Source organism: Triturus cristatus, chromosome 9 (genome assembly GCF_964204655.1).
Source record: "Triturus cristatus chromosome 9, aTriCri1.1, whole genome shotgun sequence".
Taxonomy (NCBI): Eukaryota; Metazoa; Chordata; class Amphibia; order Caudata; family Salamandridae; genus Triturus; species Triturus cristatus.
The window spans coordinates 545,847,089-545,917,053 of record NC_140592.1 but is presented as its reverse complement, the minus strand read 5'-3'; positions in this window follow the sequence as shown (position 1 = coordinate 545,917,053).

Sequence of the window (69,965 nt, the reverse complement as noted above, 5' to 3'; positions counted from 1 at the left end):
AACCATTAGGCCAGAGTAAGAGTTAAGACCTTAGCTATTAGGCCAATGTACGAGTTAAGACCTTAACCATTAGGCCAGAGTACGAGTCTAAGACCTTAGCTATTAGGTCACAGTAAGAGTTAAGACCTTAACCAGTAGGCCAGAGTAAGAGTTAAGACCTTAACCAGTAGGCCAGAGTACGAGTCTAATATCTTAGCTATTAGGCCAGAGTAAGAGTTAAGACCTTAACCAGTATGCCAGAGTAAGAGTTAAGACCTTAACCAGTAGGCCAGAGTACAAGTCTAAGACCTTAGCTATTAGGCCAGAGTAAGAGTTAAGACCTTAGCTATTAGGCCAGAGTAAGAGTTACGACCTTAACCAGTAGGCCAGAGTAAGAGTTAAGACCTTAGCCATTAGGCCAGAGTAAGAGTTAAGACCTTAGCTATTAGGCCAGAGTAAGAGTTAAGACGTTAGCTATTAGGCCAGTGTAAGAGTTAAGACCTTAAACAGTAGGCCAGAGTAAGAGTCTAAGACCTTAGCTATTAGGCCAGAGTAAGAGCTAAGACCTTAACCATTAGGCCAGAGTAAGAGTTAAGACCTTAGCTATTAGGCCAGAGTAAGAGTTAAGACCTTAACCAGTAGGCCAGAGGAAGAGTCTAAGACCTTAGCTATTAGGCCAGAGTAAGAGTTAAGACCTCAACCAGTAGGCCAGAGTACGAGTCTAAGACCTTAGCTATTAGGCCAGAGTAAGAGTTAAGACCTTAACCAGTAGGCCAGAGTAAGAGTTAAGACCTTAACCTGTAGGCCATAGTACGAGTCTAAGACCTTAGCTATTAGGCCAGAGTAAGAGTTAAGACCTTAACCAGTAGGCCAGAGTAAGAGTCTAAGACCTTAGCTATTAGGCCAGAGTAAGAGTTAAGACCTTAGCTATTAGGACAGAGTAAGAGTTAAGACCTTAGCTATTAGGCCAGAGTAAGAGTTAAGACCTTAACCAGTAGGCCAGAGTACGAGTCTAAGACCTTAGCTATTAGGCCAGAGTAAGGGTTAAGACCTTAACCTGTAGGCCATAGAACGAGACTAAGACCTTAGCTATTAGGCCAGAGTAAGAGTTAAGACCTTAACCAGAAGGCCGGAGTAAGAGTTAAGACCTTAACCTGTAGGCCATTGTACGGGTCTAAGACTTTAGCTATTAGGCCAGAGTAAGAGTTAAGACCTTAGCTATTAGGCCAGAGTAAGAGTTAAGACCTTAACCTGTAGGCCATAGTACGAGTCTAAGACCTTAGCTATTAGGCCAAAGTAAGAGTTAAGACCTTAGCTATTAGGCCAGAGTAAGAGTTAAGACCTTAACCTGTAGGCCATAGTATGAGTTAAGAACTTAACCAGTAGGCCATAGTACGGGTCTAAGACCTTAGCTATTAGGCCAGAGTAAGAGTTAAGACCTTAGCTATTAGGCCAGAGAAATAGTTAAGACCTTAACCAGAGGCCAGAGTACGAGTCTAAGACCTTAGCTATTAGGCCAGAGTAAGAGTTAAGACCTTAACCAGTAGGCCAGAGTAAGAGTTAAGACCTTAGCTATTAGGCCAGAGTAAGAGTTAAGACCTTAGCTATTAGGCCAGAGTAAGAGTTAAGACCTTAACCAGGAGGCCAGAGTAAGAGTTAAGACTTTAACCAGTAGGCCAGAGTACGAGTCTAAGACCTTAGCTATTAGGCCAGAGTAAGAGTTAAGACCTTAGCTATTAGGCCAGAGTAAGAGTTAAGACCTTAGCTATTAGGCCAGAGTAAGAGTTAAGACCTTAACCATTAAGCCAGAGTACGAGTTAAGACGTTAACCATTAGGCCAGAGTACGAGTCTAAGACCTTAGCTATTAGGCCTGAGTAAGAGTTAAGACCTTAACCAGTTGGCCAAAGTACGAGTCTAAGTTCTTAGCTATTAGGCCAGAGTAAGAGTTAAGACCTTAGCTATTAGGCCAGAGTAAGAGTTAAGACCTTAACCATTAAGCCAGAGTACGAGTTAAGACCTTAACCAGTAGGCCAGAGTACGAGTCTAAGACCTTAGCTATTAGGCCAGAGTAAGAGTTAAGACCTTAGCTATTAGGCCAGAGTACGAGTTAAGACCTTAACCATTAAGCCAGAGTACGAGTCTAAGACCTTAGCTATTAGGTCAGAGTAAGAGTTAAGACCTTAACCAGTAGGCCAGAGTAAGAGTTAAGACCTTAACCAGTAGGCCAGAGTATGAGTCTAAGACCTTAGCTATTAGGCCAGAGTAAGAGTTAAGACCTTAACCAGTAGGCCAGAGTAAGAGGTAAGACCTTAACCAGTAGGCCAGAGTACGAGTCTAAGACCGTAGCTATTAGGCAAGAGTAAGAGTTAAGACCTTAGCTATTAGGCCAGAGTAAGAGTTAAGACCTTAACCAGTAGGCCAGAGTAAGGGTTAAGACCTTAGCCATTAGGCCAGAGTAAGAGTTAAGACCTTAGCTATTAGGCCAGATTAAGAGTTAAGACTTTAGCTATTAGGCCAGAGTAAGAGTTCAGACCTTAACCAGTAGGCCAGAGTAAGAGTCTAAGACCTTAGCTATTAGGCCAGAGTAAGAGCTAAGACCTTAACCATTAGGCCAGAGAAAGAGTTAAGACCTTAGCTATTAGGCCAGAGTAAGAGTTAAGACCTTAACTAGTAGGCCAGAGTACGAGTTAAGACCTTAACCATTAGGCCAGAGTAAGAGTTAAGACCTTAGCTATTAGGCCAATGTACGAGTTAAGACCTTAACCATTAGGCCAGAGTACGAGTCTAAGACCTTAGCTATTAGGTCAGAGTAAGAGTTAAGACCTTAACCAGTAGGCCAGAGTAAGAGTTAAGACCTTAACCAGTAGGCCAGAGTACGAGTCTAATATCTTAGCTATTAGGCCAGAGTAAGAGTTAAGACCTTAACCAGTATGCCAGAGTAAGAGTTAAGACCTTAACCAGTAGGCCAGAGTACAAGTCTAAGACCTTAGCTATTAGGCCAGAGTAAGAGTTAAGACCTTAGCTATTAGGCCAGAGTAAGAGTTACGACCTTAACCAGTAGGCCAGAGTAAGAGTTAAGACCTTAGCCATTAGGCCAGAGTAAGAGTTAAGACCTTAGCTATTAGGCCAGAGTAAGAGTTAAGACGTTAGCTATCAGGCCAGTGTAAGAGTTAAGACCTTAAACAGTAGGCCAGAGTAAGAGTCTAAGACCTTAGCTATTAGGCCAGAGTAAGAGCTAAGACCTTAACCATTAGGCCAGAGTAAGAGTTAAGACCTTAGCTATTAGGCCAGAGTAAGAGTTAAGACCTTAACCAGTAGGCCAGAGGAAGAGTCTAAGACCTTAGCTATTAGGCCAGAGTAAGAGTTAAGACCTCAACCAGTAGGCCAGAGTACTAGTCTAAGACCTTAGCTATTAGGCCAGAGTAAGAGTTAAGACCTTAACCAGTAGGCCAGAGTAAGAGTTAAGACCTTAACCTGTAGGCCATAGTACGAGTCTAAGACCTTAGCCATTAGGCCAGAGTAAGAGTTAAGACCTTAGCTATTAGGCCAGAGTAAGAGTTAAGACCTTAGCTATTAGGACAGAGTAAGAGTTAATACCTTAGCTATTAGGCCAGAGTAAGAGTTAAGACCTTAACCAGTAGGCCAGAGTACGAGTCTAAGACCTTAGCTATTAGGCCAGAGTAAGGGTTAAAACCTTAACCTGTAGGCCATAGAACGAGACTAAGACCTTAGCTATTAGGCCAGAGTAAGAGTTAAGACCTTAACCAGAAGGCCGGAGTAAGAGTTAAGACCTTAACCTGTAGGCCATTGTACGGGTCTAATACCTTAGCTATTAGGCCAGAGTAAGAGTTAGGACCTTAGCTATTAGGCCAGAGTAAGAGTTAAGACCTTAACCTGTAGGCCATAGTACGAGTCTAAGACCTTAGCTATTAGGCCAAAGTAAGAGTTAAGACCTTAGCTATTAGGCCAGAGTAAGAGTTAAGACCTTAACCTGTAGGCCATAGTATGAGTTAAGAACTTAACCAGTAGGCCATAGTATGGGTCTAAGACCTTAGCTATTAGGCCAGAGTAAGAGTTAAGACCTTAGCTATTAGGCCAGAGAAATAGTTAAGACCTTAACCAGTAGGCCAGAGTACGAGTCTAAGACCTTAGCTATTAGGCCAGAGTAAGAGTTAAGACCTTAACCAGTAGGCCAGAGTAAGAGTTAAGACCTTAGCTATTAGGCCAGAGTAAGAGTTAAGACCTTAGCTATTAGGCCAGAGTAAGAGTTAAGACCTTAACCAGGAGGCCAGAGTAAGAGTTAAGACTTTAACCAGTAGGCCAGAGTACGAGTCTAAGACCTTAGCTATTAGGCCAGAGTAAGAGTTAAGACCTTAGCTATTAGGCCAGAGTAAGAGTTAAGACCTTAACCATTAAGCCAGAGTACGAGTTAAGACCTTAACCATTAGGCCAGAGTACGAGTCTAAGACCTTAGCTATTAGGCCAGAGTAAGAGTTAAGACCTTAACCAGTTGGCCAAAGTACGAGTCTAAGACCTTAGCTATTAGGCCAGAGTAAGAGTTAAGACCTTAGCTATTAGGCCAGAGTGAGAGTTAAGACCTTAACCAGTAGGCCAGTGTAAGAGTTAAGACCTTAACCAGTAGGCCAGAGTACGAGTCTAAGACCTTAGCTATTAGGCCAGAGTAAGAGTTAAGACCTTAGCTATTAGGCCAGAGTAGGAGTTAAGACCTTAACCATTAAGCCAGAGTACGAGTCTAAGACCTTAGCCATTAGGTCAGAGTAAGAGTTAAGACCTTAACCAGTAGGCCAGAGTAAGAGTTAAGACCTTAACCAGTAGGCCAGAGTACGAGTCTAAGACCTTAGCTATTAGGCCAGAGTAAGAGTTAAGACCTTAACCAGTAGGCCAGAGTAACAGTTAAGACCTTAACCAGTAGGCCAGAGTACGAGTCTAAGACCTTAGCTATTAGGCAAGAGTAAGAGCTAAGACCTTAACCATTAGGCCAGAGAAAGAGTTAAGACCTTAGCTATTAGGCCAGAGTAAGAGTTAAGACCTTAACCAGTAGCCCAGAGGAAGAGTTAAGACCTTAACCATTAGGCCAGAGTAAGAGTTAAGACCTTAGCTATTAGGCCAGAGTAAGAGTTAAGACCTTAACCAGTAGGCCAGAGTAAGAGTCTAAGACCTTAGCTTTTAGGCCAGAGTAAGAGCTAATACCTTAACCATTAGGCCAGAGTAAGAGTTAAGACCTTAGCTATTAGGCCAGAGTAAGAGTTAAGACCTTAACCAGTAGGCCAGAGGAAGAGTCTAAGACCTTAGCTATTAGGCCAGAGTACGAGTCTAAGACCTTAGCTATTAGGCCAGAGTAAGAGTTAAGACCTCAACCAGTAGGCCAGAGTATGAGTCTAAGACCTTAGCTATTAGGCCAGAGTAAGAGTTAAGACCTTAACCAGTAGGCCAGAGTAAGAGCTAAGACCTTAACCTGTAGGCCATTGTACGGGTCTAAGACCTTAGCTATTAGGCCAGAGTAAGAGTTAAGACCTTAGCTATTAGGCCAGAGTAAGAGTTAAGACCTTAACCAGTAGGCCAGAGTAAGAGTTAAGACCTTAACCTGTAGGCCATAGTACGAGTCTAAGACCTTAGCTATTAGGCCAAAGTAAGAGTTAAGACCTTAGCTATTAGGCCAGAGTAAGAGTTAAGACCTTAACCTGTAGGCCATAGTATGAGTTAAGAACTTAACCAGTAGGCCATAGTACGGGTCTAAGACCTTAGCTATTAGGCCAGAGTAAAAGTTAAGACCTTAGCTATTAGGCCAGAGTAAGAGTTAAGACCTTAACCATTAAGCCAGAGTACGAGTTAAGACCTTAACCATTAGGCCAGAGTACGAGTCTAAGACCTTAGCTATTAGACCGGAGTTAGAGTTAAGACCTTAACCAGTAGGCCAGAGTAAGAGTTAAGACCTTAACCAGTAGGCCAGAGTACGAGTCTAAGACCTTAGCTATTAGGCCAGAGTAAGAGTTAAGACCTTAGCTATTAGGCCAGAGTAAGAGTTAAGACCTTAACCATTAAGCCAGAGTACGAGTTAAGACCTTAACCATTAGGCCAGAGTACGAGTCTAAGACCTTAGCTATTAGACCGGAGTTAGAGTTAAGACCTTAACCAGTAGGCCAGAGTAAGAGTTAGGACCTTAACCAGTAGGCCAGAGTACGAGTCTAAGACCTTAGCTATTAGGCCAGAGTAAGAGTTAAGACCTTAACCAGTTGGCCAGAGTACGAGTCTAAGTTTTTAGCTATTAGGCCAGAGTAAGAGTTAAGACCTTAACCTGTAGGCCATAGTATGAGTCTAAGACCTTAGCTATTAGGCCAGAGTAAGAGTTAAGACCTTAGCTATTAGGCCAGAGTGAGAGTTAAGACCTTAACCAGTAGGCCAGTGTAAGAGTTAAGACCTTAACCAGTAGGCCAAAGTACGAGTCTAAGACCTTAGCTATTAGGCCAGAGTAAGAGTTAAGACCTTAGCTATTAGGCCAGAGTACGAGTTAAGACCTTAACCATTCAGCCAGAGTACGAGTCTAAGACCTTAGCTATTAGGTCAGAGTAAGAGTTAAGACCTTAACCAGTAGGCCAGAGTAAGAGTTAAGACCTTAACCAGTAGGCCAGAGTATGAGTCTAAGACCTTAGCTATTAGGCCAGAGTAAGAGTTAAGACCTTAACCAGTAGGCCAGAGTAAGAGGTAAGACCTTAACCAGTAGGCCAGAGTACGAGTCTAAGACCGTAGCTATTAGGCAAGAGTAAGAGTTAAGACCTTAGCTATTAGGCCAGAGTAAGAGTTAAGACCTTAACCAGTAGGCCAGAGTAAGGGTTAAGACCTTAGCCATTAGGCCAGAGTAAGAGTTAAGACCTTAGCTATTAGGCCAGATTAAGAGTTAAGACGTTAGCTATTAGGCCAGAGTAAGAGTTCAGACCTTAACCAGTAGGCCAGAGTAAGAGTCTAAGACCTTAGCTATTAGGCCAGAGTAAGAGCTAAGACCTTAACCATTAGGCCAGAGTAAGAGTTAAGACCTCAACCAGTAGGCCAGAGTACTAGTCTAAGACCTTAGCTATCAGGCCAGTGTAAGAGTTAAGACCTTAAACAGTAGGCCAGAGTAAGAGTCTAAGACCTTAGCTATTAGGCCAGAGTAAGAGCTAAGACCTTAACCATTAGGCCAGAGTAAGAGTTAAGACCTTAGCTATTAGGCCAGAGTAAGAGTTAAGACCTTAACCAGTAGGCCAGAGGAAGAGTCTAAGACCTTAGCTATTAGGCCAGAGTAAGAGTTAAGACCTCAACCAGTAGGCCAGAGTACTAGTCTAAGACCTTAGCTATTAGGCCAGAGTAAGAGTTAAGACCTTAACCAGTAGGCCAGAGTAAGAGTTAAGACCTTAACCTGTAGGCCATAGTACGAGTCTAAGACCTTAGCTATTAGGCCAGAGTAAGAGTTAAGACCTTAGCTATTAGGCCAGAGTAAGAGTTAAGACCTTAGCTATTAGGACAGAGTAAGAGTTAATACCTTAGCTATTAGGCCAGAGTAAGAGTTAAGACCTTAACCAGTAGGCCAGAGTACGAGTCTAAGACCTTAGCTATTAGGCCAGAGTAAGGGTTAAAACCTTAACCTGTAGGCCATAGAACGAGACTAAGACCTTAGCTATTAGGCCAGAGTAAGAGTTAAGACCTTAACCAGAAGGCCGGAGTAAGAGTTAAGACCTTAACCTGTAGGCCATTGTACGGGTCTAATACCTTAGCTATTAGGCCAGAGTAAGAGTTAGGACCTTAGCTATTAGGCCAGAGTAAGAGTTAAGACCTTAACCTGTAGGCCATAGTACGAGTCTAAGACCTTAGCTATTAGGCCAAAGTAAGAGTTAAGACCTTAGCTATTAGGCCAGAGTAAGAGTTAAGACCTTAACCTGTAGGCCATAGTATGAGTTAAGAACTTAACCAGTAGGCCATAGTATGGGTCTAAGACCTTAGCTATTAGGCCAGAGTAAGAGTTAAGACCTTAGCTATTAGGCCAGAGAAATAGTTAAGACCTTAACCAGTAGGCCAGAGTACGAGTCTAAGACCTTAGCTATTAGGCCAGAGTAAGAGTTAAGACCTTAACCAGTAGGCCAGAGTAAGAGTTAAGACCTTAGCTATTAGGCCAGAGTAAGAGTTAAGACCTTAGCTATTAGGCCAGAGTAAGAGTTAAGACCTTAACCAGGAGGCCAGAGTAAGAGTTAAGACTTTAACCAGTAGGCCAGAGTACGAGTCTAAGACCTTAGCTATTAGGCCAGAGTAAGAGTTAAGACCTTAGCTATTAGGCCAGAGTAAGAGTTAAGACCTTAACCATTAAGCCAGAGTACGAGTTAAGACCTTAACCATTAGGCCAGAGTACGAGTCTAAGACCTTAGCTATTAGGCCAGAGTAAGAGTTAAGACCTTAACCAGTTGGCCAAAGTACGAGTCTAAGACCTTAGCTATTAGGCCAGAGTAAGAGTTAAGACCTTAGCTATTAGGCCAGAGTGAGAGTTAAGACCTTAACCAGTAGGCCAGTGTAAGAGTTAAGACCTTAACCAGTAGGCCAGAGTACGAGTCTAAGACCTTAGCTATTAGGCCAGAGTAAGAGTTAAGACCTTAGCTATTAGGCCAGAGTAGGAGTTAAGACCTTAACCATTAAGCCAGAGTACGAGTCTAAGACCTTAGCTATTAGGTCAGAGTAAGAGTTAAGACCTTAACCAGTAGGCCAGAGTAAGAGTTAAGACCTTAACCAGTAGGCCAGAGTACGAGTCTAAGACCTTAGCTATTAGGCCAGAGTAAGAGTTAAGACCTTAACCAGTAGGCCAGAGTAACAGTTAAGACCTTAACCAGTAGGCCAGAGTACGAGTCTAAGACCTTAGCTATTAAGCAAGAGTAAGAGCTAAGACCTTAACCATTAGGCCAGAGAAAGAGTTAAGACCTTAGCTATTAGGCCAGAGTAAGAGTTAAGACCTTAACCAGTAGCCCAGAGGAAGAGTTAAGACCTTAACCATTAGGCCAGAGTAAGAGTTAAGACCTTAGATATTAGGCCAGAGTAAGAGTTAAGACCTTAACCAGTAGGCCAGAGTAAGAGTCTAAGACCTTAGCTTTTAGGCCAGAGTAAGAGCTAATACCTTAACCATTAGGCCAGAGTAAGAGTTAAGACCTTAGCTATTAGGCCAGAGTAAGAGTTAAGACCTTAACCAGTAGGCCAGAGGAAGAGTCTAAGACCTTAGCTATTAGGCCAGAGTACGAGTCTAAGACCTTAGCTATTAGGCCAGAGTAAGAGTTAAGACCTCAACCAGTAGGCCAGAGTATGAGTCTAAGACCTTAGCTATTAGGCCAGAGTAAGAGTTAAGACCTTAACCAGTAGGCCAGAGTAAGAGCTAAGACCTTAACCTGTAGGCCATTGTACGGGTCTAAGACCTTAGCTATTAGGCCAGAGTAAGAGTTAAGACCTTAGCTATTAGGCCAGAGTAAGAGTTAAGACCTTAACCAGTAGGCCAGAGTAAGAGTTAAGACCTTAACCTGTAGGCCATAGTACGAGTCTAAGACCTTAGCTATTAGGCCAAAGTAAGAGTTAAGACCTTAGCTATTAGGCCAGAGTAAGAGTTAAGACCTTAACCTGTAGGCCATAGTATGAGTTAAGAACTTAACCAGTAGGCCATAGTACGGGTCTAAGACCTTAGCTATTAGGCCAGAGTAAAAGTTAAGACCTTAGCTATTAGGCCAGAGTAAGAGTTAAGACCTTAACCATTAAGCCAGAGTACGAGTTAAGACCTTAACCATTAGGCCAGAGTACGAGTCTAAGACCTTAGCTATTAGACCGGAGTTAGAGTTAAGACCTTAACCAGTAGGCCAGAGTAAGAGTTAAGACCTTAACCAGTAGGCCAGAGTACGAGTCTAAGACCTTAGCTATTAGGCCAGAGTAAGAGTTAAGACCTTAGCTATTAGGCCAGAGTAAGAGTTAAGACCTTAACCATTAAGCCAGAGTACGAGTTAAGACCTTAACCATTAGGCCAGAGTACGAGTCTAAGACCTTAGCTATTAGACCGGAGTTAGAGTTAAGACCTTAACCAGTAGGCCAGAGTAAGAGTTAGGACCTTAACCAGTAGGCCAGAGTACGAGTCTAAGACCTTAGCTATTAGGCCAGAGTAAGAGTTAAGACCTTAACCAGTTGGCCAGAGTACGAGTCTAAGTTTTTAGCTATTAGGCCAGAGTAAGAGTTAAGACCTTAACCTGTAGGCCATAGTATGAGTCTAAGACCTTAGCTATTAGGCCAGAGTAAGAGTTAAGACCTTAGCTATTAGGCCAGAGTGAGAGTTAAGACCTTAACCAGTAGGCCAGTGTAAGAGTTAAGACCTTAACCAGTAGGCCAAAGTACGAGTCTAAGACCTTAGCTATTAGGCCAGAGTAAGAGTTAAGACCTTAGCTATTAGGCCAGAGTACGAGTTAAGACCTTAACCATTCAGCCAGAGTACGAGTCTAAGACCTTAGCTATTAGGCCAGAGTAAGAGTTAAGACCTTAACCAGTAGGCCAGAGTAAGAGGTAAGACCTTAACCAGTAGGCCAGAGTACGAGTCTAAGACCGTAGCTATTAGGCAAGAGTAAGAGTTAAGACCTTAGCTATTAGGCCAGAGTAAGAGTTAAGACCTTAACCAGTAGGCCAGAGTAAGGGTTAAGACCTTAGCCATTAGGCCAGAGTAAGAGTTAAGACCTTAGCTATTAGGCCAGATTAAGAGTTAAGACGTTAGCTATTAGGCCAGAGTAAGAGTTCAGACCTTAACCAGTAGGCCAGAGTAAGAGTCTAAGACCTTAGCTATTAGGCCAGAGTAAGAGCTAAGACCTTAACCATTAGGCCAGAGAAAGAGTTAAGACCTTAGCTATTAGGCCAGAGTAAGAGTTAAGACCTTAACCAGTAGGCCAGAGTACGAGTTAAGACCTTAACCATTAGGCCAGAGTAAGAGTTACGACCTTAGCTATTAGGCCAATGTACGAGTTAAGACCTTAACCATTAGGCCAGAGTACGAGTCTAAGACCTTAGCTATTATGTCAGAGTAAGAGTTAAGACCTTAACCAGTAGGCCAGAGTAAGAGTTAAGACCTTAACCAGTAGGCCAGAGTACGAGTCTAAGATCTTAGCTATTAGGCCAGAGTAAGAGTTAAGACCTTAACCAGTATGCCAGAGTAAGAGTTAAGACCTTAACCAGTAGGCCAGAGTACGAGTCTAAGACCTTAGCTATTAGGCCAGAGTAAGAGTTAAGACCTTAGCTATTAGGCCAGAGTAAGAGTTACGACCTTAACCAGTAGGCCAGAGTAAGAGTTAAGACCTTAGCCATTAGGCCAGAGTAAGAGTTAAGACCTTAGCTATTAGGCCAGAGTAAGAGTTAAGACGTTAGCTATTAGGCCAGTGTAAGAGTTAAGACCTTAAACAGTAGGCCAGAGTAAGAGTCTAAGACCTTAGCTATTAGGCCAGAGTAAGAGCTAAGACCTTAACCATTAGGCCAGAGTAAGAGTTAAGACCTTAGCTATTAGGCCAGAGTAAGAGTTAAGACCTTAACCAGTAGGCCAGAGGAAGAGTCTAAGACCTTAGCTATTAGGCCAGAGTACGAGTCTAAGACCTTAGCTATTAGGCCAGAGTAAGAGTTAAGACCTCAACCAGTAGGCCAGAGTACGAGTCTAAGACCTTAGCTATTAGGCCAGAGTAAGAGTTAAGACCTTAGCTATTAGGCCAGAGTAAGAGTTAAGACCTTAACCAGGAGGCCAGAGTAAGAGTTAAGACTTTAACCAGTAGGCCAGAGTACGAGTCTAAGACCTTAGCTATTAGGCCAGAGTAAGAGTTAAGACCTTAGCTATTAGGCCAGAGTAAGAGTTAAGACCTTAACCATTAAGCCAGAGTACGAGTTAAGACCTTAACCATTAGGCCAGAGTACGAGTCTAAGACCTTAGCTATTAGGCCAGAGTAAGAGTTAAGACCTTAACCAGTTGGCCAAAGTACGAGTCTAAGTTCTTAGCTATTAGGCCAGAGTAAGAGGTAAGACCTTAACCTGTAGGCCATAGTACGAGTCTAAGACCTTAGCTATTAGGCCAGAGTAAGAGTTAAGACCTTAGCTATTAGGCCAGAGTGAGAGTTAAGACCTTAACCAGTAGGCCAGTGTAAGAGTTAAGACCTTAACCAGTAGGCCAGAGTACGAGTCTAAGACCTTAGCTATTAGGCCAGAGTAAGAGTTAAGACCTTAGCTATTAGGCCAGAGTAGGAGTTAAGACCTTAACCATTAAGCCAGAGTACGAGTCTAAGACCTTAGCTATTAGGTCAGAGTAAGAGTTAAGACCTTAACCAGTAGGCCAGAGTAAGAGTTAAGACCTTAACCAGTAGGCCAGAGTACGAGTCTAAGACCTTAGCTATTAGGCCAGAGTAAGAGTTAAGACCTTAACCAGTAGGCCAGAGTAACAGTTAAGACCTTAACCAGTAGGCCAGAGTACGAGTCTAAGACCTTAGCTATTAGGCAAGAGTAAGAGCTAAGACCTTAACCATTAGGCCAGAGAAAGAGTTAAGACCTTAGCTATTAGACCAGAGTAAGAGTTAAGACCTTAACCAGTAGCCCAGAGGAAGAGTTAAGACCTTAACCATTAGGCCAGAGTAAGAGTTAAGACCTTAGCTATTAGGCCAGAGTAAGAGTTAAGACCTTAACCAGTAGGCCAGAGTAAGAGTCTAAGACCTTAGCTTTTAGGCCAGAGTAAGAGCTAATACCTTAACCATTAGGCCAGAGTAAGAGTTAAGACCTTAGCTATTAGGCCAGAGTAAGAGTTAAGACCTTAACCAGTAGGCCAGAGGAAGAGTCTAAGACCTTAGCTATTAGGCCAGAGTACGAGTCTAAGACCTTAGCTATTAGGCCAGAGTAAGAGTTAAGACCTCAACCAGTAGGCCAGAGTATGAGTCTAAGACCTTAGCTATTAGGCCAGAGTAAGAGTTAAGACCTTAACCAGTAGGCCAGAGTAAGAGCTAAGACCTTAACCTGTAGGCCATTGTACGGGTCTAAGACCTTAGCTATTAGGCCAGAGTAAGAGTTAAGACCTTAGCTATTAGGCCAGAGTAAGAGTTAAGACCTTAACCAGTAGGCCAGAGTAAGAGTTAAGACCTTAACCTGTAGGCCATAGTACGAGTCTAAGACCTTAGCTATTAGGCCAAAGTAAGAGTTAAGACCTTAGCTATTAGGCCAGAGTAAGAGTTAAGACCTTAACCTGTAGGCCATAGTATGAGTTAAGAACTTAACCAGTAGGCCATAGTACGGGTCTAAGACCTTAGCTATTAGGCCAGAGTAAAAGTTAAGACCTTAGCTATTAGGCCAGAGTAAGAGTTAAGACGTTAGCTATTAGGCCAGTGTAAGAGTTAAGACCTTAAACAGTAGGTCAGAGTAAGAGTCTAAGACCTTAGCTATTAGGCCAGAGTAAGAGCTAAGACCTTAACCATTAGGCCAGAGTAAGAGTTAAGACCTTAGCTATTAGGCCAGAGTAAGAGTTAAGACCTTAACCAGTAGGCCAGAGGAAGAGACTAAGACCTTAGCTATTAGGCCAGAGTAAGAGTTAAGACCTCAACCAGTAGGCCAGAGTACGAGTCTAAGACCTTAGCTATTAGGCCAGAGTAAGAGTTAAGACCTTAACCAGTAGGCCAGAGTAAGAGTTAAGACCTTAACCTGTAGGCCATAGTACGAGTCTAAGACCTTAGCTATTAGGCCAGAGTAAGAGTTAAGACCTTAGCTATTAGGCCAGAGTAAGAGTTAAGACCTTAGCTATTAGGACAGAGTAAGAGTTAAGACCTTAGCTATTAGGCCAGAGTAAGAGTTAAGACCTTAACCAGTAGGCCAGAGTACGAGTCTAAGACCTTAGCTATTAGGCCAGAGTAAGGGTTAAAACCTTAACCTGTAGGCCATAGAACGAGACTAAGACCTTAGCTATTAGGCCAGAGTAAGAGTTAAGACCTTAACCAGAAGGCCGGAGTAAGAGTTAAGACCTTAACCTGTAGGCCATTGTACGGGTCTAATACCTTAGCTATTAGGCCAGAGTAAGAGTTAAGACCTTAGCTATTAGGCCAGAGTAAGAGTTAAGACCTTAACCTGTAGGCCATAGTACGAGTCTAAGACCTTAGCTATTAGGCCAAAGTAAGAGTTAAGACCTTAGCTATTAGGCCAGAGTAAGAGTTAAGACCTTAACCTGTAGGCCATAGTATGAGTTAAGAACTTAACCAGTAGGCCATAGTATGGGTCTAAGACCTTAGCTATTAGGCCAGAGTAAGAGTTAAGACCTTAGCTATTAGGCCAGAGAAATAGTTAAGACCTTAACCAGTAGGCCAGAGTACGAGTCTAAGACCTTAGCTATTAGGCCAGAGTAAGAGTTAAGACCTTAACCAGTAGGCCAGAGTAAGAGTTAAGACCTTAGCTATTAGGCCAGAGTAAGAGATAAGACCTTAGCTATTAGGCCAGAGTAAGAGTTAAGACCTTAACCAGGAGGCCAGAGTAAGAGTTAAGACTTTAACCAGTAGGCCAGAGTACGAGTCTAAGACCTTAGCTATTAGGCCAGAGTAAGAGTTAAGACCTTAGCTATTAGGCCAGAGTAAGAGTTAAGACCTTAACCATTAAGCCAGAGTACGAGTTAAGACCTTAACCATTAGGCCAGAGTACGAGTCTAAGACCTTAGCTATTAGGCCAGAGTAAGAGTTAAGACCTTAACCAGTTGGCCAAAGTACGAGTCTAAGTTCTTAGCTATTAGGCCAGAGTAAGAGGTAAGACCTTAACCTGTAGGCCATAGTACGAGTCTAAGACCTTAGCTATTAGGCCAGAGTAAGAGTTAAGACCTTAGCTATTAGGCCAGAGTGAGAGTTAAGACCTTAACCAGTAGGCCAGTGTAAGAGTTAAGACCTTAACCAGTAGGCCAGAGTACGAGTCTAAGACCTTAGCTATTAGGCCAGAGTAAGAGTTAAGACCTTAGCTATTAGGCCAGAGTAGGAGTTAAGACCTTAACCATTAAGCCAGAGTACGAGTCTAAGACCTTAGCTATTAGGTCAGAGTAAGAGTTAAGACCTTAACCAGTAGGCCAGAGTAAGAGTTAAGACCTTAACCAGTAGGCCAGAGTACGAGTCTAAGACCTTAGCTATTAGGCCAGAGTAAGAGTTAAGACCTTAACCAGTAGGCCAGAGTAACAGTTAAGACCTTAACCAGTAGGCCAGAGTACGAGTCTAAGACCTTAGCTATTAGGCAAGAGTAAGAGCTAAGACCTTAACCATTAGGCCAGAGAAAGAGTTAAGACCTTAGCTATTAGGCCAGAGTAAGAGTTAAGACCTTAACCAGTAGCCCAGAGGAAGAGTTAAGACCTTAACCATTAGGCCAGAGTAAGAGTTAAGACCTTAGCTATTAGGCCAGAGTAAGAGTTAAGACCTTAACCAGTAGGCCAGAGTAAGAGTCTAAGACCTTAGCTTTTAGGCCAGAGTAAGAGCTAATACCTTAACCATTAGGCCAGAGTAAGAGTTAAGACCTTAGCTATTAGGCCAGAGTAAGAGTTAAGACCTTAACCAGTAGGCCAGAGGAAGAGTCTAAGACCTTAGCTATTAGGCCAGAGTACGAGTCTAAGACCTTAGCTATTAGGCCAGAGTAAGAGTTAAGACCTCAACCAGTAGGCCAGAGTATGAGTCTAAGACCTTAGCTATTAGGCCAGAGTAAGAGTTAAGACCTTAACCAGTAGGCCAGAGTAAGAGCTAAGACCTTAACCTGTAGGCCATTGTACGGGTCTAAGACCTTAGCTATTAGGCCAGAGTAAGAGTTAAGACCTTAGCTATTAGGCCAGAGTAAGAGTTAAGACCTTAACCAGTAGGCCAGAGTAAGAGTTAAGACCTTAACCTGTAGGCCATAGTACGAGTCTAAGACCTTAGCTATTAGGCCAAAGTAAGAGTTAAGACCTTAGCTATTAGGCCAGAGTAAGAGTTAAGACCTTAACCTGTAGGCCATAGTATGAGTTAAGAACTTAACCAGTAGGCCATAGTACGGGTCTAAGACCTTAGCTATTAGGCCAGAGTAAAAGTTAAGACCTTAGCTATTAGGCCAGAGTAAGAGTTAAGACCTTAACCATTAAGCCAGAGTACGAGTTAAGACCTTAACCATTAGGCCAGAGTACGAGTCTAAGACCTTAGCTATTAGACCGGAGTTAGAGTTAAGACCTTAACCAGTAGGCCAGAGTAAGAGTTAAGACCTTAACCAGTAGGCCAGAGTACGAGTCTAAGACCTTAGCTATTAGGCCAGAGTAAGAGTTAAGACCTTAGCTATTAGGCCAGAGTAAGAGTTAAGACCTTAACCATTAAGCCAGAGTACGAGTTAAGACCTTAACCATTAGGCCAGAGTACGAGTCTAAGACCTTAGCTATTAGACCGGAGTTAGAGTTAAGACCTTAACCAGTAGGCCAGAGTAAGAGTTAGGACCTTAACCAGTAGGCCAGAGTACGAGTCTAAGACCTTAGCTATTAGGCCAGAGTAAGAGTTAAGACCTTAACCAGTTGGCCAGAGTACGAGTCTAAGTTTTTAGCTATTAGGCCAGAGTAAGAGTTAAGACCTTAACCTGTAGGCCATAGTATGAGTCTAAGACCTTAGCTATTAGGCCAGAGTAAGAGTTAAGACCTTAGCTATTAGGCCAGAGTGAGAGTTAAGACCTTAACCAGTAGGCCAGTGTAAGAGTTAAGACCTTAACCAGTAGGCCAAAGTACGATTCTAAGACCTTAGCTATTAGGCCAGAGTAAGAGTTAAGACCTTAGCTATTAGGCCAGAGTACGAGTTAAGACCTTAACCATTCAGCCAGAGTACGAGTCTAAGACCTTAGCTATTAGGTCAGAGTAAGAGTTAAGACCTTAACCAGTAGGCCAGAGTAAGAGTTAAGACCTTAACCAGTAGGCCAGAGTATGAGTCTAAGACCTTAGCTATTAGGCCAGAGTAAGAGTTAAGACCTTAACCAGTAGGCCAGAGTAAGAGGTAAGACCTTAACCAGTAGGCCAGAGTACGAGTCTAAGACCGTAGCTATTAGGCAAGAGTAAGAGTTAAGACCTTAGCTATTAGGCCAGAGTAAGAGTTAAGACCTTAACCAGTAGGCCAGAGTAAGGGTTAAGACCTTAGCCATTAGGCCAGAGTAAGAGTTAAGACCTTAGCTATTAGGCCAGATTAAGAGTTAAGACGTTAGCTATTAGGCCAGAGTAAGAGTTCAGACCTTAACCAGTAGGCCAGAGTAAGAGTCTAAGACCTTAGCTATTAGGCCAGAGTAAGAGCTAAGACCTTAACCATTAGGCCAGAGAAAGAGTTAAGACCTTAGCTATTAGGCCAGAGTAAGAGTTAAGACCTTAACCAGTAGGCCAGAGTACGAGTTAAGACCTTAACCATTAGGCCAGAGTAAGAGTTAAGACCTTAGCTATTAGGCCAATGTACGAGTTAAGACCTTAACCATTAGGCCAGAGTAAGAGTCTAAGACCTTAGCTATTATGTCAGAGTAAGAGTTAAGACCTTAACCAGTAGGCCAGAGTAAGAGTTAAGACCTTAACCAGTAGGCCAGAGTACGAGTCTAAGATCTTAGCTATTAGGCCAGAGTAAGAGTTAAGACCTTAACCAGTATGCCAGAGTAAGAGTTAAGACCTTAACCAGTAGGCCAGAGTACGAGTCTAAGACCTTAGCTATTAGGCCAGAGTAAGAGTTAAGACCTTAGCTATTAGGCCAGAGTAAGAGTTACGACCTTAACCAGTAGGCCAGAGTAAGAGTTAAGACCTTAGCCATTAGGCCAGAGTAAGAGTTAAGACCTTAGCTATTAGGCCAGAGTAAGAGTTAAGACGTTAGCTATTAGGCCAGTGTAAGAGTTAAGACCTTAAACAGTAGGCCAGAGTAAGAGTCTAAGACCTTAGCTATTAGGCCAGAGTAAGAGCTAAGACCTTAACCATTAGGCCAGAGTAAGAGTTAAGACCTTAGCTATTAGGCCAGAGTAAGAGTTAAGACCTTAACCAGTAGGCCAGAGGAAGAGTCTAAGACCTTAGCTATTAGGCCAGAGTACGAGTCTAAGACCTTAGCTATTAGGCCAGAGTAAGAGTTAAGACCTCAACCAGTAGGCCAGAGTACGAGTCTAAGACCTTAGCTATTAGGCCAGAGTAAGAGTTAAGACCTTAACCAGTAGGCCAGAGTAAGAGTTAAGACCTTAACCTGTAGGCCATAGTACGAGTCTAAGACCTTAGCTATTAGGCCAGAGTAAGAGTTAAGACCTTAGCTATTAGGCCAGAGTAAGAGTTAAGACCTTAGCTATTAGGACAGAGTAAGAGTTAAGACCTTAGCTATTAGGCCAGAGTAAGAGTTAAGACCTTAACCAGTAGGCCAGAGTACGAGTCTAAGACCTTAGCTATTAGGCCAGAGTAAGGGTTAAGACCTTAACCTGTAGGCCATAGAACGAGACTAAGACCTTAGCTATTAGGCCAGAGTAAGAGTTAAGACCTTAACCAGAAGGCCGGAGTAAGAGTTAAGACCTTAACCTGTAGGCCATTGTACGGGTCTAAGACCTTAGCTATTAGGCCAGAGTAAGAGTTAAGACCTTAGCTATTAGGCCAGATTAAGAGTTAAGACCTTAACCTGTAGGCCATAGTACGAGTCTAAGACCTTAGCTATTAGGCCAAAGTAAGAGTTAAGACCTTAGCTATTAGGCCAGAGTAAGAGTTAAGACCTTAACCAGAAGGCCGGAGTAAGAGTTAAGACCTTAACCTGTAGGCCATTGTACGGGTCTAAGACCTTAGCTATTAGGCCAGAGTAAGAGTTAAGACCTTAGCTATTAGGCCAGAGTAAGAGTTAAGACCTTAACCTGTAGGCCATAGTACGAGTCTAAGACCTTAGCTATTAGGCCAAAGTAAGAGTTAAGACCTTAGCTATTAGGCCAGAGTAAGAGTTAAGACCTTAGCTATTAGGCCAGAGAAATAATTAAGACCTTAACCAGTAGGCCAGAGTACGAGTCTAAGACCTTAGCTATTAGGCCAGAGTAAGAGTTAAGACCTTAACCAGTAGGCCAGAGTAAGAGTTAAGACCGTAGCTATTAGGCCAGAGTAAGAGTTAAGACCTTAGCTATTAGGCCAGAGTAAGAGTTAAGACCTTAACCAGGAGGCCAGAGTAAGAGTTAAGACTTTAACCTGTAGGCCAGAGTACGAGTCTAAGACCTTAGCTATTAGGCCAGAGTAAGAGTTAAGACCTTAGCTATTAGGCCAGAGTAAGAGTTAAGACCTTAGCTATTAGGCCAGAGTAAGAGTTAAGACCTTAACCATTAAGCCAGAGTACGAGTTAAGACCTTAACCATTAGGCCAGAGTACGAGTCTAAGACCTTAGCTATTAGGCCAGAGTAAGAGTTAAGACCTTAACCAGTTGGCCAAAGTACGAGTCTAAGTTCTTAGCTATTAGGCCAGAGTAAGAGTTAAGACCTTAACCTGTGGGCCATAGTACGAGTCTAAGACCTTAGCTATTAGGCCAGAGTAAGAGTTAAGACCTTAGCTATTAGGCCAGAGTGAGCGTTAAGACCTTAACCAGAAGGCCAGTGTAAGAGTTAAGACCTTAACCAGTAGGCCAGAGTACGAGTCTAAGACCTTAGCTATTAGGCCAGAGTAAGAGTTAAGACCTTAGCTATTAGGCCAGAGTAGGAGTTAAGACCTTAACCATTAAGCCAGAGTACGAGTCTAAGACCTTAGCTATTAGGTCAGAGTAAGAGTTAAGACCTTAACCAGTAGGCCAGAGTAAGAGTTAAGACCTTAACCAGTAGGCCAGAGTACGAGTCTAAGACCTTAGCTATTAGGCCAGAGTAAGAGTTAAGACCTTAACCAGTAGGCCAGAGTAACAGTTAAGACCTTAACCAGTAGGCCAGAGTACGAGTCTAAGACCTTAGCTATTAGGCAAGAGTAAGAGCTAAGACCTTAACCATTAGGCCAGAGAAAGAGTTAAGACCTTAGCTATTAGGCCAGAGTAAGAGTTAAGACCTTAACCAGTAGCCCAGAGGAAGAGTTAAGACCTTAACCATTAGGCCAGAGTAAGAGTTAAGACCTTAGCTATTAGGCCAGAGTACGAGTTAAGACCTTAACCATTAGGCCAGAGTACGAGTCTAAGACCTTAGCTATTAGGTCAGAGTAAGAGTTAAGACCTTAACCAGTAGGCCAGAGTAAGAATTAAGACCTTAACCAGTAGGCCAGAGTACGAGTCTAAGACCTTAGCTATTAGGCCAGAGTAAGAGTTAAGACCTTAACCAGTAGGCCAGAGTAAGAGTTAAGACCTTAACCAGTAGGCCAGAGTACGAGTCTAAGACCTTAGCTATTAGGCCAGAGTAAGAGTTAAGACCTTAGCTATTAGGCCAGAGTAAGAGTTAAGACCTTAACCAGTAGGCCAGAGTAAGAGTTAAGACCTTAGCCATTAGGCCAGAGTAAGAGTTAAGACCTTAGCTATTAGGCCAGAGTAAGAGTTAAGACCTTAGCTATTAGGCCAGAATAAGAGTTAAGACCTTAACCTGTAGGCCATAGTACGAGTCTAAGACCTTAGCTATTAGGCCAGAGTACGAGTCTAAGACCTTAGCTATTAGACCAGAGTATGAGTCTAAGACCTTAGCTATTAGGCCAGAGTAAGAGTTAAGACCTTAACCAGTAGGCCAGAGTAAGAGTTAAGACCTTAACCTGTAGGCCATAGTACGAGTCTAAGACCTTAGCTATTAGGCAAGAGTAAGAGATAAGACCTTAGCTATTAGGCCAGAGTAAGAGTTAAGACCTTAACCAGTAGGCCAGAGTAAGAGTTAAGACCTTAACAAGTAGGCCAGAGTAAGAGTTAAGACCTTAACCATTAGGCCAGAGTACGAGTCTAAGACCTTAGCTATTAGGCCAGAGTAAGAGTTAAGACCTTAACCAGTAGGCCAGAGTAAGAGTTAAGACCTTAGCTATTAGGCCAGAGTAAGAGTTAAGACCTTAGCTATTAGGCCAGAGTAAGAGTTAAGACCTTAACCAGTAGGCCAGAGTAAGGGTTAAGACCTTAGCCATTAGGCCAGAGTAAGAGTTAAGACCTTAGCTATTAGGCCAGATTAAGAGTTAAGACGTTAGCTATTAGGCCAGAGTAAGAGTTCAGACCTTAACCAGTAGGCCAGAGTAAGAGTCTAAGACCTTAGCTATTAGGCCAGAGTAAGAGCTAAGACCTTAACCATTAGGCCAGAGAAAGAGTTAAGACCTTAGCTATTAGGCCAGAGTAAGAGTTAAGACCTTAACCAGTAGGCCAGAGTACGAGTTAAGACCTTAACCATTAGGCCAGAGTAAGAGTTAAGACCTTAGCTATTAGGCCAATGTACGAGTTAAGACCTTAACCATTAGGCCAGAGTACGAGTCTAAGACCTTAGCAATTAGGTCAGAGTAAGAGTTAAGACCTTAACCAGTAGGCCAGAGTAAGAGTTAAGACCTTAACCAGTAGGCCAGAGTACGAGTCTAAGATCTTAGCTATTAGGCCAGAGTAAGAGTTAAGACCTTAACCAGTATGCCAGAGTAAGAGTTAAGACCTTAACCAGTAGGCCAGAGTACGAGTCTAAGACCTTAGCAATTAGGCCAGAGTAAGAGTTAAGACCTTAGCTATTAGGCCAGATTAAGAGTTACGACCTTAACCAGTAGGCCAGAGTAAGAGTTAAGACCTTAGCCATTAGGCCAGAGTAAGAGTTAAGACCTTAGCTATTAGGCCAGAGTAAGAGTTAAGACGTTAGCTATTAGGCCAGTGTAAGAGTTAAGACCTTAAACAGTAGGCCAGAGTAAGAGTCTAAGACCTTAGCTATCAGGCCAGAGTAAGAGCTAAGACCTTAACCATTAGGCCAGAGTAAGAGTTAAGACCTTAGCTATTAGGCCAGAGTAAGAGTTAAGACCTTAACCAGTAGGCCAGAGGAAGAGTCTAAGACCTTAGCTATTAGGCCAGAGTACGAGTCTAAGACCTTAGCTATTAGGCCAGAGTAAGAGTTAAGACCTCAACCAGTAGGCCAGAGTACGAGTCTAAGACCTTAGCTATTAGGCCAGAGTAAGAGTTAAGACCTTAACCAGTAGGCCAGAGTAAGAGTTAAGACCTTAACCTGTAGGCCAGAGTACAAGTCTAAGACCTTAGCTATTAGGCCAGAGTAAGAGTTAAGACCTTAGCTATTAGGCCAGAGTAAGGGTTAAGACCTTAACTTGTAGGCCATAGAACGAGACTAAGACCTTAGCTATTAGGCCAGAGTAAGAGTTAAGACATTAACCAGAAGGCCGGAGAAAGAGTTAAGACCTTAACCTGTAGGCCATTGTACGGGTCTAAGACCTTAGCTATTAGGCCAGAGTAAGAGTTAAGACCTTAGCTATTAGGCCAGAGTAAGAGTTAAGACCTTAACCTGTAGGCCATAGTACGAGTCTAAGACCTTAGCTATTAGGCCAAAGTAAGAGTTAAGACCTTAGCTATTAGGCCAGAGTAAGAGTTAAGACCTTAACCAGTAGGCCAGAGTACGAGTCTAAGACCTTAGCTATTAGGCCAGAGTAAGAGTTAAGACCTTAACCAGTAGGCCAGAGTATGAGTTAAGACCTTAACCATTAGGCCAGAGTAAGAGTTAAGACCTTAGCTATTAGGCCAATGTACGAGTTAAGACCTTAACCATTAGGCCTGAGTACGAGTCTAAGACCTTAGCTATTAGGTCAGAGTAAGAGTTAAGACCTTAACCAGTAGGCCAGAGTAAGAGTTAAGACCTTAACCAGTAGGCCAGAGTACGAGTCTAAGATCTTAGCTATTAGGCCAGAGTAAGAGTTAAGACCTTAACCAGTATGCCAGAGTAAGAGTTAAGACCTTAACCAGTAGGCCAGAGTACAAGTCTAAGACCTTAGCTATTAGGCCAGAGTAAGAGTTAAGACCTTAGCTATTAGGCCAGAGTAAGAGTTACAACCTTAACCAGTAGGCCAGAGTAAGAGTTAAGACCTTAGCCATTAGGCCAGAGTAAGAGTTAAGACCTTAGCTATTAGGCCAGAGTAAGAGTTAAGACGTTAGCTATTAGGCCAGTGTAAGAGTTGAGGCCTTAAACAGTAGGCCAGAGTAAGAGTCTAAGACCTTAGCTATTAGGCCAGAGTAAGAGCTAAGACCTTAACCATTAGGCCAGAGTAAGAGTTAAGACCTTAGCTATTAGGCCAGAGTAACAGTTAAGACCTTAACCAGTAGGCCAGAGGAAGAGTCTAAGACCTTAGCTATTAGGCCAGAGTACGAGTCTAAGACCTTAGCTATTAGGCCAGAGTAAGAGTTAAGACCTCAACCAGTAGGCCAGAGTACGAGTCTAAGACCTTAGCTATTAGGCCAGAGTAAGAGTTAAGACCTTAACCAGTAGGCCAGAGTAAGAGTTAAGACCTTAACCTGTAGGCCATAGTACGAGTCTAAGACCTTAGTTATTAGGCCAGAGTAAGAGTTAAGACCTTAGCTATTAGGCCAGAGTAAGAGTTAAGACCTTAGCTATTAGGACAGAGTAAGAGTTAAGACCTTAGCTATTAGGCCAGAGTAAGAGTTAAGACCTTAGCTATTAGGCCAGAGTGAGAGTTAAGACCTTAACCAGTAGGCCAGTGTAAGAGTTAAGACCTTAACCAGTAGGCCAGAGTACGAGTCTAAGACCTTAGCTATTAGGCCAGAGTAAGAGTTAAGACCTTAGCTATTAGGCCAGAGTAGGAGTTAAGACCTTAACCATTAAGCCAGAGTACGAGTCTAAGACCTTAGCTATTAGGTCAGAGTAAGAGTGAAGACCTTAACCAGTAGGCCAGAGTAAGAGTTAAGACCTTAACCAGTAGGCCAGAGTACGAGTCTAAGACCTTAGCTATTAGGCCAGAGTAAGAGTTAAGACCTTAACCAGTAGGCCAGAGTACGAGTTAAGACCTTAACCATTAGGCCAGAGTAAGAGTTAAGACCTTAGCTATTAGGCCAATGTACGAGTTAAGACCTTAACCATTAGGCCAGAGTACGAGTCTAAGACCTTAGCTATTAGGTCAGAGTAAGAGTTAAGACCTTAACCAGTAGGCCAGAGTAAGAGTTAAGACCTTAACCAGTAGGCCAGAGTACGAGTCTAAGATCTTAGCTATTAGGCCAGAGTAAGAGTTAAGACCTTAACCAGTATGCCAGAGTAAGAGTTAAGACCTTAACCAGTAGGCCAGAGTACGAGTCTAAGACCTTAGCTATAAGGCCAGAGTAAGAGTTAAGACCTTAGCTATTAGGCCAGAGTAAGAGTTACGACCTTAACCAGTAGGCCAGAGTAAGAGTTAAGACCTTAGCCATTAGGCCAGAGTAAGAGTTAACACCTTAGCTATTAGGCCAGAGTAAGAGTTAAGACGTTAGCTATTAGGCCAGTGTAAGAGTTAAGACCTTAAACAGTAGGCCAGAGTAAGAGTCTAAGACCTTAGCTATTAGGCCAGAGTAAGAGCTAAGACCTTAACCATTAGGCCAGAGTAAGAGTTAAGACCTTAACCTGTAGGCCATAGTACGAGTCTAAGACCTTAGCTATTAGGCAAGAGTAAGAGATAAGACCTTAGCTATTAGGCCAGAGTAAGAGTTAAGACCTTAACCAGTAGGCCAGAGTAAGAGTTAAGACCTTAACAAGTAGGCCAGAGTAAGAGTTAAGACCTTAACCATTAGGCCAGAGTACGAGTCTAAGACCTTAGCTATTAGGCCAGAGTAAGAGTTAAGACCTTAACCAGTAGGCCAGAGTAAGAGTTAAGACCTTAGCTATTAGGCCAGAGTAAGAGTTAAGACCTTAGCTATTAGGCCAGAGTAAGAGTTAAGACCTTAACCAGTAGGCCAGAGTAAGGGTTAAGACCTTAGCCATTAGGCCAGAGTAAGAGTTAAGACCTTAGCTATTAGGCCAGATTAAGAGTTAAGACGTTAGCTATTAGGCCAGAGTAAGAGTTCAGACCTTAACCAGTAGGCCAGAGTAAGAGTCTAAGACCTTAGCTATTAGGCCAGAGTAAGAGCTAAGACCTTAACCATTAGGCCAGAGAAAGAGTTAAGACCTTAGCTATTAGGCCAGAGTAAGAGTTAAGACCTTAACCAGTAGGCCAGAGTACGAGTTAAGACCTTAACCATTAGGCCAGAGTAAGAGTTAAGACCTTAGCTATTAGGCCAATGTACGAGTTAAGACCTTAACCATTAGGCCAGAGTACGAGTCTAAGACCTTAGCTATTAGGTCAGAGTAAGAGTTAAGACCTTAACCAGTAGGCCAGAGTAAGAGTTAAGACCTTAACCAGTAGGCCAGAGTACGAGTCTAAGATCTTAGCTATTAGGCCAGAGTAAGAGTTAAGACCTTAACCAGTATGCCAGAGTAAGAGTTAAGACCTTAACCAGTAGGCCAGAGTACGAGTCTAAGACCTTAGCAATTAGGCCAGAGTAAGAGTTAAGACCTTAGCTATTAGGCCAGATTAAGAGTTACGACCTTAACCAGTAGGCCAGAGTAAGAGTTAAGACCTTAGCCATTAGGCCAGAGTAAGAGTTAAGACCTTAGCTATTAGGCCAGAGTAAGAGTTAAGACGTTAGCTATTAGGCCAGTGTAAGAGTTAAGACCTTAAACAGTAGGCCAGAGTAAGAGTCTAAGACCTTAGCTATCAGGCCAGAGTAAGAGCTAAGACCTTAACCATTAGGCCAGAGTAAGAGTTAAGACCTTAGCTATTAGGCCAGAGTAAGAGTTAAGACCTTAACCAGTAGGCCAGAGGAAGAGTCTAAGACCTTAGCTATTAGGCCAGAGTACGAGTCTAAGACCTTAGCTATTAGGCCAGAGTAAGAGTTAAGACCTCAACCAGTAGGCCAGAGTACGAGTCTAAGACCTTAGCTATTAGGCCAGAGTAAGAGTTAAGACCTTAACCAGTAGGCCAGAGTAAGAGTTAAGACCTTAACCTGTAGGCCAGAGTACAAGTCTAAGACCTTAGCTATTAGGCCAGAGTAAGAGTTAAGACCTTAGCTATTAGGCCAGAGTAAGGGTTAAGACCTTAACTTGTAGGCCATAGAACGAGACTAAGACCTTAGCTATTAGGCCAGAGTAAGAGTTAAGACATTAACCAGAAGGCCGGAGAAAGAGTTAAGACCTTAACCTGTAGGCCATTGTACGGGTCTAAGACCTTAGCTATTAGGCCAGAGTAAGAGTTAAGACCTTAGCTATTAGGCCAGAGTAAGAGTTAAGACCTTAACCTGTAGGCCATAGTACGAGTCTAAGACCTTAGCTATTAGGCCAAAGTAAGAGTTAAGACCTTAGCTATTAGGCCAGAGTAAGAGTTAAGACCTTAACCAGTAGGCCAGAGTACGAGTCTAAGACCTTAGCTATTAGGCCAGAGTAAGAGTTAAGACCTTAACCAGTAGGCCAGAGTATGAGTTAAGACCTTAACCATTAGGCCAGAGTAAGAGTTAAGACCTTAGCTATTAGGCCAATGTACGAGTTAAGACCTTAACCATTAGGCCTGAGTACGAGTCTAAGACCTTAGCTATTAGGTCAGAGTAAGAGTTAAGACCTTAACCAGTAGGCCAGAGTAAGAGTTAAGACCTTAACCAGTAGGCCAGAGTACGAGTCTAAGATCTTAGCTATTAGGCCAGAGTAAGAGTTAAGACCTTAACCAGTATGCCAGAGTAAGAGTTAAGACCTTAACCAGTAGGCCAGAGTACAAGTCTAAGACCTTAGCTATTAGGCCAGAGTAAGAGTTAAGACCTTAGCTATTAGGCCAGAGTAAGAGTTACAACCTTAACCAGTAGGCCAGAGTAAGAGTTAAGACCTTAGCCATTAGGCCAGAGTAAGAGTTAAGACCTTAGCTATTAGGCCAGAGTAAGAGTTAAGACGTTAGCTATTAGGCCAGTGTAAGAGTTGAGGCCTTAAACAGTAGGCCAGAGTAAGAGTCTAAGACCTTAGCTATTAGGCCAGAGTAAGAGCTAAGACCTTAACCATTAGGCCAGAGTAAGAGTTAAGACCTTAGCTATTAGGCCAGAGTAACAGTTAAGACCTTAACCAGTAGGCCAGAGGAAGAGTCTAAGACCTTAGCTATTAGGCCAGAGTACGAGTCTAAGACCTTAGCTATTAGGCCAGAGTAAGAGTTAAGACCTCAACCAGTAGGCCAGAGTACGAGTCTAAGACCTTAGCTATTAGGCCAGAGTAAGAGTTAAGACCTTAACCAGTAGGCCAGAGTAAGAGTTAAGACCTTAACCTGTAGGCCATAGTACGAGTCTAAGACCTTAGTTATTAGGCCAGAGTAAGAGTTAAGACCTTAGCTATTAGGCCAGAGTAAGAGTTAAGACCTTAGCTATTAGGACAGAGTAAGAGTTAAGACCTTAGCTATTAGGCCAGAGTAAGAGTTAAGACCTTAGCTATTAGGCCAGAGTGAGAGTTAAGACCTTAACCAGTAGGCCAGTGTAAGAGTTAAGACCTTAACCAGTAGGCCAGAGTACGAGTCTAAGACCTTAGCTATTAGGCCAGAGTAAGAGTTAAGACCTTAGCTATTAGGCCAGAGTAGGAGTTAAGACCTTAACCATTAAGCCAGAGTACGAGTCTAAGACCTTAGCTATTAGGTCAGAGTAAGAGTGAAGACCTTAACCAGTAGGCCAGAGTAAGAGTTAAGACCTTAACCAGTAGGCCAGAGTACGAGTCTAAGACCTTAGCTATTAGGCCAGAGTAAGAGTTAAGACCTTAACCAGTAGGCCAGAGTACGAGTTAAGACCTTAACCATTAGGCCAGAGTAAGAGTTAAGACCTTAGCTATTAGGCCAATGTACGAGTTAAGACCTTAACCATTAGGCCAGAGTACGAGTCTAAGACCTTAGCTATTAGGTCAGAGTAAGAGTTAAGACCTTAACCAGTAGGCCAGAGTAAGAGTTAAGACCTTAACCAGTAGGCCAGAGTACGAGTCTAAGATCTTAGCTATTAGGCCAGAGTAAGAGTTAAGACCTTAACCAGTATGCCAGAGTAAGAGTTAAGACCTTAACCAGTAGGCCAGAGTACGAGTCTAAGACCTTAGCTATAAGGCCAGAGTAAGAGTTAAGACCTTAGCTATTAGGCCAGAGTAAGAGTTACGACCTTAACCAGTAGGCCAGAGTAAGAGTTAAGACCTTAGCCATTAGGCCAGAGTAAGAGTTAACACCTTAGCTATTAGGCCAGAGTAAGAGTTAAGACGTTAGCTATTAGGCCAGTGTAAGAGTTAAGACCTTAAACAGTAGGCCAGAGTAAGAGTCTAAGACCTTAGCTATTAGGCCAGAGTAAGAGCTAAGACCTTAACCATTAGGCCAGAGTAAGAGTTAAGACCTTAGCTATTAGGCCAGAGTAAGAGTTAAGACCTTAACCAGTAGGCCAGAGTAAGAGTTAAGACCTCAACCAGTAGGCCAGAGTACGAGTCTAAGACCTTAGCTATTAGGCCAGAGTAAGAGTTAAGACCTTAACCAGTAGGCCAGAGTAAGAGTTAAGACCTTAACCTGTAGGCCATAGTACGAGTCTAAGACCTTAGCTATTAGGCCAGAGTAAGAGTTAAGACCTTAGCTATTAGGCCAGAGTAAGAGTTAAGACCTTAGCTATTAGGACAGAGTAAGAGTTAAGACCTTAGCTATTAGGCCAGAGTAAGAGTTAGGACCTTAACCAGTAGGCCAGAGTACGAGTCTAAGACCTTAGCTATTAGGCCAGAGTAAGGGTTAAGACCTTAACCTGTAGGCCATAGAACGAGACTAAGACCTTAGCTATTAGGCCAGAGTAAGAGTTAAGACCTTAACCAGAAGGCCGGAGTAAGAGTTAAGACCTTAACCTGTAGGCCATTGTACGGGTCTAAGACCTTAGCTATTAGGCCAGAGTAAGAGTTAAGACCTTAGCTATTAGGCCAGAGTAAGAGTTAAGACCTTAACCTGTAGGCCATAGTACGAGTCTAAGACCTTAGCTATTAGGCCAAAGTAAGAGTTAAGACCTTAGCTATTAGGCCAGAGTAAGAGTTAAGACCTTAACCTGTAGGCCATAGTATGAGTTAAGAACTTAACCAGTAGGCCATAGTACGGGTCTAAGACCTTAGCTATTAGGCCAGAGTAAGAGTTAAGACCTTAGCTATTAGGCCAGAGAAATAGTTAAGACCTTAACCAGTAGGCCAGAGTACGAGTCTAAGACCTTAGCTATTAGGCCAGAGTAAGAGTTAAGACCTTAACCAGTAGGCCAGAGTAAGAGTTAAGACCTTAGCTATTAGGCCAGAGTAGGAGTTAAGACCTTAGCTATTAGGCCAGAGTAAGAGTTAAGACCTTAACCAGGAGGCCAGAGTAAGAGTTAAGACTTTAACCAGTAGGCCAGAGTACGAGTCTAAGACCTTAGCTATTAGGCCAGAGTAAGAGTTAAGACCTTAGCTATTAGGCCAGAGTAAGAGTTAAGACCTTAGCTATTAGGCCAGAGTAAGAGTTAAGACCTTAACCATTAAGCCAGAGTACGAGTTAAGACCTTAACCATTAGGCCAGAGTACGAGTCTAAGACCTTAGCTATTAGGCCAGAGTAAGAGTTAAGACCTTAACCAGTTGGCCAAAGTACGAGTCTAAGTTCTTAGCTATTAGGCCAGAGTAAGAGTTAAGACCTTAACCTGTAGGCCATAGTACAAGTCTAAGACCTTAGCTATTAGGCCAGAGTAAGAGTTAAGACCTTAGCTATTAGGCCAGAGTGAGAGTTAAGACCTTAACCAGTAGGCCAGTGTAAGAGTTAAGACCTTAACCAGTAGGCCAGAGTACGAGTCTAAGACCTTAGCTATTAGGCCAGAGTAAGAGTTAAGACCTTAGCTATTAGGCCAGAGTAGGAGTTAAGACCTTAACCATTAAGCCAGAGTACGAGTCTAAGACCTTAGCTATTAGGTCAGAGTAAGAGTTAAGACCTTAGCTATTAGGCCAGAGTAAGAGTTAAGACCTTAACCAGTAGGCCAGAGTAACAGTTAAGACCTTAACCAGTAGGCCAGAGTACGAGTCTAAGACCTTAGCTATTAGGCAAGAGTAAGAGCTAAGACCTTAACCATTAGGCCAGAGAAAGAGTTAAGACCTTAGCTATTAGGCCAGAGTAAGAGTTAAGACCTTAACCAGTAGCCCAGAGGAAGAGTTAAGACCTTAACCATTAGGCCAGAGTAAGAGTTAAGACCTTAGCTATTAGGCCAGAGTACGAGTTAAGACCTTAACCATTAGGCCAGAGTACGAGTCTAAGACCTTAGCTATTAGGCCAGAGTAAGAGTTAAGACCTCAACCAGTAGGCCAGAGTACGAGTCTAAGACCTTAGCTATTAGGCCAGAGTAAGAGTTAAGACCTTAACCAGTAGGCCAGAGTAAGAGTTAAGACCTTAACCTGTAGGCCATAGTACGAGTCTAAGACCTTAGCTATTAGGCCAGAGTAAGAGTTAAGACCTTAGCTATTAGGCCAGAGTAAGAGTTAAGACCTTAGCTATTAGGACAGAGTAAGAGTTAAGACCTTAGCTATTAGGCCAGAGTAAGAGTTAAGACCTTAGCTATTAGGCCAGAGTGAGAGTTAAGACCTTAACCAGTAGGCCAGTGTAAGAGTTAAGACCTTAACCAGTAGGCCAGAGTACGAGTCTAAGACCTTAGCTATTAGGCCAGAGTAAGAGTTAAGACCTTAGCTATTAGGCCAGAGTAGAAGTTAAGACCTTAACCATTAAGCCAGAGTACGAGTCCAAGACCTTAGCTATTAGGTCAGAGTAAGAGTGAAGACCTTAACCAGTAGGCCAGAGTAAGAGTTAAGACCTTAACCAGTAGGCCAGAGTACGAGTCTAAGACCTTAGCTATTAGGCCAGAGTAAGAGTTAAGACCTTAACCAGTAGGCCAGAGTACGAGTTAAGACCTTAACCATTAGGCCAGAGTAAGAGTTAAGACCTTAGCTATTAGGCCAATGTACGAGTTAAGACCTTAACCATTAGGCCAGAGTACGAGTCTAAGACCTTAGCTATTAGGTCAGAGTAAGAGTTAAGACCTTAACCAGTAGGCCAGAGTAAGAGTTAAGACCTTAACCAGTAGGCCAGAGTACGAGTCTAAGATCTTAGCTATTAGGCCAGAGTAAGAGTTAAGACCTTAACCAGTATGCCAGAGTAAGAGTTAAGACCTTAACCAGTAGGCCAGAGTACGAGTCTAAGACCTTAGCTATAAGGCCAGAGTAAGAGTTAAGACCTTAGCTATTAGGCCAGAGTAAGAGTTACGACCTTAACCAGTAGGCCAGAGTAAGAGTTAAGACCTTAGCCATTAGGCCAGAGTAAGAGTTAAGACCTTAGCTATTAGGCCAGAGTAAGAGTTAAGACGTTAGCTATTAGGCCAGTGTAAGAGTTAAGACCTTAAACAGTAGGCCAGAGTAAGAGTCTAAGACCTTAGCTATTAGGCCAGAGTAAGAGCTAAGACCTTAACCATTAGGCCAGAGTAAGAGTTAAGACCTTAGCTATTAGGCCAGAGTAAGAGTTAAGACCTTAACCAGTAGGCCAGAGTAAGAGTTAAGACCTCAACCAGTAGGCCAGAGTACGAGTCTAAGACCTTAGCTATTAGGCCAGAGTAAGAGTTAAGACCTTAACCAGTAGGCCAGAGTAAGAGTTAAGACCTTAACCTGTAGGCCATAGTACGAGTCTAAGACCTTAGCTATTAGGCCAGAGTAAGAGTTAAGACCTTAGCTATTAGGCCAGAGTAAGAGTTAAGACCTTAGCTATTAGGACAGAGTAAGAGTTAAGACCTTAGCTATTAGGCCAGAGTAAGAGTTAGGACCTTAACCAGTAGGCCAGAGTACGAGTCTAAGACCTTAGCTATTAGGCCAGAGTAAGGGTTAAGACCTTAACCTGTAGGCCATAGAACGAGACTAAGACCTTAGCTATTAGGCCAGAGTAAGAGTTAAGACCTTAACCAGAAGGCCGGAGTAAGAGTTAAGACCTTAACCTGTAGGCCATTGTACGGGTATAAGACCTTAGCTATTAGGCCAGAGTAAGAGTTAAGACCTTAGCTATTAGGCCAGAGTAAGAGTTAAGACCTTAACCTGTAGGCCATAGTACGAGTCTAAGACCTTAGCTATTAGGCCAAAGTAAGAGTTAAGACCTTAGCTATTAGGCCAGAGTAAGAGTTAAGACCTTAACCTGTAGGCCATAGTATGAGTTAAGAACTTAACCAGTAGGCCATAGTACGGGTCTAAGACCTTAGCTGTTAGGCCAGAGTAAGAGTTAAGACCTTAGCTATTAGGCCAGAGAAATAGTTAAGACCTTAACCAGTAGGCCAGAGTACGAGTCTAAGACCTTAGCTATTAGGCCAGAGTAAGAGTTAAGACCTTAACCATTAAGCCAGAGTACGAGTCTAAGACCTTAGCTATTAGGTCAGAGTAAGAGTGAAGACCTTAACCAGTAGGCCAGAGTAAGAGTTAAGACCTTAACCAGTAGGCCAGAGTATGAGTCTAAGACCTTAGCTATTAGGCCAGAGTAAGAGTTAAGACCTTAACCAGTAGGCCAGAGTACGAGTTAAGACCTTAACCATTAGGCCAGAGTAAGAGTTAAGACCTTAGCTATTAGGCCAATGTACGAGTTAAGACCTTAACCATTAGGCCAGAGTACGAGTCTAAGACCTTAGCTATTAGGTCAGAGTAAGAGTTAAGACCTTAACCAGTAGGCCAGAGTAAGAGTTAAGACCTTAACCAGTAGGCCAGAGTACGAGTCTAAGATCTTAGCTATTAGGCCAGAGTAAGAGTTAAGACCTTAACCAGTATGCCAGAGTAAGAGTTAAGACCTTAACCAGTAGGCCAGAGTACGAGTCTAAGACCTTAGCTATAAGGCCAGAGTAAGAGTTAAGACCTTAGCTATTAGGCCAGAGTAAGAGTTACGACCTTAACCAGTAGGCCAGAGTAAGAGTTAAGACCTTAGCCATTAGGCCAGAGTAAGAGTTAAGACCTTAGCTATTAGGCCAGAGTAAGAGTTAAGACGTTAGCTATTAGGCCAGTGTAAGAGTTAAGACCTTAAACAGTAGGCCAGAGTAAGAGTCTAAGACCTTAGCTATTAGGCCAGAGTAAGAGCTAAGACCTTAACCATTAGGCCAGAGTAAGAGTTAAGACCTTAGCTATTAGGCCAGAGTAAGAGTTAAGACCTTAACCAGTAGGCCAGAGTAAGAGTTAAGACCTCAACCAGTAGGCCAGAGTACGAGTCTAAGACCTTAGCTATTAGGCCAGAGTAAGAGTTAAGACCTTAACCAGTAGGCCAGAGTAAGAGTTAAGACCTTAACCTGTAGGCCATAGTACGAGTCTAAGACCTTAGCTATTAGGCCAGAGTAAGAGTTAAGACCTTAGCTATTAGGCCAGAGTAAGAGTTAAGACCTTAGCTATTAGGACAGAGTAAGAGTTAAGACCTTAGCTATTAGGCCAGAGTAAGAGTTAGGACCTTAACCAGTAGGCCAGAGTACGAGTCTAAGACCTTAGCTATTAGGCCAGAGTAAGGGTTAAGACCTTAACCTGTAGGCCATAGAACGAGACTAAGACCTTAGCTATTAGGCCAGAGTAAGAGTTAAGACCTTAACCAGAAGGCCGGAGTAAGAGTTAAGACCTTAACCTGTAGGCCATTGTACGGGTCTAAGACCTTAGCTATTAGGCCAGAGTAAGAGTTAAGACCTTAGCTATTAGGCCAGAGTAAGAGTTAAGACCTTAACCTGTAGGCCATAGTACGAGTCTAAGACCTTAGCTATTAGGCCAAAGTAAGAGTTAAGACCTTAGCTATTAGGCCAGAGTAAGAGTTAAGACCTTAACCTGTAGGCCATAGTATGAGTTAAGAACTTAACCAGTAGGCCATAGTACGGGTCTAAGACCTTAGCTGTTAGGCCAGAGTAAGAGTTAAGACCTTAGCTATTAGGCCAGAGAAATAGTTAAGACCTTAACCAGTAGGCCAGAGTACGAGTCTAAGACCTTAGCTATTAGGCCAGAGTAAGAGTTAAGACCTTAACCAGTAGGCCAGAGTAAGAGTTAAGACCTTAGCTATTAGGCCAGAGTAGGAGTTAAGACCTTAGCTATTAGGCCAGAGTAAGAGTTAAGACCTTAACCAGGAGGCCAGAGTAAGAGTTAAGACTTTAACCAGTAGGCCAGAGTACGAGTCTAAGACCTTAGCTATTAGGCCAGAGTAAGAGTTAAGACCTTAGCTATTAGGCCAGAGTAAGAGTTAAGACCTTAACCATTAAGCCAGAGTACGAGTTAAGACCTTAACCATTAGGCCAGAGTACGAGTCTAAGACCTTAGCTATTAGGCCAGAGTAAGAGTTAAGACCTTAACCAGTTGGCCAAAGTACGAGTCTAAGTTCTTAGCTATTAGGCCAGAGTAAGAGTTAAGACCTTAACCTGTAGGCCATAGTACAAGTCTAAGACCTTAGCTATTAGGCCAGAGTAAGAGTTAAGACCTTAGCTATTAGGCCAGAGTGAGAGTTAAGACCTTAACCAGTAGGCCAGTGTAAGAGTTAAGACCTTAACCAGTAGGCCAGAGTACGAGTCTAAGACCTTAGCTATTAGGCCAGAGTAAGAGTTAAGACCTTAGCTATTAGGCCAGAGTAGGAGTTAAGACCTTAACCATTAAGCCAGAGTACGAGTCTAAGACCTTAGCTATTAGGTCAGAGTAAGAGTTAAGACCTTAACCAGTAGGCCAGAGTAAGAGTTAAGACCTTAACCAGTAGGCCAGAGTACGAGTCTAAGACCTTAGCTATTAGGCCAGAGTAAGAGTTAAGACCTTAACCAGTAGGCCAGAGTAACAGTTAAGACCTTAACCAGTAGGCCAGAGTACGAGTCTAAGACCTTAGCTATTAGGCAAGAGTAAGAGCTAAGACCTTAACCATTAGGCCAGAGAAAGAGTTAAGACCTTAGCTATTAGGCCAGAGTAAGAGTTAAGACCTTAACCAGTAGCCCAGAGGAAGAGTTAAGACCTTAACCATTAGGCCAGAGTAAGAGTTAAGACCTTAGCTATTAGGCCAGAGTACGAGTTAAGACCTTAACCATTAGGCCAGAGTACGAGTCTAAGACCTTAGCTATTAGGTCAGAGTAAGAGTTAAGACCCTAACCAGTAGGCCAGAGTAAGAATTAAGACCTTAACCAGTAGGCCAGAGTACGAGTCTAAGACCTTAGCTATTAGGCCAGAGTAAGAGTTAAGACCTTAACCAGTAGGCCAGAGTAAGAGTAAAGACCTTAACCAGTAGGCCAGAGTACGAGTCTAAGACCTTAGCTATTAGGCCAGAGTAAGAGTTAAGACCTTAGCTATTAGGCCAGAGTAAGAGTTAAGACCTTAACCAGTAGGCCAGAGTAAGAGTTAAGACCTTAGCCATTAGGCCAGAGTAAGAGTTAAGACCTTAGCTATTAGGCCAGAGTAAGAGTTAAGACCTTAGCTATTAGGCCAGAATAAGAGTTAAGACCTTAACCTGTAGGCCATAGTACGAGTCTAAGACCTTAGCTATTAGGCCAGAGTACGAGTCTAAGACCTTAGCTATTAGGCCAGAGTATGAGTCTAAGACCTTAGCTATTAGGCCAGAGTAAGAGTTAAGACCTTAACCAGTAGGCCAGAGTAAGAGTTAAGACCTTAACCTGTAGGCCATAGTACAAGTCTAAGACCTTAGCTATTAGGCAAGAGTAAGAGATAAGACCTTAGCTATTAGGCCAGAGTAAGAGTTAAGACCTTAACCAGTAGGCCAGAGTAAGAGTTAAGACCTTAACAAGTAGGCCAGAGTAAGAGTTAAGACCTTAACCATTAGGCCAGAGTACGAGTCTAAGACCTTAGCTATTAGGCCAGAGTAAGAGTTAAGACCTTAACCAGTAGGCCAGAGTAAGAGTTAAGACCTTAGCTATTAGGCCAGAGTAAAAGTTAAGACCTTAGCTATTAGGCCAGAGTAAGAGTTAAGACCTTAACCAGTAGGCCAGAGTAAGAGGTAAGACCTTAACCAGTAGGCCAGAGTACGAGTCTAAGACCATAGCTGTTAGGCAAGAGTAAGAGTTAAGACCTTAGCTATTAGGCCAGAGTAAGAGTTAAGACCTTAACCAGTAGGCCAGAGTAAGGGTTAAGACCTTAGCCATTAGGCCAGAGTAAGAGTTAAGACCTTAGCTATTAGGCCAGATTAAGAGTTAAGTCGTTAGCTATTAGGCCAGAGTAAGAGTTCAGACCTTAACCAGTAGGCCAGAGTAAGAGTCTAAGACCTTAGCTATTAGGCCAGAGTAAGAGCTAAGACCTTAACCATTAGGCCAGAGAAAGAGTTAAGACCTTAGCTATTAGGCCAGAGTAAGAGTTAAGACCTTAACCAGTAGGCCAGAGTACGAGTTAAGACCTTAACCATTAGGCCAGAGTAAGAGTTAAGACCTTAGCTATTAGGCCAATGTACGAGTTAAGACCTTAACCATTAGGCCAGAGTACGAGTCTAAGACCTTAGCTATTAGGTCAGAGTAAGAGTTAAGACCTTAACCAGTAGGCCAGAGTAAGAGTTAAGACCTTAACCAGTAGGCCAGAGTACGAGTCTAAGATCTTAGCTATTAGGCCAGAGTAAGAGTTAAGACCTTAACCAGTATGCCAGAGTAAGAGTTAAGACCTTAACCAGTAGGCCAGAGTACGAGTCTAAGACCATAGCTATTAGGCCAGAGTAAGAGTTAAGACTAGGGGTGGGCGGAATTTGCGGAATTAACCTTCGCAAATTATCGCGAGAATGTTTAAAATTATCGCAAACAAGCAGAAATATCGCGAAGATGCGGAAGTTTTTTTCCGGCATGTTCGCGCGATTTTCTGCATGGTTGCGGGTCGCCAACTTACCCATGTGGCTGCTTGCGGGCGCGGCCATCTTGTTTTGAGTTGTTCTCGCGGTGCATGATCGCGAGAAGAAAGACGTGATCGCGCGACGCATGACGTCACTGCGGGCGCGAACTGTCGCGAGACAGCGCAAATGGCTAAAAACAATACAACATCTCATGGAGAACGCGACCGGATCAAGAAAACTTGTCGGCGAACGCAGGGATTCAGGTAAGGCGATCGCGCGCGCGCGAGAATGTATCATTTTACAGCGCGAGCAAGAAACAAATTATCGCCAAGCTGCGGAAACCGGAATTTTTGACATTTTCGCGCTCTCCGCGGAACGCAAAAATGTCAAATTATCGCAATTTCCGCGAACGGAACGAAATTTTTGCCCAGGCCTAGTTAAGACCTTAGCTATTAGGCCAGAGTAAGAGTTACGACCTTAACCAGTAGGCCAGAGTAAGAGTTAAGACCTTAGCCATTAGGCCAGAGTAAGAGTTAAGACGTTAGCTATTAGGCCAGTGTAAGAGTTAAGACCTTAAACAGTAGGCCAGAGTAAGAGTCTAATACCTTAGCTATTAGGCCAGAGTAAGAGCTAAGGCCTTAACCATTAGGGCAGAGTAAGAGTTAAGACCTTAGCTATTAGGCCAGAGTAAGAGTTAAGACCTTAACCAGTAGGCCAGAGGAAGAGTCTAAGACCTTAGCTATTAGGCCAGTGTAAGAGTTAAGACCTCAACCAGTAGGCCAGAGTACGAGTCTAAGACCTTAGCTATTAGGCCAGAGTAAGAGTTAAGACCTTAACCAGTAGGCCAGAGTAAGAGTTAAGACCTTAACCTGTAGGCCATAGTACGAGTCTAAGACCTTAGCTATGAGGCCAGAGTAAGAGTTAAGACCTTAGCTATTAGGCCAGAGTAAGAGTTAAGACCTTAGCTATTAGGACAGAGTAAGAGTTAAGACCTTAGCTATTAGGCCAGAGTAAGAGTTAAGACCTTAACCAGTAGGCCAGAGTACGAGTCTAAGACCTTAGCTATTAGGCCAGAGTAAGGGTTAAGACCTTAACTTGTAGGCCATAGAACGAGACTAAGACCTTAGCTATTAGGCCAGAGTAAGAGTTAAGACATTAACCAGAAGGCCGGAGTAAGAGTTAAGACCTTAACCTGTAGGCCATTGTACGGGTCTAAGACCTTAGCTATTAGGCCAGAGTAAGAGTTAAGACCTTAGCTATTAGGCCAGAGTAAGAGTTAAGACCTTAACCTGTAGGCCATAGTACGAGTCTAAGACCTTAGCTATTAGGCCAAAGTAAGAGTTAAGACCTTAGCTATTAGGCCAGAGTAAGAGTTAAGACCTTAACCTGTAGGCCATAGTATGAGTTAAGAACTTAACCAGTAGGCCATAGTACGGGTCTAAGACCTTAGCTATTAGGCCAGAGTAAGAGTTAAGACCTTAGCTATTAGGCCAGAGAAATAGTTAAGACCTTAACCAGTAGGCCAGAGTACGAGTCTAAGACCTTAGCTATTAGGCCAGAGTAAGAGTTAAGACCTTAACCAGTAGGCCAGAGTAAGAGTTAAGACCTTAGCTATTAGGCCAGAGTAAGAGTTAAGACCTTAGCTATTAGGCCAGAGTAAGAGTTAAGACCTTAACCAGGAGGCCAGAGTAAGAGTTAAGACTTTAACCAGTAGGCCAGAGTACGAGTCTAAGACCTTAGCTATTAGGCCAGAGTAAGAGTTAAGACCTTAGCTATTAGGCCAGAGTAAGAGTTAAGACCTTAGCTATTAGGCCAGAGTAAGAGTTAAGACCGTAACCATTAAGCCAGAGTACGAGTTAAGACCTTAACCATTAGGCCAGAGTACGAGTCTAAGACCTTAGCTATTAGGCCAGAGTAAGAGTTAAGACCTTAACCAGTTGGCCAGAGTACGAGTCTAAGTTCTTAGCTATTAGGCCAGAGTAAGAGTTAAGACATTAACCTGTAGGCCATAGTACGAGTCTAAGACCTTAGCTATTAGGCCAGAGTAAGAGTTAAGACCTTAGCTATTAGGCCAGAGTGAGAGTTAAGACCTTAACCAGTAGGCCAGTGTAAGAGTTAAGACCTTAACCAGTAGGCCAGAGTACGAGTCTAAGACCTTAGCTATTAGGCCAGAGTAAGAGTTAAGACCTTAGCTATTAGGCCAGAGTAGGAGTTAAGACCTTAACCATTAAGCCAGAGTACGAGTCTAAGACCTTAGCTATTAGGTCAGAGTAAGAGTTAAGACCTTAACCAGTAGGCCAGAGTAAGAGTTAAGACCTTAACCAGTAGGCCAGAGTACGAGTCTAAGACCTTAGCTATTAGGCCAGAGTAAGAGTTAAGACCTTAACCAGTAGGCCAGAGTAACAGTTAAGACCTTAACCAGTAGGCCAGAGTACGAGTCTAAGACCTTAGCTATTAGGCAAGAGTAAGAGCTAAGACCTTAACCATTAGGCCAGAAAAAGAGTTAAGACCTTAGCTATTAGGCCAGAGTAAGAGTTAAGACCTTAACCAGTAGCCCAGAGGAAGAGTTAAGACCTTAACCATTAGGCCAGAGTAAGAGTTAAGACCTTAGCTATTAGGCCAGAGTACGAGTTAAGACCTTAACCATTAGGCCAGAGTACGAGTCTAAGACCTTAGCTATTAGGTCAGAGTAAGAGTTAAGACCTTAACCAGTAGGCCAGAGTAAGAATTAAGACCTTAACCAGTAGGCCAGAGTACGAGTCTAAGACCTTAGCTATTAGGCCAGAGTAAGAGTTAAGACCTTAGCTATTAGGCCAGAATAAGAGTTAAGACCTTAACCTGTAGGCCATAGTACGAGTCTAAGACCTTAGCTATTAGGCCAGAGTACGAGTCTAAGACCTTAGCTATTAGGCCAGAGTATGAGTCTAAGACCTTAGCTCTTAGGCCAGAGTAAGAGTTAAGACCTTAACCAGTAGGCCAGAGTAAGAGTTAAGACCTTAACCTGTAGGCCATAGTACGAGTCTAAGACCTTAGCTATTAGGCAAGAGTAAGAGATAAGACCTTAGCTATTAGGCCAGAGTAAGAGTTAAGACCTTAACCAGTAGGCCAGAGTAAGAGTTAAGACCTTAACAAGTAGGCCAGAGTAAGAGTTAAGACCTTAACCATTAGGCCAGAGTACGAGTCTAAGACCTTAGCTATTAGGCCAGAGTAAGAGTTAAGACCTTAACCAGTAGGCCAGAGTAAGAGTTAAGACCTTAGCTATTAGGCCAGAGTAAGAGTTAAGACCTTAGCTATTAGGCCAGAGTAAGAGTTAAGACCTTAACCATTAGGCCAGAGTAAGAGTCTAAGACCTTAGCTATTAGTCCAGAGTAAGAGTTAAGACCTTAGCTATTAGGCCAGAGTAAGAGTTAAGACCTTAGCTATTAGGCCAGAGTAAGAGTTAAGACCTTAGCTATTAGGCCAGAGTAAGAGTTAAGACCGTAACCATTAAGCCAGAGTACGAGTTAAGACCTTAACCATTAGGCCAGAGTACGAGTCTAAGACCTTAGCTATTAGGCCAGAGTAAGAGTTAAGACCTTAACCAGTTGGCCAGAGTACGAGTCTAAGTTCTTAGCTATTAGGCCAGAGTAAGAGTTAAGACCTTAACCTGTAGGCCATAGTACGAGTCTAAGACCTTAGCTATTAGGCCAGAGTAAGAGTTAAGACCTTAGCTATTAGGCCAGAGTGAGAGTTAAGACCTTAACCAGTAGGCCAGTGTAAGAGTTAAGACCTTAGCTATTAGGCCAGAGTAAGAGTTAAGACCTTAGCTATTAGGCCAGAGTAAGAGTTAAGACCTTAACCATTAGGCCAGAGTACGAGTCTAAGACCTTAGCTATTAGGCCAGAGTAAGAGTTAAGACCTTAGCTATTAGGCCAGAGTAGGAGTTAAGACCTTAACCATTAAGCCAGAGTACGAGTCTAAGACCTTAGCTATTAGGTCAGAGTAAGAGTTAAGACCTTAACCAGTAGGCCAGAGTAAGAGTTAAGACCTTAACCAGTAGGCCAGAGTACGAGTCTAAGACCTTAGCTATTAGGCCAGAGTAAGAGTTAAGACCTTAACCAGTAGGCCAGAGTAACAGTTAAGACCTTAACCAGTAGGCCAGAGTACGAGTCTAAGACCTTAGCTATTAGGCAAGAGTAAGAGCTAAGACCTTAACCATTAGGCCAGAGAAAGAGTTAAGACCTTAGCTATTAGGCCAGAGTAAGAGTTAAGACCTTAACCAGTAGCCCAGAGGAAGAGTTAAGACCTTAACCATTAGGCCAGAGTAAGAGTTAAGACCTTAGCTATTAGGCCAGAGTACGAGTTAAGACCTTAACCATTAGGCCAGAGTACGAGTCTAAGACCTTAGCTATTATGTCAGAGTAAGAGTTAAAACCTTAACCAGTAGGCCAGAGTAAGAATTAAGACCTTAACCAGTAGGCCAGAGTACGAGTCTAAGACCTTAGCTATTAGGCCAGAGTAAGAGTTAAGACCTTAACCAGTAGGCCAGAGTAAGAGTTAAGACCTTAACCAGTAGGCCAGAGTACGAGTCTAAGACCTTAGCTATTAGGCCAGAGTAAGAGTTAAGACCTTAGCTATTAGGCCAGAGTAAGAGTTAAGACCTTAACCAGTAGGCCAGAGTAAGAGTTAAGACCTTAGCCATTAGGCCAGAGTAAGAGTTAAGACCTTAGCTATTAGGCCAGAGTAAGAGTTAAGACCTTAGCTATTAGGCCAGAATAAGAGTTAAGACCTTAACCTGTAGGCCATAGTACGAGTCTAAGACCATAGCTATTAGGCCAGAGTACGAGTCTAAGACCTTAGCTATTAGGCCAGAGTATGAGTCTAAGACCTTAGCTCTTAGGCCAGAGTAAGAGTTAAGACCTTAACCAGTAGGCCAGAGTAAGAGTTAAGACCTTAACCTGTAGGCCATAGTACGAGTCTAAGACCTTAGCTATTAGGCAAGAGTAAGAGATAAGACCTTAGCTATTAGGCCAGAGTAAGAGTTAAGACCTTAACCAGTAGGCCAGAGTAAGAGTTAAGACCTTAACAAGTAGGCCAGAGTAAGAGTTAAGACCTTAACCATTAGGCCAGAGTACGAGTCTAAGACCTTAGCTATTAGGCCAGGGTAAGAGTTAAGACCTTAACCAGTAGGCCAGAGTAAGAGTTAAGACCTTAGCTATTAGGCCAGAGTAAGAGTTAAAACCTTAGCTATTAGGCCAGAGTAAGAGTTAAGACCTTAACCATTAGGCCAGAGTAAGAGTCTAAGACCTTAGCTATTAGTCCAGAGTAAGAGTTAAGACCTTAGCTATTAGGCCAGAGTAAGAGTTAAGACCTTAGCTATTAGGCCAGAGTAATAGTTAAGACCTTAGCTATTAGGCCAGAGTAAGAGTTAAGACCTTAACCAGTAGGCCAGAGTGTGAGTCTAAGTTCTTAGCTATTAGGCCAGAGTAAGAGTTAAGACCTTAACCTGTAGGCCATAGTACGAGTCTAAGACCTTAGCTATTAGGCCAGAGTAAGAGTTAAGACTAGATATTAGGCCAGAGTGAGAGTTAAGACCTTAACCAGTAGGCCAATGTAAGAGTTAAGACCTTAACCAGTAGGCCAGAGTACGAGTCTAAGACCTTAGCTATTAGGCCAGAGTAAGAGTTAAGACCTTAGCAATTAGGCCAGAGTAAGAGTTAAGACCTTAGCTATTAGGCCAGAGTATGAGTTAAGACCTTATCCATTAGGCCAGAGTACGAGTCTAAGACCTTAGCTATTAGGTCAGAGTAAGAGTTAAGACCTTAACGAGTAGGCCAGAGTAAGAGTTAAGACCTTAACCAGTAGGCCAGAGTACGAGTCTAAGACCTTAGATATTAGGCCAGAGTAAGAGTTAAGACCTTAACCAGTAGGCCAGAGTAAGAGTTAAGACCTTAGCTATTAGGCCAGAGTAAGAGTTAAGATCTTAGCTATTAGGCCAGAGTAAGAGTTAAGACCTTAACCAGTAGGCCAGAGTAAGAGTTAAGACCTTAGCCATTAGGCCAGAGTAAGAGTTAAGACCTTAGCTATTAGGCCAGAGTAAGAGTTAAGACGTTAGCTATTAGGCCAGTGTAAGAGTTAAGACCTTAACCAGTAGGCCAGAAGAAGAGTCTAAGACCTTAGCTATTAGGCCAGAGTACGAGTCTAAGACCTTAGCTATTAGGCCAGAGTAAGAGTTAAGACCTTAGCTATTAGGCCAGAGTAAGAGTTAAGACCTTAACCATTAAGCCAGAGTACGAGTTAAGACCTTAACCATTAGGCCAGAGTACGAGTCTAAGACCTTAGCTATTAGACCGGAGTTAGAGTTAAGACATTAACCAGTAGGCCAGAGTAAGAGTTAAGACCTTAACCAGTAGGCCATAGTACGGGTCTAAGACCTTAGCTATTAGGCCAGAGTAAGAGTTAAGACCTTAGCTATTAGGCCAGGGTAAGAGTTAAGACCTTAACCATTAAGCCAGAGTACGAGTTAAGACCTTAACCATTAGGCCAGAGTACGAGTCTAAGACCTTAGCTATTAGACCGGAGTTAGAGTTAAGACCTTAACCAGTAGGCCAGAGTAAGAGTTAAGACCTTAACCAGTAGGCCAGAGTACGAGTCTAAGACCTTAGCTATTAGGCCAGAGTAAGAGTTAAGACCTTAGCTATTAGGCCAGAGTAAGAGTTAAGACCTTAGCTATTAGGCCAGAGTAAGAGTTAAGACCTTAACCATTAAGCCAGAGTACGAGTTAAGACCTTAACCATTAGGCCAGAGTACGAGTCTAAGACCTTAGATATTAGACCGGAGTTAGAGTTAAGACCTTAACCAGTAGGCCAGAGTAAGAGTTAAGACCTTAACCAGTAGGCCAGAGTACGAGTCTAAGACCTTAGCTATTAGGCCAGAGTAAGAGTTAAGACCTTAACCAGTTGGCCAGAGTACGAGTCTAAGTTCTTAGCTATTAGGCCAGAGTAAGATTTAAGACCTTAACCTGTCGGCCATAGTATGAGTCTAAGACCTTAGCTATTAGGTCAGAGTAAGAGTTAAGACCTTAGCTATTAGGCCAGAGTGAGAGTTAAGACCTTAACCAGTAGGCCAGTGTAAGAGTTAAGACCTTAACCAGTAGGCCAGAGTACGAGTCTAAGACCTTAGCTATTAGGCCAGAGTAAGAGTTAAGACCTTAGCTATTAGGCCAGAGTACGAGTTAAGACCTTAACCATTAAGCCAGAGTACGAGTCTAAGACCTTAGCTATTAGGTCAGAGTAAGAGTTAAGACCTTAACCAGTAGGCCAGAGTAAGAGTTAAGACCTTAACCAGTAGGCCAGAGTATTAGTCTAAGACCTTAGCTATTAGGCCAGAGTAAGAGTTAAGACCTTAACCAGTAGGCCAGAGTAAGAGGTAAGACCTTAACCAGTAGGCCAGAGTACGAGTCTAAGACCGTAGCTATTAGGCAAGAGTAAGAGTTAAGACCTTAGCTATTAGGCCAGAGTAAGAGTTAAGACCTTAACCAGTAGGCCAGAGTAAGGGTTAAGACCTTAGGCATTAGGCCAGAGTAAGAGTTAAGACCTTAGCTATTAGGCCAGATTAAGAGTTAAGACGTTAGCTATTAGGCCAGAGTAAGAGTTCAGACCTTAACCAGTAGGCCAGAGTAAGAGTCTAAGACCTTAGCTATTAGGCCAGAGTAAGAGCTAAGACCTTAACGATTAGGCCAGAGAAAGAGTTAAGACCTTAGCTATTAGGCCAGAGTAAGAGTTAAGACCTTAACCAGTAGGCCAGAGTACGAGTTAAGACCTTAACCATTAGGCCAGAGTAAGAGTTAAGACCTTAGCTATTAGGCCAGAGTACGAGTTAAGACCTTAACCATTAGGCCAGAGTACGAGTCTAAGACCTTAGCTATTAGGTCAGAGTAAGAGTTAAGACCTTAACCAATAGGCCAGAGTAAGAGTTAAGACCTTAACCAGTAGGCCAGAGTACGAATCTAAGATCTTAGCTATTAGGCCAGAGTAAGAGTTAAGACCTTAACCAGTATGCCAGAGTAAGAGTTAAGACCTTAACCAGTAGGCCAGAGTACGAGTCTAAGACCTTAGCTATTAGGCCAGAGTAAGAGTTAAGACCTTAGCTATTAGGCCAGAGTAAGAGTTACGACCTTAACCAGTAGGCCAGAGTAAGAGTTAAGACCTTAGCCATTAGGCCAGAGTAAGAGTTAAGACCTTAGCTATTAGGCCAGAGTAAGAGTTAAGACGTTAGCTATTAGGCCAGTGTAAGAGTTAAGACCTTAAACAGTAGGCCAGAGTAAGAGTCTAAGACCTTAGCTATTAGGCCAGAGTAAGAGCTAAGACCTTAACCATTAGGCCAGAGTAAGAGTTAAGACCTTAGCTATTAGGCCAGAGTAAGAGTTAAGACCTTAACCAGTAGGCCAGAGGAAGAGTCTAAGACCTTAGCTATTAGGCCAGAGTACGAGTCTAAGACCTTAGCTATTAGGCCAGAGTAAGAGTTAAGACCTCAACCAGTAGGCCAGAGTACGAGTCTAAGACCTTAGCTATTAGGCCAGAGTAAGAGTTAAGACCTTAACCAGTAGGCCAGAGTAAGAGTTAAGACCTTAACCTGTAGGCCATAGTACGAGTCTAAGACCTTAGCTATTAGGCAAGAGTAAGAGATAAGACCTTAGCTATTAGGCCAGAGTAAGAGTTAAGACCTTAACCAGTAGGCCAGAGTAAGAGTTAAGACCTTAACCAGTAGGCCAGAGTAAGAGTTAAGACCTTAACCATTAGGCCAGAGTACGAGTATAAGACCTTAGCTATTAGGCCAGAGTAAGAGTTAAGACCTTAACCAGTAGGCCAGAGTAAGAGTTAAGACCTTAGCTATTAGGCCAGAGTAAGAATTAAGACCTTAGCTATTAGGCCAGAGTAAGAGTTAAGACCTTAACCATTAGGCCAGAGTAAGAGTCTAAGACCTTAGCTATTAGGCCAGAGTAAGAGTTAAGACCTTAGCTATTAGGCCAGAGTAAGAGTTAAGACCTTAGCTATTAGGACAGAGTAAGAGTTAAGACCTTAGCTATTAGGCCAGAGTAAGAGTTAAGACCTTAACCAGTAGGCCAGAATACGAGTCTAAGACCTTAGCTATTAGGCCAGAGTAAGGGTTAAGACCTTAACCTGTAGGCCATAGAACGAGACTAAGACCTTAGCTATTAGGCCAGAGTAAGAGTTAAGACCTTAACCAGAAGGCCGGAGTAAGAGTTAAGACCTTAACCTGTAGGCCATTGTACGGGTCTAAGACCTTAGCTATTAGGCCAGAGTAAGAGTTAAGACCTTAGCTATTAGGCCAGAGTAAGAGTTAAGACCTTAACCTGTAGGCCATAGTACGAGTCTAAGACCTTAGCTATTAGGCCAAAGTAAGAGTTAAGACCTTAGCTATTAGGCCAGAGTAAGAGTTAAGACCTTAACATATAGGCCATAGTATGAGTTAAGAACTTAACCAGTAGGCCATAGTACGGGTCTAAGACCTTAGCTATTAGGCCAGAGTAAGAGTTAAGACCTTAGCTATTAGGCCAGAGTAAGAGTTAAGACCTTAGCTATTAGGCCAGAGTAAGAGTTAAGACCTTAGCTATTAGGCCAGAGAAATAGTTAAGACCTTAACCAGGAGGCCAGAGTAAGAGTTAAGACTTTAACCAGTAGGCCAGAGTACGAGTCTAAGACCTTAGCTATTAGGCCAGAGTAAGAGTTAAGACCTTAGCTATTAGGCCAGAGTACGAGTATAAGACCTTAGCTATTAGGCCAGAGTAAGAGTTAAGACCTTAACCAGTAGGCCAGAGTAAGAGTTAAGACCTTAGCTATTAGGCCAGAGTAAGAATTAAGACCTTAGCTATTAGGCCAGAGTAAGAGTTAAGACCTTAACCATTAGGCCAGAGGAAGAGTCTAAGACCTTAGCTATTAGGCCAGAGTAAGAGTTAAGACCTTAGCTATTAGGCCAGAGTAAGAGTTAAGACCTTAGCTATTAGGCCAGAGAAATAGTTAAGACCTTAACCAGTAGGCCAGAGTACGAGTCTAAGACCTTAGCTTTTAGGCCAGAGTAAGAGTTAAGACCTTAACCAGTAGGCCAGAGTAAGAGTTAAGACCTTAGCTATTAGGCCAGAGTAAGAGTTAAGACCTTAGCTATTAGGCCAGAGTAAGAGTTAAGACCTTAACCAGGAGGCCAGAGTAAGAGTTAAGACTTTAACCAGTAGGCCAGAGTACGAGTCTAAGACCTTAGCTATTAGGCCAGAGTAAGAGTTAAGACCTTAGCTATTAGGCCAGAGTAAGAGTTAAGACCTTAACCATTAAGCCAGAGTACGAGTTAAGACCTTAACCATTAGGCCAGAGTACGAGTCTAAGACCTTAGCTATTAGGCCAGAGTAAGAGTTAAGACCTTAACCAGTTGGCCAGAATACGAGTCTAAGTTCTTAGTTATTAGGCCAGAGTAAGAGTTAAGACCTTAACCTGTAGGCCATAGTACGAGTCTAAGACCTTAGCTATTAGGCCAGAGTAAGAGTTAAGACCTTAGCTATTAGGCCAGAGTGAGAGTTAAGACCTTAACCAGTAGGCCAGTGTAAGAGTTAAGACCTTAACCAGTAGGCCAGAGTACGAGTCTAAGACCTTAGCTATTAGGCCAGAGTAAGAGTTAAGACCTTAGCTATTAGGCCAGAGTAGGAGTTAAGACCTTAACCATTAAGCCAGAGTATGAGTCTAAGACCTTAGCTATTAGGTCAGAGTAAGAGTTAAGACCTTAACCAGTAGGCCAGAGTAAGAGTTAAGACCTTAACCAGTAGGCCAGAGTACGAGTCTAAGACCTTAGCTATTAGGCAAGAGTAAGAGCTAAGACCTTAACCATTAGGCCAGAGAAAGAGTTAAGACCTTAGCTATTAGGCCAGAGTAAGAGTTAAGACCTTAACCAGTAGCCCAGAGGAAGAGTTAAGACCTTAACCATTAGGCCAGAGTAAGAGTTAAGACCTTAGCTATTAGGCCAGAGTACGAGTTAAGACCTTAACCATTAGGCCAGAGTACGAGTCTAAGACCTTAGCTATTTGGTCAGAGTAAGAGTTAAGACCTTAACCAGTAGGCCAGAGTAAGAATTAAGACCTTAACCAGTAGGCCAGAGTACGAGTCTAAGACCTTAGCTATTAGGCCAGAGTAAGAGTTAAGACCTTAACCAGTAGGCCAGAGTAAGAGTTAAGACCTTAACCAGTAGGCCAGAGTACGAGTCTAAGACCTTAGCTATTAGGCCAGAGTAAGAGTTAAGACCTTAGCTATTAGGCCAGAGTAAGAGTTAAGACCTTAACCAGTAGGCCAGAGTAAGAGTTAAGACCTTAGCCATTAGGCCAGAGTAAGAGTTAAGACCTTAGCTATTAGGCCAGAGTAAGAGTTAAGACCTTAGCTATTAGGCCAGAATAAGATGTAAGACCTTAACCATTAGGCCAGAGTAAGAGTCTAAGACCTTAGCTATTAGTCCAGAGTAAGAGTTAAGACCTTAGCTATTAGGCCAGAGTAAGAGTTAAGACCTTAGCTATTAGGCCAGAGTAAGAGTTAAGACCTTAGCTATTAGGCCAGAGTAAGGGTTAAGACCTTAACCTGTAGGCCATAGAACGAGTCTAAGACCTTAGCTATTAGGCCAGAGTAAGAGTTAAGACCTTAACCAGTAGGCCAGAGTAAGAGTTAAGACCTTAACCTGTGGGCCATAGTACGAGTCTAAGACCTTAGCTATTAGGCAAGAGTAAGAGAAAAGACCTTAGCTATTAGGCCAGAGTAAGAGTTAAGACCTTAACCAGTAGGCCAGAGTAAGAGTTAAGACCTTAACAAGTAGGCCAGAGTAAGAGTTAAGACCTTAACCATTAGGCCAGAGTACGAGTCTAAGACCTTAGCTATTAGGCCAGAGTAAGAGTTAAGACCTTAACCAGTAGGCCAGAGTAAGAGTTAAGACCTTAGCTATTAGGCCAGAGTAAGAGTTAAGACCTTAGCTATTAGGCCAGAGTAAGAGTTAAGACCTTAACCATTAGGCCAGAGTAAGAGTCTAAGACCTTAGCTATTAGTCCAGAGTAAGAGTTAAGACCTTAGCTATTAGGCCAGAGTAAGAGTTAAGACCTTAGCTATTAGGCCAGAGTAAGAGTTAAGACCTTAGCTATTAGGCCAGAGTAAGAGTTAGGACCTTAACCAGTAGGCCAGAGTGTGAGTCTAAGTTCTTAGCTATTAGGCCAGAGTAAGAGTTAAGACCTTAACCTGTAGGCCATAGTACGAGTCTAAGACCTTAGCTATTAGGCCAGAGTAAGAGTTAAGACCTTAGCTATTAGGCCAGAGTATGAGTTAAGACCTTATCCATTAGGCCAGAGTATGAGTCTAAGACCTTAGCTATTAGGTCAGAGTAAGAGTTAAGACCTTAACCAGTAGGCCAGAGTAAGAGTTAAGACCTTAACCAGTAGGCCAGAGTACGAGTCTAAGACCTTAGCTATTAGGCCAGAGTAAGAGTTAAGACCTTAACCAGTAGACCAGAGTAAGAGTTAAGACCTTAACCAGTAGGCCAGAGTACGAGTCTAAGACCTTAGCTATTAGGCCAGAGTAAGAGTTAAGACCTTAGCTATTAGGCCAGAGTAAGAGTTAAGACCTTAACCAGTAGGCCAGAGTAAGAGTTAAGACCATAGCCATTAGGCCAGAGTAAGAGTTAAGACCTTAGCTATTAGGCCAGAGTGAGAGTTAAGACGTTAGCTATTAGGCCAGAGTAAGAGTTAAGACCTTAACCATTAGGCCAGAGTAAGAGTTAAGACCTTAGCAATTAGGCCAGAGTAAGAGTTAAGACCTTAGCTATTAGGCCAGAGTATGAGTTAAGACCTTATCCATTAGGCCAGAGTACGAGTCTAAGACCTTAGCTATTATGTCAGAGTAAGAGTTAAGACCTTAACCAGTAGGCCAGAGTAAGAGTTAAGACCTTAACCAGTAGGCCAGAGTACGAGTCTAAGACCTTAGCTATTAGGCCAGAGTAAGAGTTAAGACCTTAACCAGTAGGCCAGAGTAAGAGTTAAGACCTTAACCAGTAGGCCAGAGTACGAGTCTAAGACCTTAGCTATTAGGCCAGAGTAAGAGTTAAGACCTTAGCTATTAGGCCAGAGTAAGAGTTAAGACCTTAACCAGTAGGCCAGAGTAAGAGTTAAGACCTTAGCCATTAGGCCAGAGTAAGAGTTAAGACCTTAGCTATTAGGCCAGAGTAAGAGTTAAGACGTTAGCTATTAGGCCAGAGTAAGAGTTAAGACCTTAACCAGTAGGCCAGAAGAAGAGTATAAGACCTTAGCTATTAGGCCAGAGTACGAGTCTAAGACCTTAGCTATTAGGCCAGAGTAAGAGTTAAGACCTCAACCAGTAGGCCAGAGTACGAGTCTAAGACCTTAGCTATTAGGCCAGAGTAAGAGTTAAGACCTTAACCAGTAGGCCAGAGTACGAGTCTAAGACCTTAGCTATTAGGCCAGAGTAAGAGTTAAGACCTTAACCAGTAGGCCAGAGTAAGAGTTAAGACCTTAACCTGTAGGCCATTGTACGGGTCTAAGACCTTAGCTATTAGGCCAGAGTAAGAGTTAAGACCTTAGCTATTAGGCCAGAGTAAGAGTTAAGACCTTAACCAGTAGGCCAGAGTACGAGTCTAAGACCTTAGCTATTAGGCAAGAGTAAGAGCTAAGACCTTAACCATTAGGCCAGAGAAAGAGTTAAGACCTTAGCTATTAGGCCAGAGTAAGAGTTAAGACCTTAACCAGTAGCCCAGAGGAAGAGTTAAGACCTTAACCATTAGGCCAGAGTAAGAGTTAAGACCTTAGCTATTAGGCCAGAGTACGAGTTAAGACCTTAACCATTAGGCCAGAGTACGAGTCTAAGACCTTAGCTATTAGGTCAGAGTAAGAGTTAAGACCTTAACCAGTAGGCCAGAGTAAGAATTAAGACCTTAACCAGTAGGCCAGAGTACGAGTCTAAGACCTTAGCTATTAGGCCAGAGTAAGAGTTAAGACCTTAACCAGTAGGCCAGAGTAAGAGTTAAGACCTTAACCAGTAGGCCAGAGTACGAGTCTAAGACCTTAGCTATTAGGCCAGAGTAAGAGTTAAGACCTTAGCTATTAGGCCAGAGTAAGAGTTAAGACCTTAACCAGTAGGCCAGAGTAAGAGTTAAGACCTTAGCCATTAGGCCAGAGTAAGAGTTAAGACCTTAGCTATTAGGCCAGAGTAATAGTTAAGACCTTAGCTATTAGGCAAGAATAAGATGTAAGACCTTAACCATTAGGCCAGAGTAAGAGTCTAAGACCTTAGCTATTAGTCCAGAGTAAGAGTTAAGACCTTAGCTATTAGGCCAGAGTAAGAGTTAAGACCTTAGCTATTAGGCCAGAGTAAGAGTTAAGACCTTAGCTATTAGGCCAGAGTAAGGGTTAAGACCTTAACCTGTAGGCCATAGAACGAGTCTAAGACCTTAGCTATTAGGCCAGAGTAAGAGTTAAGACCTTAACCAGTAGGCCAGAGTAAGAGTTAAGACCTTAACCTGAGGCCATAGTACGAGTCTAAGACCTTAGCTATTAGGCAAGAGTAAGAGAAAAGACCTTAGCTATTAGGCCAGAGTAAGAGTTAAGACCTTAACCAGTAGGCCAGAGTAAGAGTTAAGACCTTAACAAGTAGGCCAGAGTAAGAGTTAAGACCTTAACCATTAGGCCAGAGTACGAGTCTAAGACCTTAGCTATTAGGCCAGAGTAAGAGTTAAGACCTTAACCAGTAGGCCAGAGTAAGAGTTAAGACCTTAGCTATTAGGCCAGAGTAAGAGTTAATACCTTAGCTATTAGGCCAGAGTAAGAGTCTAAGACCTTAGATATTAGTCCAGAGTAAGAGTTAAGACCTTAGCTATTAGGCCAGAGTAAGAGTTAAGACCTTAGCTATTAGGCCAGAGTAAGAGTTAAGACCTTAGCTATTAGGCCAGAGTAAGAGTTAAGACCTTAACCAGTAGGCCAGAGTGTGAGTCTAAGTTCTTAGCTATTAGGCCAGAGTAAGAGTTAAGACCTTAACCTGTAGGCCATAGTACGAGTCTAAGACCTTAGCTATTAGGCCAGAGTAAGAGTTAAGACCATAGCTATTAGGCCAGAGTATGAGTTAAGACCTTATCCATTAGGCCAGAGTACGAGTCTAAGACCTTAGCTATTAGGTCAGAGTAAGAGTTAAGACCTTAACCAGTAGGCCAGAGTAAGAGTTAAGACCTTAACCAGTAGGCCAGAGTACGAGTCTAAGACCTTAGCTATTAGGCCAGAGTAAGAGTTAAGACCTTAACCAGTAGGCCAGAGTAAGAGTTAAGACCTTAACCAGTAGGCCAGAGTACGAGTCTAAGACCTTAGCTATTAGGCCAGAGTAAGAGTTAAGACCTTAGCTATTAGGCCAGAGTAAGAGTTAAGACCTTAACCAGTAGGCCAGAGTAAGAGTTAAGACCATAGCCATTAGGCCAGTGTAAGAGTTAAGACCTTAGCTATTAGGCCAGAGTGAGAGTTAAGACGTTAGCTATTAGGCCAGAGTAAGAGTTAAGACCTTAACCAGTAGGCCAGAAGAAAAATCTAAGACCTTAGCTATTAGGCCAGAGTACGAGTCTAAGACCTTAGCTATTAGGCCAGAGTAAGAGTTAAGACCTCAACCAGTAGGCCAGAGTACGAGTCTAAGACCTTAGCTATTAGGCCAGAGTATGAGTCTAAGACCTTAGCTATTAGGCCAGAGTAAGAGTTAAGACCTTAACCAGTAGGCCAGAGTAAGAGTTAAGACCTTAACCTGTAGGCCATAGTACGAGTCTAAGACCTTAGCTATTAGGCAAGAGTAAGAGATAAGACCTTAGCTATTAGGCCAGAGTAAGAGTTAAGACCTTAACCAGTAGGCCAGAGTAAGAGTTAAGACCTTAACAAGTAGGCCAGAGTAAGAGTTAAGACCTTAACCATTAGGCCAGAGTACGAGTCTAAGACCTTAGCTATTAGGCCAGAGTAAGAGTTAAGACCTTAACCAGTAGGCCAGAGTAAGAGTTAAGACCTTAGCTATTAGGCCAGAGTAAGAGTTAAGACCTTAGCTATTAGGCCAGAGTAAGAGTTAAGACCTTAACCATTAGGCCAGAGTAAGAGTCTAAGACCTTAGCTATTAGTCCAGAGTAAGAGTTAAGACCTTAGCTATTAGGCCAGAGTAAGAGTTAAGACCTTAGCTATTAGGCCAGAGTAAGAGTTAAGACCTTAGCTATTAGGCCAGAGTAAGAGTTAAGACCTTAACCTGTAGGCCATAGTACGAGTCTAAGACCTTAGCTATTAGGCCAGAGTAAGAGTTAAGACTAGATATTAGGCCAGAGTGAGAGTTAAGACCTTAACCAGTAGGCCAGTGTAAGAGTTAAGACCTCAACCAGTAGGCCAGAGTACGAGTCTAAGACCTTAGCTATTAGGCCAGAGTAAGAGTTAAGACCTTAGCAATTAGGCCAGAGTAAGAGTTAAGACCTTAGCTATTAGGCCAGAGTATGAGTTAAGACCTTATCCATTAGGCCAGAGTACGAGTCTAAGACCTTAGCTATTAGGTCAGAGTAAGAGTTAAGACCTTAACCAGTAGGCCAGAGTAAGAGTTAAGACCTTAACCAGTAGGCCAGAGTACGAGTCTAAGACCTTAGCTATTAGGCCAGAGTAAGAGTTAAGACCTTAACCAGTAGGCCAGAGTAACAGTTAAGACCTTAACCAGTAGGCCAGAGTACGAGTCTAAGACCTTAGCTATTAGGCAAGAGTAAGAGCTAAGACCTTAACCATTAGGCCAGAGAAAGAGTTAAGACCTTAGCTATTAGGCCAGAGTAAGAGTTAAGACCTTAACCAGTAGCCCAGAGGAAGAGTTAAGACCTTAACCATTAGGCCAGAGTAAGAAATAAGACCTTAGCTATTAGGCCAGAGTACGAGTTAAGACCTTAACCATTAGGCCAGAGTACGAGTCTAAGACCTTAGCTATTAGGTCAGAGTAAGAGTTAAGACCTTAACCAGTAGGCCAGAGTAAGAATTAAGACCTTAACCAGTAGGCCAGAGTACGAGTCTAAGACCTTAGCTATTAGGCCAGAGTAAGAGTTAAGACCTTAACCAGTAGGCCAGAGTAAGAGATCAGACCTTAACCAGTAGGCCAGAGTACGAGTCTAAGACCTTAGCTATTAGGCCAGACTAAGAGTTAAGACCTTAGCTATTAGGCCAGAGTAAGAGTTAAGACCTTAACCAGTAGGCCAGAGTAAGAGTTAGGACCTTAGCCATTAGGCCAGAGTAAGAGTTAAGACCTTAGCTATTAGGCCAGAGTAAGAGTTAAGACCTTAGCTATTAGGCCAGAATAAGAGTTAAGACCTTAACCTGTAGGCCATAGTACGAGTCTAAGACCTTAGCTATTAGGCCAGAGTACGAGTCTAAGACCTTAGCTATTAGGCCAGAGTATGAGTCTAAGACCTTAGCTCTTAGGCAAGAGTAAGAGTTAAGACCTTAACCAGTAGGCCAGAGTAAGAGTTAAGACCTTAACCTGTAGGCCATAGTACGAGTCTAAGACCTTAGCTATTAGGCAAGAGTAAGAGATAAGACCTTAGCTATTAGGCCAGAGTAAGAGTTAAGACCTTAACCAGTAGGCCAGAGTAAGAGTTAAGACCTTAACAAGTAGGCCAGAGTAAGAGTTAAGACCTTAACCATTAGGCCAGAGTACGAGTCTAAGACCTTAGCTATTAGGCCAGAGTAAGAGTTAAGACCTTAACCAGTAGGCCAGAGTAAGAGTTAAGACCTTAGCTATTAGGCCAGAGTAAGAGTTAAAACCTTAGCTATTAGGCCAGAGTAAGAGTTAAGACCTTAACCATTAGGCCAGAGTAAGAGTCTAAGACCTTAGCTATTAGTCCAGAGTAAGAGTTAAGACCTTAGCTATTAGGCCAGAGTAAGAGTTAAGACCTTAGCTATTAGGCCAGAGTAAGAGTTAAGACCTTAGCTATTAGGCCAGAGTAAGAGTTAAGACCTTAACCAGTAGGCCAGAGTGTGAGTCTAAGTTCTTAGCTATTAGGCCAGAGTAAGAGTTAAGACCTTAACCTGTAGGCCATAGTACGAGTCTAAGACCTTAGCTATTAGGCCAGAGTAAGAGTTAAGACTAGATATTAGGCCAGAGTGAGAGTTAAGACCTTAACCAGTAGGCCAGTGTAAGAGTTAAGACCTTAACCAGTAGGCCAGAGTACGAGTCTAAGACCTTAGCTATTAGGCCAGAGTAAGAGTTAAGACCTTAGCAATTAGGCCAGAGTAAGAGTTAAGACCTTAGCTATTAGGCCAGAGTATGAGTTAAGACCTTATCCATTAGGCCAGAGTACGAGTCTAAGACCTTAGCTATTAGGTCAGAGTAAGAGTTAAGACCTTAACGAGTAGGCCAGAGTAAGAGTTAAGACCTTAACCAGTAGGCCAGAGTACGAGTCTAAGACCTTAGATATTAGGCCAGAGTAAGAGTTAAGACCTTAACCAGTAGGCCAGAGTAAGAGTTAAGACCTTAGCTATTAGGCCAGAGTAAGAGTTAAGATCTTAGCTATTAGGCCAGAGTAAGAGTTAAGAACTTAACCAGTAGGCCAGAGTAAGAGTTAAGACCTTAGCCATTAGGCCAGAGTAAGAGTTAAGACCTTAGCTATTAGGCCAGAGTAAGAGTTAAGACGTTAGCTATTAGGCCAGTGTAAGAGTTAAGACATTAACCAGTAGGCCAGAGTAAGAGTTAAGACCTTAACCAGTAGGCCATAGTACGGGTCTAAGACCTTAGCTATTAGGCCAGAGTAAGAGTTAAGACCTTAGCTATTAGGCCAGAGTAAGAGTTAAGACCTTAACCATTAAGCCAGAGTACGAGTTAAGACCTTAACCATTAGGCCAGAGTACGAGTCTAAGACCTTAGCTATTAGACCGGAGTTAGAGTTAAGACCTTAACCAGTAGGCCAGAGTAAGAGTTAAGACCTTAACCAGTAGGCCAGAGTACGAGTCTAAGACCTTAGCTATTAGGCCAGAGTAAGAGTTAAGACCTTAGGTATTAGGCCAGAGTAAGAGTTAAGACCTTAGCTATTAGGCCAGAGTAAGAGTTAAGACTTTAACCATTAAGCCAGAGTACGAGTTAAGACCTTAACCATTAGGCCAGAGTACGAGTCTAAGACCTTAGATATTAGACCGGAGTTAGAGTTTAGACCTTAACCAGTAGGCCAGAGTAAGAGTTAAGACCTTAACCAGTAGGCCAGAGTACGAGTCTAAGACCTTAGCTATTAGGCCAGAGTAAGAGTTAAGACCTTAACCAGTTGGCCAGAGTACGAGTCTAAGTTCTTAGCTATTAGGCCAGAGTAAGATTTAAGACCTTACCTGTCGGCCATAGTATGAGTCTAAGACCTTAGCTATTAGGTCAGAGTAAGAGTTAAGACCTTAGCTATTAGGCCAGAGTGAGAGTTAAGACCTTAACCAGTAGGCCAGTGTAAGAGTTAAGACCTTAACCAGTAGGCCAGAGTACGAGTCTAAGACCTTAGCTATTAGGCCAGAGTAAGAGTTAAGACCTTAGCTATTAGGCCAGAGTACGAGTTAAGACCTTAACCATTAAGCCAGAGTACGAGTCTAAGACCTTAGCTATTAGGTCAGAGTAAGAGTTAAGACCTTAACCAGTAGGCCAGAGTAAGAGTTAAGACCTTAACCAGTAGGCCAGAGTATTAGTCTAAGACCTTAGCTATTAGGCCAGAGTAAGAGTTAAGACCTTAACCAGTAGGCCAGAGTAAGAGGTAAGACCTTAACCAGTAGGCCAGAGTACGAGTCTAAGACCGTAGCTATTAGGCAAGAGTAAGAGTTAAGACCTTAGCTATTAGGCCAGAGTAAGAGTTAAGACCTTAACCAGTAGGCCAGAGTAAGGGTTAAGACCTTAGCCATTAGGCCAGAGTAAGAGTTAAGACCTTAGCTATTAGGCCAGATTAAGAGTTAAGACGTTAGCTATTAGGCCAGAGTAAGAGTTCAGACCTTAACCAGTAGGCCAGAGTAAGAGTCTAAGACCTTAGCTATTAGGCCAGAGTAAGAGCTAAGACCTTAACCATTAGGCCAGAGAAAGAGTTAAGACCTTAGCTATTAGGCCAGAGTAAGAGTTAAGACCTTAACCAGTAGGCCAGAGTACGAGTTAAGACCTTAACCATTAGGCCAGAGTAAGAGTTAAGACCTTAGCTATTAGGCCAGAGTACGAGTTAAGACCTTAACCATTAGGCCAGACTACGAGTCTAAGACCTTAGCTATTAGGTCAGAGTAAGAGTTAAGACCTTAACCAATAGGCCAGAGTAAGAGTTAAGACCTTAACCAGTAGGCCAGAGTACGAATCTAAGATCTTAGCTATTAGGCCAGAGTAAGAGTTAAGACCTTAACCAGTATGCCAGAGTAAGAGTTAAGACCTTAACCAGTAGGCCAGAGTACGAGTCTAAGACCTTAGCTATTAGGCCAGAGTAAGAGTTAAGACCTTAGCTATTAGGCCAGAGTAAGAGTTACGACCTTAACCAGTAGGCCAGAGTAAGAGTTAAGACCTTAGCCATTAGGCCAGAGTAAGAGTTAAGACCTTAGCTATTAGGCCAGAGTAAGAGTTAAGACATTAGCTATTAGGCCAGTGTAAGAGTTAAGACCTTAAACAGTAGGCCAGAGTAAGAGTCTAAGACCTTAGCTATTAGGCCAGAGTAAGAGCTAAGACCTTAACCATTAGGCCAGAGTAAGAGTTAAGACCTTAGCTATTAGGCCAGAGTAAGAGTTAAGACCTTAACCAGTAGGCCAGAGGAAGAGTCTAAGACCTTAGCTATTAGGCCAGAGTACGAGTCTAAGACCTTAGCTATTAGGCCAGAGTAAGAGTTAAGACCTCAACCAGTAGGCCAGAGTACGAGTCTAAGACCTTAGCTATTAGGCCAGAGTAAGAGTTAAGACCTTAACCAGTAGGCCAGAGTAAGAGTTAAGACCTTAACCTGTAGGCCATAGTACGAGTCTAAGACCTTAGCTATTAGGCAAGAGTAAGAGATAAGACCTTAGCTATTAGGCCAGAGTAAGAGTTAAGACCTTAACCAGTAGGCCAGAGTAAGAGTTAAGACCTTAACCAGTAGGCCAGAGTAAGAGTTAAGACCTTAACCATTAGGCCAGAGTACGAGTATAAGACCTTAGCTATTAGGCCAGAGTAAGAGTTAAGACCTTAACCAGTAGGCCAGAGTAAGAGCTAAGACCTTAGCTATTAGGCCAGAGTAAGAATTAAGACCTTAGCTATTAGGCCAGAGTAAGAGTTAAGACCTTAACCATTAGGCCAGAGTAAGAGTCTAAGACCTTAGCTATTAGGCCAGAGTAAGAGTTAAGACCTTAGCTATTAGGCCAGAGTAAGAGTTAAGACCTTAGCTATTAGGACAGAGTAAGAGTTAAGACCTTAGCTATTAGGCCAGAGTAAGAGTTAAGACCTTAACCAGTAGGCCAGAGTACGAGTCTAAGACCTTAGCTATTAGGCCAGAGTAAGGGTTAAGACCTTAACCTGTAGGCCATAGAACGAGACTAAGACCTTAGCTATTAGGCCAGAGTAAGAGTTAAGACCTTAACCAGAAGGCCGGAGTAAGAGTTAAGACCTTAACCTGTAGGCCATTGTACGGGTCTAAGACCTTAGCTATTAGGCCAGAGTAAGAGTTAAGACCTTAGCTATTACGCCAGAGTAAGAGTTAAGACCTTAACCTGTAGGCCATAGTACGAGTCTAAGACCTTAGCTATTAGGCCAAAGTAAGAGTTAAGACCTTAGCTATTAGGCCAGAGTAAGAGTTAAGACCTTAACATATAGGCCATAGTATGAGTTAAGAACTTAACCAGTAGGCCATAGTACGGGTCTAAGACCTTAGCTATTAGGCCAGAGTAAGAGTTAAGACCTTAGCTATTAGGCCAGAGAAATATAGTTAAGACCTTAACCAGTAGGCCAGAGTACGAGTCTAAGACCTTAGCTTTTAGGCCAGAGTAAGAGTTAAGACCTTAACCAGTAGGCCAGAGTAAGAGTTAAGACCTTAGCTATTAGGCCAGAGTAAGAGTTAAGACCTTAGCTATTAGGCCAGAGTAAGAGTTAAGACCTTAACCAGGAGGCCAGAGTAAGAGTTAAGACTTTAACCAGTAGGCCAGAGTACGAGTCTAAGACCTTAGCTATTAGGCCAGAGTAAGAGTTAAGACCTTAGCTATTAGGCCAGAGTAAGAGTTAAGACCTTAGCTATTAGGCCAGAGTAAGAGTTAAGACCTTAACCATTAAGCCAGAGTACGAGTTAAGACCTTAACCATTAGGCCAGAGTACGAGTCTAAGACCTTAGCTATTAGGCCAGAGTAAGAGTTAAGACCTTAACCAGTTGGCCAGAATACGAGTCTAAGTTCTTAGTTATTAGGCCAGAGTAAGAGTTAAGACCTTAACCTGTAGGCCATAGTACGAGTCTAAGACCTTAGCTATTAGGCCAGAGTAAGAGTTAAGACCTTAGCTATTAGGCCAGAGTGAGAGTTAAGACCTTAACCAGTAGGCCAGTGTAAGAGTTAAGACCTTAACCAGTAGGCCAGAGTACGAGTCTAAGACCTTAGCTATTAGGCCAGAGTAAGAGTTAAGACCTTAGCTATTAGGCCAGAGTAGGAGTTAAGACCTTAACCATTAAGCCAGAGTACGAGTCTAAGACCTTAGCTATTAGGTCAGAGTAAGAGTTAAGACCTTAACCAGTAGGCCAGAGTAAGTGTTAAGACCTTAACCAGTAGGCCAGAGTACGAGTCTAAGACCTTAGCTATTAGGCCAGAGTAAGAGTTAAGACCTTAACCAGTAGGCCAGAGTAAGAGTTAAGACCTTAACCAGTAGGCCAGAGTACGAGTCTAAGACCTTAGCTATTAGGCAAGAGTAAGAGCTAAGACCTTAACCATTAGGCCAGAGAAAGAGTTAAGACCTTAGCTATTAGGCCGGAGTAAGAGTTAAGACCTTAACCAGTAGCCCAGAGGAAGAGTTGAGACCTTAACCATTAGGCCAGAGTAAGAGTTAAGACCTTAGCTATTAGGCCAGAGTACGAGTTAAGACCTTAACCATTAGGCCAGAGTACGAGTCTAAGACCTTAGCTATTAGGTCAGAGTAAGAGTTAAGACCTTAACCAGTAGGCCAGAGTAAGAATTAAGACCTTAACCAGTAGGCCAGAGTACGAGTCTAAGACCTTAGCTATTAGGCCAGAGTAAGAGTTAAGACCTTAACCAGTAGGCCAGAGTAAGAGTTAAGACCTTAACCAGTAGGCCAGAGTACGAGTCTAAGACCTTAGCTATTAGGCCAGAGTAAGAGTTAAGACCTTAGCTATTAGGCCAGAGTAAGAGTTAAGACCTTAACCAGTAGGCCAGAGTAAGAGTTAAGACCTTAGCCATTAGGCCAGAGTAAGAGTTAAGACCTTAGCTATTAGGCCAGAGTAAGAGTTAAGACCTTAGCTATTAGGCCAGAATAAGATGTAAGACCTTAACCATTAGGCCAGAGTAAGAGTCTAAGACCTTAGCTATTAGTCCAGAGTAAGAGTTAAGACCTTAGCTATTAGTCCAGAGTAAGAGTTAAGACCTTAGCTATTAGGCCAGAGTAAGAGTTAAGACCTTAGCTATTAGGCCAGAGTAAGGGTTAAGACCTTAACCTGTAGGCCATAGAACGAGTCTAAGACCTTAGCTATTAGGCCAGAGTAAGAGTTAAGACCTTAACCAGTAGGCCAGAGTAAGAGTTAAGACCTTAACCTGTGGGCCATAGTACAAGTCTAAGACCTTAGCTATTAGGCAAGAGTAAGAGAAAAGACCTTAGCTATTAGCCCAGAGTAAGAGTTAAGACCTTAACCAGTAGGCCAGAGTAAGAGTTAAGACCTTAACAAGTAGGCAAGAGTAAGAGTTAAGACCTTAACCATTAGGCCAGAGTACGAGTCTAAGACCTTAGCTATTAGGCCAGAGTAAGAGTTAAGACCTTAACCAGTAGGCCAGAGTAAGAGTTAAGACCTTAGCTATTAGGCCAGAGTAAGAGTTAAGACCTTAGCTATTAGGCCAGAGTAAGAGTTAAGACCTTAACCATTAGGCCAGAGTAAGAGTCTAAGACCTTAGCTATTAGTCCAGAGTAAGAGTTAAGACCTTAGCTATTAGGCCAGAGTAAGAGTTAAGACCTTAGCTATTAGGCCAGAGTAAGAGTTAAGACCTTAACCAGTAGGCCAGAGTGTGAGTCTAAGTTCTTAGCTATTAGGCCAGAGTAAGAGTTAAGACCTTAACCTGTAGGCCATAGTACGAGTCTAAGACCTTAGCTATTAGGCCAGAGTAAGAGTTAAGACCTTAGCTATTAGGCCAGAGTATGAGTTAAGACCTTATCCATTAGGCCAGAGTACGAGTCTAAGACCTTAGCTATTAGGTCAGAGTAAGAGTTAAGACCTTAACCAGTAGGCCAGAGTAAGAGTTAAGACCTTAACCAGTAGGCCAGAGTACGAGTCTAAGACCTTAGCTATTAGGCCAGAGTAAGAGTTAAGACCTTAACCAGTAGACCAGAGTAAGAGTTAAGACCTTAACCAGTAGGCCAGAGTACGAGTCTAAGACCTTAGCTATTAGGCCAGAGTAAGAGTTAAGACCTTAGCTATTAGGCCAGAGTAAGAGTTAAGACCTTAACCAGTAGGCCAGAGTAAGAGTTAAGACCATAGCCATTAGGCCAGAGTAAGAGTTAAGACCTTAGCTATTAGGCCAGAGTGAGAGTTAAGACGTTAGCTATTAGGCCAGAGTAAGAGTTAAGACCTTAACCATTAGGCCAGAGTAAGAGTTAAGACCTTAGCAATTAGGCCAGAGTAAGAGTTAAGACCTTAGCTATTAGGCCAGAGTATGAGTTAAGACCTTATCCATTAGGCCAGAGTACGAGTCTAAGACCTTAGCTATTAGGTCAGAGTAAGAGTTAAGACCTTAACCAGTAGGCCAGAGTAAGAGTTAAGACCTTAACCAGTAGGCCAGAGTACGAGTCTAAGACCTTAGCTATTAGGCCAGAGTAAGAGTTAAGACCTTAACCAGTAGGCCAGAGTAAGAATTAAGACCTTAACCAGTAGGCCAGAGTACGAGTCTAAGACCTTAGCTATTAGGCCAGAGTAAGAGTTAAGACCTTAGCTATTAGGCCAGAGTAAGAGTTAAGACCTTAACCAGTAGGCCAGAGTAAGAGTTAAGACCTTAGCCATTAGGCCAGAGTAAGAGTTAAGACCTTAGCTATTAGGCCAGAGTAAGAGTTAAGACGTTAGCTATTAGGCCAGAGTAAGAGTTAAGACCTTAACCAGTAGGCCAGAAGAAGAGTATAAGACCTTAGCTATTAGGCCAGAGTACGAGTCTAAGACCTTAGCTATTAGGCCAGAGTAAGAGTTAAGACCTTAGCTATTAGGCCAGAGTAAGAGTTAAGACCTTAGCTATTAGGCCAGAGTAAGAGTTAAGACCTTAACCATTAAGCCAGAGTACGAGTTAAGACCTTAACCATTAGGCCAGAGTACGAGTCTAAGACCTTAGCTATTAGGCCAGAGTAAGAGTTAAGACCTTAACCAGTTGGCCAGAATACGAGTCTAAGTTCTTAGTTATTAGGCCAGAGTAAGAGTTAAGACCTTAACCTGTAGGCCATAGTACGAGTCTAAGACCTTAGCTATTAGGCCAGAGTAAGAGTTAAGACCTTAGCTATTAGGCCAGAGTGAGAGTTAAGACCTTAACCAGTAGGCCAGTGTAAGAGTTAAGACCTTAACCAGTAGGCCAGAGTACGAGTCTAAGACCTTAGCTATTAGGCCAGAGTAAGAGTTAAGACCTTAGCTATTAGGCCAGAGTAGGAGTTAAGACCTTAACCATTAAGCCAGAGTACGAGTCTAAGACCTTAGCTATTAGGTCAGAGTAAGAGTTAAGACCTTAACCAGTAGGCCAGAGTAAGTGTTAAGACCTTAACCAGTAGGCCAGAGTACGAGTCTAAGACCTTAGCTATTAGGCCAGAGTAAGAGTTAAGACCTTAACCAGTAGGCCAGAGTAAGAGTTAAGACCTTAACCAGTAGGCCAGAGTACGAGTCTAAGACCTTAGCTATTAGGCAAGAGTAAGAGCTAAGACCTTAACCATTAGGCCAGAGAAAGAGTTAAGACCTTAGCTATTAGGCCGGAGTAAGAGTTAAGACCTTAACCAGTAGCCCAGAGGAAGAGTTGAGACCTTAACCATTAGGCCAGAGTAAGAGTTAAGACCTTAGCTATTAGGCCAGAGTACGAGTTAAGACCTTAACCATTAGGCCAGAGTACGAGTCTAAGACCTTAGCTATTAGGTCAGAGTAAGAGTTAAGACCTTAACCAGTAGGCCAGAGTAAGAATTAAGACCTTAACCAGTAGGCCAGAGTACGAGTCTAAGACCTTAGCTATTAGGCCAGAGTAAGAGTTAAGACCTTAACCAGTAGGCCAGAGTAAGAGTTAAGACCTTAACCAGTAGGCCAGAGTACGAGTCTAAGACCTTAGCTATTAGGCCAGAGTAAGAGTTAAGACCTTAGCTATTAGGCCAGAGTAAGAGTTAAGACCTTAACCAGTAGGCCAGAGTAAGAGTTAAGACCTTAGCCATTAGGCCAGAGTAAGAGTTAAGACCTTAGCTATTAGGCCAGAGTAAGAGTTAAGACCTTAGCTATTAGGCCAGAATAAGATGTAAGACCTTAACCATTAGGCCAGAGTAAGAGTCTAAGACCTTAGCTATTAGTCCAGAGTAAGAGTTAAGACCTTAGCTATTAGTCCAGAGTAAGAGTTAAGACCTTAGCTATTAGGCCAGAGTAAGAGTTAAGACCTTAGCTATTAGGCCAGAGTAAGGGTTAAGACCTTAACCTGTAGGCCATAGAACGAGTCTAAGACCTTAGCTATTAGGCCAGAGTAAGAGTTAAGACCTTAACCAGTAGGCCAGAGTAAGAGTTAAGACCTTAACCTGTGGGCCATAGTACAAGTCTAAGACCTTAGCTATTAGGCAAGAGTAAGAGAAAAGACCTTAGCTATTAGCCCAGAGTAAGAGTTAAGACCTTAACCAGTAGGCCAGAGTAAGAGTTAAGACCTTAACAAGTAGGCAAGAGTAAGAGTTAAGACCTTAACCATTAGGCCAGAGTACGAGTCTAAGACCTTAGCTATTAGGCCAGAGTAAGAGTTAAGACCTTAACCAGTAGGCCAGAGTAAGAGTTAAGACCTTAGCTATTAGGCCAGAGTAAGAGTTAAGACCTTAGCTATTAGGCCAGAGTAAGAGTTAAGACCTTAACCATTAGGCCAGAGTAAGAGTCTAAGACCTTAGCTATTAGTCCAGAGTAAGAGTTAAGACCTTAGCTATTAGGCCAGAGTAAGAGTTAAGACCTTAGCTATTAGGCCAGAGTAAGAGTTAAGACCTTAACCAGTAGGCCAGAGTGTGAGTCTAAGTTCTTAGCTATTAGGCCAGAGTAAGAGTTAAGACCTTAACCAGTAGGCCAGAGTAAGAGTTAAGACCTTAGCCATTAGGCCAGAGTAAGAGTTAAGACCTTAGCTATTAGGCCAGAGTAAGAGTTAAGACCTTAGCTATTAGGCCAGAATAAGATGTAAGACCTTAACCATTAGGCCAGAGTAAGAGTCTAAGACCTTAGCTATTAGTCCAGAGTAAGAGTTAAGACCTTAGCTATTAGTCCAGAGTAAGAGTTAAGACCTTAGCTATTAGGCCAGAGTAAGAGTTAAGACCTTAGCTATTAGGCCAGAGTAAGGGTTAAGACCTTAACCTGTAGGCCATAGAACGAGTCTAAGACCTTAGCTATTAGGCCAGAGTAAGAGTTAAGACCTTAACCAGTAGGCCAGAGTAAGAGTTAAGACCTTAACCTGTGGGCCATAGTACAAGTCTAAGACCTTAGCTATTAGGCAAGAGTAAGAGAAAAGACCTTAGCTATTAGCCCAGAGTAAGAGTTAAGACCTTAACCAGTAGGCCAGAGTAAGAGTTAAGACCTTAACAAGTAGGCAAGAGTAAGAGTTAAGACCTTAACCATTAGGCCAGAGTACGAGTCTAAGACCTTAGCTATTAGGCCAGAGTAAGAGTTAAGACCTTAACCAGTAGGCCAGAGTAAGAGTTAAGACCTTAGCTATTAGGCCAGAGTAAGAGTTAAGACCTTAGCTATTAGGCCAGAGTAAGAGTTAAGACCTTAACCATTAGGCCAGAGTAAGAGTCTAAGACCTTAGCTATTAGTCCAGAGTAAGAGTTAAGACCTTAGCTATTAGGCCAGAGTAAGAGTTAAGACCTTAGCTATTAGGCCAGAGTAAGAGTTAAGACCTTAACCAGTAGGCCAGAGTGTGAGTCTAAGTTCTTAGCTATTAGGCCAGAGTAAGAGTTAAGACCTTAACCTGTAGGCCATAGTACGAGTCTAAGACCTTAGCTATTAGGCCAGAGTAAGAGTTAAGACCTTAGCTATTAGGCCAGAGTATGAGTTAAGACCTTATCCATTAGGCCAGAGTACGAGTCTAAGACCTTAGCTATTAGGTCAGAGTAAGAGTTAAGACCTTAACCAGTAGGCCAGAGTAAGAGTTAAGACCTTAACCAGTAGGCCAGAGTACGAGTCTAAGACCTTAGCTATTAGGCCAGAGTAAGAGTTAAGACCTTAACCAGTAGACCAGAGTAAGAGTTAAGACCTTAACCAGTAGGCCAGAGTACGAGTCTAAGACCTTAGCTATTAGGCCAGAGTAAGAGTTAAGACCTTAGCTATTAGGCCAGAGTAAGAGTTAAGACCTTAACCAGTAGGCCAGAGTAAGAGTTAAGACCATAGCCATTAGGCCAGAGTAAGAGTTAAGACCTTAGCTATTAGGCCAGAGTGAGAGTTAAGACGTTAGCTATTAGGCCAGAGTAAGAGTTAAGACCTTAACCATTAGGCCAGAGTAAGAGTTAAGACCTTAGCAATTAGGCCAGAGTAAGAGTTAAGACCTTAGCTATTAGGCCAGAGTATGAGTTAAGACCTTATCCATTAGGCCAGAGTACGAGTCTAAGACCTTAGCTATTAGGTCAGAGTAAGAGTTAAGACCTTAACCAGTAGGCCAGAGTAAGAGTTAAGACCTTAACCAGTAGGCCAGAGTACGAGTCTAAGACCTTAGCTATTAGGCCAGAGTAAGAGTTAAGACCTTAACCAGTAGGCCAGAGTAAGAATTAAGACCTTAACCAGTAGGCCAGAGTACGAGTCTAAGACCTTAGCTATTAGGCCAGAGTAAGAGTTAAGACCTTAGCTATTAGGCCAGAGTAAGAGTTAAGACCTTAACCAGTAGGCCAGAGTAAGAGTTAAGACCTTAGCCATTAGGCCAGAGTAAGAGTTAAGACCTTAGCTATTAGGCCAGAGTAAGAGTTAAGACGTTAGCTATTAGGCCAGAGTAAGAGTTAAGACCTTAACCAGTAGGCCAGAAGAAGAGTATAAGACCTTAGCTATTAGGCCAGAGTACGAGTCTAAGACCTTAGCTATTAGGCCAGAGTAAGAGTTAAGACCTTAGCTATTAGGCCAGAGTAAGAGTTAAGACCTTAGCTATTAGGCCAGAGTAAGAGTTAAGACCTTAACCATTAAGCCAGAGTACGAGTTAAGACCTTAACCATTAGGCCAGAGTACGAGTCTAAGACCTTAGCTATTAGGCCAGAGTAAGAGTTAAGACCTTAACCAGTTGGCCAGAATACGAGTCTAAGTTCTTAGTTATTAGGCCAGAGTAAGAGTTAAGACCTTAACCTGTAGGCCATAGTACGAGTCTAAGACCTTAGCTATTAGGCCAGAGTAAGAGTTAAGACCTTAGCTATTAGGCCAGAGTGAGAGTTAAGACCTTAACCAGTAGGCCAGTGTAAGAGTTAAGACCTTAACCAGTAGGCCAGAGTACGAGTCTAAGACCTTAGCTATTAGGCCAGAGTAAGAGTTAAGACCTTAGCTATTAGGCCAGAGTAGGAGTTAAGACCTTAACCATTAAGCCAGAGTACGAGTCTAAGACCTTAGCTATTAGGTCAGAGTAAGAGTTAAGACCTTAACCAGTAGGCCAGAGTAAGTGTTAAGACCTTAACCAGTAGGCCAGAGTACGAGTCTAAGACCTTAGCTATTAGGCCAGAGTAAGAGTTAAGACCTTAACCAGTAGGCCAGAGTAAGAGTTAAGACCTTAACCAGTAGGCCAGAGTACGAGTCTAAGACCTTAGCTATTAGGCAAGAGTAAGAGCTAAGACCTTAACCATTAGGCCAGAGAAAGAGTTAAGACCTTAGCTATTAGGCCGGAGTAAGAGTTAAGACCTTAACCAGTAGCCCAGAGGAAGAGTTGAGACCTTAACCATTAGGCCAGAGTAAGAGTTAAGACCTTAGCTATTAGGCCAGAGTACGAGTTAAGACCTTAACCATTAGGCCAGAGTACGAGTCTAAGACCTTAGCTATTAGGTCAGAGTAAGAGTTAAGACCTTAACCAGTAGGCCAGAGTAAGAATTAAGACCTTAACCAGTAGGCCAGAGTACGAGTCTAAGACCTTAGCTATTAGGCCAGAGTAAGAGTTAAGACCTTAACCAGTAGGCCAGAGTAAGAGTTAAGACCTTAACCAGTAGGCCAGAGTACGAGTCTAAGACCTTAGCTATTAGGCCAGAGTAAGAGTTAAGACCTTAGCTATTAGGCCAGAGTAAGAGTTAAGACCTTAACCAGTAGGCCAGAGTAAGAGTTAAGACCTTAGCCATTAGGCCAGAGTAAGAGTTAAGACCTTAGCTATTAGGCCAGAGTAAGAGTTAAGACCTTAGCTATTAGGCCAGAATAAGATGTAAGACCTTAACCATTAGGCCAGAGTAAGAGTCTAAGACCTTAGCTATTAGTCCAGAGTAAGAGTTAAGACCTTAGCTATTAGTCCAGAGTAAGAGTTAAGACCTTAGCTATTAGGCCAGAGTAAGAGTTAAGACCTTAGCTATTAGGCCAGAGTAAGGGTTAAGACCTTAACCTGTAGGCCATAGAACGAGTCTAAGACCTTAGCTATTAGGCCAGAGTAAGAGTTAAGACCTTAACCAGTAGGCCAGAGTAAGAGTTAAGACCTTAACCTGTGGGCCATAGTACAAGTCTAAGACCTTAGCTATTAGGCAAGAGTAAGAGAAAAGACCTTAGCTATTAGCCCAGAGTAAGAGTTAAGACCTTAACCAGTAGGCCAGAGTAAGAGTTAAGACCTTAACAAGTAGGCAAGAGTAAGAGTTAAGACCTTAACCATTAGGCCAGAGTACGAGTCTAAGACCTTAGCTATTAGGCCAGAGTAAGAGTTAAGACCTTAACCAGTAGGCCAGAGTAAGAGTTAAGACCTTAGCTATTAGGCCAGAGTAAGAGTTAAGACCTTAGCTATTAGGCCAGAGTAAGAGTTAAGACCTTAACCATTAGGCCAGAGTAAGAGTCTAAGACCTTAGCTATTAGTCCAGAGTAAGAGTTAAGACCTTAGCTATTAGGCCAGAGTAAGAGTTAAGACCTTAGCTATTAGGCCAGAGTAAGAGTTAAGACCTTAACCAGTAGGCCAGAGTGTGAGTCTAAGTTCTTAGCTATTAGGCCAGAGTAAGAGTTAAGACCTTAACCTGTAGGCCATAGTACGAGTCTAAGACCTTAGCTATTAGGCCAGAGTAAGAGTTAAGACCTTAGCTATTAGGCCAGAGTATGAGTTAAGACCTTATCCATTAGGCCAGAGTACGAGTCTAAGACCTTAGCTATTAGGTCAGAGTAAGAGTTAAGACCTTAACCAGTAGGCCAGAGTAAGAGTTAAGACCTTAACCAGTAGGCCAGAGTACGAGTCTAAGACCTTAGCTATTAGGCCAGAGTAAGAGTTAAGACCTTAACCAGTAGACCAGAGTAAGAGTTAAGACCTTAACCAGTAGGCCAGAGTACGAGTCTAAGACCTTAGCTATTAGGCCAGAGTAAGAGTTAAGACCTTAGCTATTAGGCCAGAGTAAGAGTTAAGACCTTAACCAGTAGGCCAGAGTAAGAGTTAAGACCATAGCCATTAGGCCAGAGTAAGAGTTAAGACCTTAGCTATTAGGCCAGAGTGAGAGTTAAGACGTTAGCTATTAGGCCAGAGTAAGAGTTAAGACCTTAACCATTAGGCCAGAGTAAGAGTTAAGACCTTAGCAATTAGGCCAGAGTAAGAGTTAAGACCTTAGCTATTAGGCCAGAGTATGAGTTAAGACCTTATCCATTAGGCCAGAGTACGAGTCTAAGACCTTAGCTATTAGGTCAGAGTAAGAGTTAAGACCTTAACCAGTAGGCCAGAGTAAGAGTTAAGACCTTAACCAGTAGGCCAGAGTACGAGTCTAAGACCTTAGCTATTAGGCCAGAGTAAGAGTTAAGACCTTAACCAGTAGGCCAGAGTAAGAATTAAGACCTTAACCAGTAGGCCAGAGTACGAGTCTAAGACCTTAGCTATTAGGCCAGAGTAAGAGTTAAGACCTTAGCTATTAGGCCAGAGTAAGTGTTAAGACCTTAACCAGTAGGCCAGAGTAAGAGTTAAGACCTTAGCCATTAGGCCAGAGTAAGAGTTAAGACCTTAGCTATTAGGCCAGAGTAAGAGTTAAGACGTTAGCTATTAGGCCAGAGTAAGAGTTAAGACCTTAACCAGTAGGCCAGAAGAAGAGTATAAGACCTTAGCTATTAGGCCAGAGTACGAGTCTAAGACCTTAGCTATTAGGCCAGAGTAAGAGTTAAGACCTCAACCAGTAGGCCAGAGTACGAGTCTAAGACCTTAGCTATTAGGCCAGAGTAAGAGTTAAGACCTTAACCAGTAGGCCAGAGTACGAGTCTAAGACCTTAGCTATTAGGCCAGAGTAAGAGTTAAGACCTTAACCAGTAGGCCAGAGTAAGAGTTAAGACCTTAACCAGTAGGCCAGAGTATTAGTCTAAGACCTTAGCTATTAGGCCAGAGTAAGAGTTAAGACCTTAACCAGTAGGCCAGAGTAAGAGGTAAGACCTTAACCAGTAGGCCAGAGTACGAGTCTAAGACCGTAGCTATTAGGCAAGAGTAAGAGTTAAGACCTTAGCTATTAGGCCAGAGTACGAGTTAAGACCTTAACCATTAAGCCAGAGTACGAGTCTAAGACCTTAGCTATTAGGTCAGAGTAAGAGTTAAGACCTTAACCAGTAGGCCAGAGTAAGAGTTAAGACCTTAACCAGTAGGCCAGAGTATTAGTCTAAGACCTTAGCTATTAGGCCAGAGTAAGAGTTAAGACCTTAACCAGTAGGCCAGAGTAAGAGGT